The 69,883-nt window shown below is 47.2% G+C and overlaps 3 protein-coding genes, 2 long non-coding RNA genes and 1 pseudogene across 11 annotated transcripts in view; 4 read left to right on the top strand and 2 right to left on the bottom strand.

Moving 5' to 3' along the window:
- ZNF324 (zinc finger protein 324) overlaps positions 1–5,525 on the bottom strand; it is a 5,707-nt gene extending 182 nt beyond the window's left edge. The window contains exons 1-4 of the mRNA XM_004472737.4: positions 5,443–5,525; positions 3,897–4,023; positions 3,534–3,653; positions 1–2,737 (exon numbers count right to left, since the gene is read on the bottom strand). The exon at positions 1–2,737 is cut by the window's left edge and continues 182 nt beyond it. Coding sequence (XP_004472794.1) covers positions 1,350–2,737; positions 3,534–3,653; positions 3,897–4,023; positions 5,443–5,472 — 1,665 coding nt within the window. The 5' untranslated portion in view covers positions 5,473–5,525 and the 3' untranslated portion in view covers positions 1–1,349. The remainder of the gene's footprint in view (positions 2,738–3,533; positions 3,654–3,896; positions 4,024–5,442) is intronic.
- A 15,181-nt stretch (positions 5,526–20,706) lies between these two features.
- On the top strand, positions 20,707–28,626 carry ZNF132 (zinc finger protein 132). Of its 5 annotated transcripts, none has more exons than XM_012530692.3 (5): positions 20,710–21,101; positions 22,791–22,917; positions 23,446–23,568; positions 24,219–26,057; positions 28,327–28,626. In XM_012530692.3, the coding sequence occupies exons 1-4, from the start codon at positions 21,024–21,026 to the stop codon at positions 25,886–25,888; spliced, it is 1,998 nt and encodes a 665-aa protein (XP_012386146.1). In that variant the 5' UTR covers positions 20,710–21,023; the 3' UTR covers positions 25,889–26,057; positions 28,327–28,626. The 5 variants fall into 5 exon arrangements, with proteins under 5 accessions (XP_058135432.1, XP_012386146.1, XP_012386145.1 ...); XM_012530691.3 differs by having other exon boundaries at positions 20,731–21,101; positions 22,773–22,917; XM_058279449.1 differs by lacking the exon at positions 23,446–23,568 and having other exon boundaries at positions 20,707–21,101.
- Positions 28,627–42,623: 13,997 nt separating this feature from the next.
- LOC101444836 (uncharacterized) lies at positions 42,624–46,974 on the top strand. The gene is made up of 3 exons (XR_011646421.1): positions 42,624–43,171; positions 44,130–44,326; positions 46,574–46,974. It is a non-coding gene; the product is annotated as an uncharacterized lncRNA (long non-coding RNA).
- A 177-nt stretch (positions 46,975–47,151) lies between these two features.
- LOC139436896 (zinc finger protein 132-like) lies at positions 47,152–48,215 on the top strand (annotated as a pseudogene).
- Positions 48,216–48,609: 394 nt separating this feature from the next.
- On the bottom strand, positions 48,610–68,725 carry ZNF584 (zinc finger protein 584). 3 transcript variants are annotated; one of them, XR_002793075.2, is made up of 4 exons: positions 68,337–68,725; positions 67,454–67,604; positions 59,099–60,269; positions 48,610–52,805 (listed from the first exon to the last, which is right to left on the bottom strand). XR_002793075.2 is itself a non-coding variant. In XM_004472729.4 (3 exons), the coding sequence occupies exons 1-3, from the start codon at positions 68,352–68,354 to the stop codon at positions 59,266–59,268; spliced, it is 1,173 nt and encodes a 390-aa protein (XP_004472786.1). In that variant the 5' UTR covers positions 68,355–68,698; the 3' UTR covers positions 54,108–59,265. The 3 variants fall into 3 exon arrangements, 1 of the variants encoding a protein (XP_004472786.1); XR_188731.2 differs by lacking the exon at positions 48,610–52,805 and adding an exon at positions 54,108–54,901; XM_004472729.4 differs by lacking the exon at positions 48,610–52,805 and having other exon boundaries at positions 54,108–60,269; positions 68,337–68,698.
- On the top strand, positions 62,154–63,597 carry LOC139436897 (uncharacterized). The gene is made up of 2 exons (XR_011646422.1): positions 62,154–62,225; positions 63,478–63,597. It is a non-coding gene; the product is annotated as an uncharacterized lncRNA (long non-coding RNA).
- Positions 68,726–69,883: the final 1,158 nt, after the last annotated feature.

Below are 69,883 nucleotides of genomic sequence, written 5' to 3'. Positions count from 1 at the left end.
ACCCTGCCATACACACATTTTTTCAAAAAGCCTTTATTAAGGGGGCCTCTTTGGACTTTGTTTTTAAAACCCTCTGAACCATGATTTGGAGCTGGCAGAGTAGGCTGAGACTGTGGACTTCTAACACCCATCAACACTGTGTCTAAGACATCACAATCTATATCTGTTCCAAGCTGTAAATGCTAGTCTTCCCCCTCCCTCCCTAACAAGACCATTAAGTGCCCTGGAGGTAAGGCCCACCCAACTGGGGATAGATGTGTTGAAGGCCACAGGAAGCAAACAGAGCCTCTGTCAGTGCCCCAACCTCATGGGGGTGTTAGTAGTGACTTCCCCTGGGGCAAACCCTTCCTGCCCAGCTTTCTATCTATCCTCCAGCACTCTGGGGAAGCAGCAGCCCTGGCCCATCTCCCCTGAAGTCGCCCCTGAGGATGTAAAGGTCCCTGTAAGTTCAACTATGGTAACAACAGTTTGTGTCAAGATGTGACCGCCGCTGAGGCTCGGGTTAGGGTCGAAACAAGGTGCCGTTGGGTACCTTTTTCTCAGTCTTCTGATGCCAAGAGCCACATCTGGGGGTTCCCACCTCCTGTGCACATGCTAAGTGCCAGGGGGCAGGCCACCTGGGGCAAGTCCCAGCTGTGCTGTGTGCCCTGGGCACATGGCATCCCCTCTCTGCATCTCAGGCTCCCCACCGCCAAGTGCTGCTACCAGCAGCAGCAGCCACCTCACAGAGTCAGTCGGGGCACTGGACACCGCCAGAGCCAGGGGAAGCAGGGGGCGCTCATAGGCTGTGGTCACGAGCCGCCTGTCACCGGGTCAGAATGCCTGAAATGGAAGGTGAGGCTCAGAGCCCACCTTCCTGCCCAAGGCCACCCCCGCCGTCCCTCCCTGTAGCCTCTTTCCTGATGGCCTACCCTGGGAGCTCAGGGGTGAATCAGGCCCGGGGCAGTGTCCCGAGTGCCAGCCCTGAGGACGGTTTGTGCGTAGCCCTCAACAGTTTTTCTGGGGCCGGGGCCAGCTTTCGGGGCAGTCGCCCAGTGACACCCTCACCCGGGCGTCCACAGGTACATACAGGCTGCCTCTGCCAGCCCTGGGCCTGCCCGCCCTGGACTCGGGCCGCCTCAAGGCTGGGTGGCAAAACTGGTGCCCCGGGACAGAGAATGTGCGGGCTGTGGTGAAGCAGCTGTCCTGCTGCCACCCGCCGGGATCCACGGGTCCTCTCCCCAGTGCGGCTCTTTGGAGGACATGGGCTCTTGACCGGGGTGCCCTGGCTGTGCTCCTGGACGGGGTAGCTGCGTGCTCAGGCCTGCAGGGGCTTCGGGCCCGGGCCTGTGCCCGAGGCGGGAGTGTGCTCAGCTGCCCTCCCGCGTGCCCTCAGAGAGGGGGGCAGGCGGCTTGGGCGGGGCCCTGGCCCGCTGCCTCCGCGCGGGCTTCTCGCCGGTGTGGGTCCTCTGGTGGTGGAAGAGGGCCGGGCGCTCCCGGAAGGCACGGCCGCACTGCGCGCACACAAAGGGCTTCTCGCCGGTGTGGATGCGCCGGTGGCTGAGCAGCACCGCGCCCTTGGCGAAGGCCTTGCCGCAGTCGCTGCAGCGGAAGGGCCGCTCCCCGGTGTGCAGCAGCTGGTGCTGCGTGAGGTTGGAGCTGTGGCTGAAGGCGCGGCCGCACTGCGCACAGGCGAAGGGCTTCTCGCCCGTGTGCACGCGCTGGTGCTTGAAGAGCGACGAGCCCTGGCTGAAGGCCGCGCCGCAGAGCGCGCAGGCGTAGGGCTTCTCGCCCGTGTGCGTGCGCTCGTGCTGGATCAGGTGCGAGTTGCGGCAGAAGCGGCGGCCGCAGCGCGCGCAGGCGTAGGGCCGCCCGCCCGCGTGGATCTTGCGGTGCTGGCTGAGGTTGGAGCCGTGGCTGAAGGCCTTGCCGCATTCCGCACAGCGGAAGGCCTTCTCGGCCGTGTGGATGCGCTGGTGCCGCACCAGCGAGGAGCTGTGCCGGAAGGCCTTGCCGCACGCCAGGCAGGCGTAGGGCGTCTCACCACTGTGGATGCGCTGGTGCTGCGTCAGGTGTGATGTCTGGCTGAAGGCCTTGCCGCACTCGGGGCACTCATAGGGCCGCTCCCCGGTGTGCGTGCGCAGATGCTTGAGGAGGTCCGAGCTCTTCACGAACACTTTGCTACAGGCCCCGCACTCGAAGGGCTTCTCCCCAGGGAGGAGGCCGGCGCCTGCGTGGAGGGTCTCGCCCAGCTCATCCCCAGCCGGGGAATCCTGACCCGCAGGGAGTGTCTGAGGCTCACGCCAAGTCGCGCTCGTGAGAAGCGCCACAGCTCCGTCCCTGCACTTGGCAGGTGCCTCGAGGCCTGGGACACAGGGGAAGGTTCTCCCAGGGCCCCCGCCCACAGGCGCTGCGGTCGGTGGCTTCCCTGGCCCGGACGGGTCTGTGCGGGCCTGGTTCCACGCGGCAGGGACACCGGCCTTCTCGGGAACCCTGAGCGGAGAGGTGAGGCGCAGGCTGACGTCCCCCTGCCCTCTGCCCGGGCCAGGCAGGAGCCTCTCCCAGTAGATCACAGACACGCCCGTGGGTTTTCTCTCTTGAGGTGGGGAGGCAGCCTGCTGCCCTTTGCCTCTGTCAGGCTCACGGGGGCCAGCAGCAGGGGGGACCCTGGAAGGCAGCTGAGGGGAGCTGTCTGGGAAGACCCCCAGCAAAGCAGCATCTCCAGAAACATCCCTGTCCCTTGCTGGATGCCAGGAACCTGAAAGACACGGTGGTTGCCTTTGGTCAACCTGGCTGGGAGGGGGAGGGCAACCTGGAGGGGGGGATGAAAGTGTAAGGAAAAAACAAGGGTCTTGGCCTGCCTGGGCTGGGGGAGCGTCCGCTGTGATGAGCATGGCACTCACGGTGGGATCGGGCCCCAGAAGAGCCCAGGCCCAGGAGGACACCAGCGACTGAGCAGCTGCTGCGCCAGGTCCGTAGGTCCACCCACCATGATGGACATGGCCAGGCACTGCCCAGCCTCTGCATGCATTGTTTCCCCTACTGAATGCCCTTCCTGTTGCCCACTCCCTCTGGGGCTGCTCACATGCTGACCATTACCTGGCACTGCACACATCTGACTGATGGATCCTGCTTACCTGTTTACCAGCTGTCTCTGCCCTGGACTGCCCGCCCCTGGGAGGCAGGGCCAGAGGCGTCCTGGAGGCCACGCCCCCATGGCAAAACCTCCAAGAACACTTGAGGAACATATGAAGGAAGGAAAGAGGGTATGGCCCCACAGGAGCAGTGGCAAGACTGAGAGCAGAAGGCAGGCTCCAAGAAGGTTCTACGCCAGCCTGGGACTGGCCCTGTGTGCCAGTCCAGCTCCTGTACCCTCAGCTCCCCCTCCAAGGGCAGCCAAGGCTGGAGTTCCCAGGAGAGGCTGAGGGTGAAGGGAGAGGAGGGAGCCAGGCAGGAGAGGAGGGCATGTCAGGGTGGGAGGTAGGGGAAGGAGGTATTGACCACTGGCCAGGCATCAGGCACTAGACACGAGCCCACCCTGAGCACCCACTCACCGGGGCCCGGTTTCTGGGCTTTTCTCACTGTAGCCTGGGTTGTGTGTGTCCCACTAGGAACCCAGGGCTCCTCACCATGCTCGAGCTGGATGATCACATGGGGTCGGGAGGCCGCGAGTCCTGTGGGAGGATGTGGCAGGTGAGGGGCTGGCCCCAGCTGAGGGCGGCCCACCTCCCAACAGATGGTAGACTTCGTCAACTGTATAACCAGCAAAACCCAAAGACCGGGCCCCATCTAACCACACCATGGGGAGGGGTTGCAGTGAGCAGCGACTGTGTGGTGGTGCCTGCAGGAGGGTGTGGGGTGCTGCTTGCAGGGTGTCAGGGAGGTCAGGGCCCCCCACGGAGGACCCAGGGTCTTACCCAGCGAGGCCACAAGTGCGAAGTTCTCCAGCATCACATGGCGGTACAGGGCCTTCTGGGCCATGCTGAGGAGGCCCCACTCCTCCTGGGAGAAGTACACAGCCACGTCCTCAAAGGCCACCAGGCCCTGAAATGGCAGGTTGGGGAGATGGACAGGGTCTGAGTCTGGGGTATATGACAGGACCAGCTCTCTGTTCTGGTGACCACCTCCTCCAGTGCCCCAAGAGGCTCCCCCCCCCTCCCCCAGGGTCCTGGCCCAGGCCAGTCTGCCTGGAAAGGGCACTCCCCTCCCCTATCTGGGATCCTATGCCTTCTGTCCAGGCCACAGATGATCAAAGTGGCCACAGTAAGCCCCTGAAGGAGGTACCCAGGGTCTCTGGGCCTTCAGCTGGTTCCCACCCTGCAGGCAGCCCTGGGTGTCCACCCTGCCCGAGGCCTGCAATAAGCAGTTGTCCAGGGCTCAGTCAACCACCCCCCAAATAAACCCATCTCTAGGACCCTCCCGTTGACGCTTGCCTGATTCTTTGGGGCTGTTCCTCTTGCCTAAGGAGTTCTCCCACCCCCATGTCCCCCCAGGAGTGGCCCCAAGAACTGGTGGGTACCCAGGATCCAATCCCCTCCTTCCTCCACAGCTGCATCTCCTCTGTCTTGTTCCTGCTCAGCTGTAGCCCTGCCCTCCCTCAGCCACCTGCCAGACACTTCTGCAAGCCTCAGAGACCCCCAGATGCTATGCCCCAATCTTGGGCCCCAAGGGCCCACCCCTCACCAAGTCTTTAAGATCCCCCCTCCTAAGTCTGATGCCCAGGCCCTGCCTCAGTCCAGAATGCCAGGACCCTGTCCTGCAGAGACCTACAGCCCCAGACCCATGTGATGCCTCCACTGTGGGACACTGCAGGCTCAAAAGCTCACAAATCTAACTCCTGATCTTCCCCCTGAAACCTGCTTTCCCTCCAAACCTCATTTCTGTCTACAAGAGCTCCACACTTCCAGGCACCCAGGTGGAAAAACTTGGTACAGTCCTTCACTCACCCCACTAGTTCACACCCTACACGTGACGCATTAGGAGACCTATTGGAATCCAACTGTTCCTCCCACCTCCACTGCGCCCCTCAGGTCCAGCTGCCACATGGTCATCAGGGTTACTGCAATAGCCTCCTCCTTGGTCTCGCCCGCCCTGCCCCAAGTTTGTTCTCCACTGAGCACCACTGGGACACCTTTACTCAAAGCATGTCCACTCTCCGTTCAGACCCCGCTTCCCCCTCCGGTGGCTGCCGGCGCCCTCAGGATAAAGTCACAGCTCCTCGGCTGCCACTCCAGGCATCCTCCTCTCTCCGAATTTCACTCCCAGCAGTGTGGAGGCCGTCCCCAGGCCCAGCCTCCCTTCCAGTCTTGGCCTGTGCGCGACCCGCACCCTGGAGCTTCCGGAGCTCACCGCTTGCTGCCAGAAGAGGGGCCACCGGGGCCTGGGACCGAAGTCCCCTCTCGCGCAGGGCCCCGGGCGGCGGGAGGGAAGCCCCCGCCCGCGGGGTCTGCGGCCCTCACTCACCTGCGCGGCGTCGGTCAGGGCCGCCGCCATCGGGGCGGGGGGGGCGCCTGGCCCCTCGCGGGCGCCCGGCTTCAGGCTCCTGCCCGTCAGGGACCAGAGCGCCCGGCGCGCCGGCCCGGCCCGCGGACGCCCCGGGAGCACGTGGCGCCGGCGGCCCGACGACCCCGCGGCCGCGCGCTCGGGCCCGGAGGGCGGGGCGGGGCGCAGGCCTTCCGCGGAGCCCCCCGCTGCCCCCGCCGCAGGCGCCGCAGCCTCCCCGCGAACCGGCTTCCCAGCCGGGGCGGCCCGACGTGCGGCGGCAGTGACAGTCCCGGCGCGGAAGTCCCGCCCCCGCGCGGCCCTCATTGGCCCCCTGAGCTCCGCGGACGCGGGAGCAGAGCTTTCTGGGTAGTGTAGTTCCCGCCCTGCCTTCCGCCGGGGCCGCCGGCAGGCTTCGCGGTCTCCATGGCAATGAACAGGCGTCACCGCGCAGGGTGCTGGGAAATGCAAGTACAAATGGCCAGAGGACACGTGAAAAGATGTTCAACATCACCAGCAGTTAGGGAAATGGAGATCAAAACTACAATGAGGTATCATCTTACACCATACAGAATGGCCATTATTAAAAAATCAGAAAGCTACAAGTGCTGGAGACGATGCGGAGAAATAGGAACACTCCTTTAGTGTTGGTGGGAGTGTAAAATGCAGAAGATAATTTGATGGTACCTCAGGGAATAAATACAGAACTGCCAAATGATCGGCAATCCTGCTACAAGGAGTATATTCAGAAGAATTGAAAGCAAGAATGAGAACAGATACTCATAGCGACATTATTCACAATTGCTCAAAGATGGAAACAAGAGTTCATCGACTGATGAATGGTTAAACAAGATATGGTATCTTCAAACGACGGAATATTATTCAGCGGTTACAAGAAATCATATGGGGAAGCACGTAACAACATGAAGGAAACTTGAGGATGTTATGTTGAGTGAAATAAGCTAGACACAAAAGGACAAATATTTACTTCATATCATCTCACTGATATGAACTAAATACGATGAGTAGGCTATGGAGTCCGACTATGAAGTGTAGGTTGGTGAGAGATGGAATGTGGGTTTAGAAGGGGGCGATGATGCTGTATATATTTAGGATAATAAAATCAAATGTAGGGAAGCGGACTTGGCCCAGTGGTTAGGGTGTCTGTCTACCACATGGGAGGTCCGCAGTTCAAACCCCGGGCCTCCTTTACCCATGCGCCACTGGCCCACGCACAGTGCTGATGTGCGCAAGGAGTGCCCTGCCACACAGGGGTGTCCCCCGCGTAGGGGGGCCCCACGCGAGGAGCCCCACCTGAAGGAGAGCCGCCCAGCGTGAAAGAAAGTGCAGCCTGCCCAGGAATGGCGCCACACACACAGAGAGCTGACACAGCAAGATGACGCAACAAAAAGAAACAGATTCCGTGCTGCTGACAACAACAGAAGTGGACAAAGAAGAACACGCAACAGATAGACACAGAGAACAGACAACTGGGGCAGGGGTGGGGAGGGATGAGGGGGGTGGGAAGGGGAGAGAAATAAAAAAATAAATCTTTTTAAAAAATCAAATGTAAATATGTGGTAATGGATGGAGTTGATGGTAACACATTATAATAAGTGTAACAGGGAAGTGGACTTGGCCCCGTGGTTAGGGCGTCCGTCTTCCACATGGGAAGTCTGCGGTTCAAACCCCAGGCCTCCTTGACCGGTGTGGAGCTGGCCCCATGTGCAGTGCTGATGTGCTCAAGGAGTGCCCTGCCACGCAGGGTTGTCTCCTGCGTAGGGGAGCCCCACATGCAAGGAGTGCGCCCCATAAGGAAAGCTGCCCAGTGTGAAAGAAAGCACAGCCTGCCTAAGAATGGCGCCACACATACGGAGAGCTGACACAAGATGACGCAACAAAAAACACAGATTCCCGTGCTGATGACAACAGAAGTGGACAAAGAAGATGCAGCAAATGGACACAGAACAGACAACTGGGGTCGGGGGGAAGGGGAGAGAAACAAATAAATAAATAAATCTTAAAAAAAAAAAAGAAACAGATTCCTAGCGCTGCTGATAAGGATAGAAGCAGTCACAGAAGAATGCACAGCGAATGAACAGAGAGAGCAGACAACTGGGGGTGAGGGTGGGGAAGGGGAGAGAAATAAATTTTAAAATTTTTTTAAATTTTTAAAAATTGGTATTTAGAAAAATAATAATAAGTGTAACAAACACTGATGGTTTATGAATGAGATTATGGCTGAAACAAGTAATCTAGGGAAGTTTAATATTAGTTGGAGAGCAGATGGAGGATAATATTGGGATTGTATAATAATTTTGGCAATAGATGAGGATTGTGGTTAATATAAATTCAGGAATTTCTACTACAAGATGTTAAGAATGTGGTGATATGGGGGGAAATATAATGTAATTTATAGACTAGTTAACAACAATATTGAAATGTTTTGTAGCAAAAACAAAGAGGTACTAGATTAATTCTAAAGGTAAAAAAAATCTGTGGTTTTGTTTTGTGAGATATGAATATGAATAAGCATTTTTTTCTCTTCTTCATATTTTTAATTAATTATGAGAACTTTACTATGTCATTTAACTAAGATATATTCATCTGGGTATCATCTAGAACACTAGAGGAACAATTGAGTTAGATGAGATATAAGGAATTAGATGAGATATAAGGGCCTGGACAGAACTTTTTAGGAATAATGCTTCCATAACTTGTTGGGCTGCCTTTTCTGTTATTTTATTGTTTGAATTTGAAATAAAGTTTGAATATTCAAAAATTTAAGAAAATCCAATCCCCCCTCACCCGAGATAGCTTGTCTGTTTGCTCATTATTTTGTGTTCATTGTCTGCCCAGTTTTGTTTGTTTGGTTTGGGTTGGGATTTTTTGCATGTTATCTGCTTGTTTTTTCGGTAGGTGGCACTGGAAACCAAACCTGGGACCTCCCGTGTGGGAGGCAGGTGCTCAACTGCTCAAGCCACATCCGCTTCCCAAGAAAATTCAATTTTATTAAATTTAGTCAAATACAGGTATTATTAATGTTTCAAGGACAGTTTGCATGTTTGGAGGTATTTAATTCATTAAATGCCCCCAATTTTATTTTTTAATAGTCTTGCTACCATGTAATTATTTAGAGAATGTTAATTGCTTAAGGTTTAGAGAAATGCTAAATATTTGATAAGTTCATAACTTAATGGATTGGGCATGAACTAAAAATAGCAACAAGTCTTCCTTTGTACACATGGAGCATCCACATATCTGGATTGACATCCCCGCCCTGGCACAGGACTTTCCTGGGGTTTCACCTGGAGCAGGTGTTTGAGCCTCCAGAAGGCCTGGTGTTCTCATCTTTAACAAAGAGGTAGCAGCAAACACGTGCGTGATGGCGAGTTGTGGTGGCCATTATTCTTTGCATGTATCATCTCACTGAGACCTCTTAAACACTGAGGAAGCTGGTGCCCTTACTAAACCTATTTTAATATTGGAGAAATCAAGGCATGTGGCCCAGAGCATAGAGCTGATTATCAGCTGTGCTGTGAACCTCCAAAATCTATTCCAGAGACTATGCTCGTGACCACTTCACCATCTCCAGGACTTATCTGCAGGGGTATTGTGAACTTTAAAGAAAATTATGTATTACGTGCAAACCACAGTGCCAGAATTTACTGAGTTCTCAATACATTTTAGATATTTCATTATGTCATGTCTGTGACTGTTGTTACTGAAGGACAAGTTGGGGCTCCCTGGTGACAGAGGCAGGAGGAGGGTGTGCCCAGCACAGGGAGTGAAGGGAGTGAGCAACATCCTGGGGGCCAGAGAGTCTTTCGGGAGGGAGAGAGGTCAGGTCTGGCAGAAGGGTCTTTGGGAGTTGACAGGTGAGCCTGGGCAGAGGAGTAAAGGAATCTTCACAGGCACCTCAGGGGTTTGGACTTCATCCCGAGCCCAAGAGAAATGAAGGATCACAGTCTCTGGTCCTTTGCCTGTGTAATCTGTGTGGACGTGTGCCAGGGCACCATGGTGGAGCCATTTGCCTACAAATGCCTGTCTCTCCTGCTAGAATGTCAGCTCCACAAGGGAGGACCTTGCATATTTTTTTTTTACCAATGGGCCGTGCAGTATCCAGCACGTTCTCAAGATCCAGGAGGTTCTCAAAGTATGTAAATTAAATAAGTCAATACGTGAGCTTGAGATGTTTGAGGGCAGCATGATATAGAGAATTTTGATCATTCCCAAAAGTTGGTTCTGCTTTGAATCCATCCACCCTCTGCCCCAATAAAAACTGCTTGTAGATGCATCACTCCAATCTCTGTCTTCACATCATCTTTTTGGTGTGTCCTTTCCACTTCTCTTCTAAGGACACTCGTTACTGGATTTATGGCCTACCCTAATCCAGGATGATCTCATCTGTAGATTCTTACCTTAATTACATCTGTAGAGATTCCTTTTCCAGACAAGGTCAAATTCATAAGTTCCAGGTAGACTAAATTTTTTCTTGGGAGACCCATTCAACTCACTATAGCAAGTATATGTTTAATTTTTAAGAAACTGACAAACTTTTCCATAGTGGTTGTATTGTTTTGCATTTCCACTGATAAAGTATGAGAGTTTGTCCTATTTGCTCCAAATCCTTGCCAACACATTAGTTTTAGATGTTATTGTGGATGTGTAATGGGACCTCACTGTTGTTTTAATTTTCATTTCCCTGAAGACTGCTGATGTTGAGCGTCTTTTCATGTGCTTATTGACCATTTGTTTTTTCTGAGTGTCCTAGTTCTGTGATTAATGTCTGTCATTAATTTTGGAAAGTTCTTGGCCATTATTACTTCAAATATTTATTTGCTCTTGTGATTTGAAGCTGTATGTACCCCAGAAAAACATGTTCTTAAATTTAATTCATTTATGTGGGTGTGAACCCGTTATAAAGTAGTCCTTTTGATGAGACTATTTTGAAGTTAAGGTGTGACCCAACTCAGTCAGGATGGGTCTTAATAAGAGAATTCAAAAGCCATGAAGCAAGAAGCTGAAATCAAGGAAATCCAGAAGAGAAGGGAGAGACCAGCAGACTCCACCGTGAGCCTTGTCATGTGACAGGGAGGCAGGATTGCCGGCAGCCAGCGCCGGAACACTGGTCTTCAGGAGGAAAGCATCATCTTGATGATGCCTTGCTTTGGACGTTTATCCCAGTCTCAAAGCCATGAGCGAATAAATTCCCATTGTTTAGCCAACCTATTTTACTGTATTTGGCTTAAGAAGCCTAGGAAACTAAAACAGCTCCATTCTTGCTTTTTTCTGTCTGGTGTTCAAATTAGGTTTATGTTACACTTTTGAGAATGTCCCACAGGTCTTTGATATCTTGTTCTGTTTTTTTTTTCTTTTTCTCTTTGAATTTCAGTTTTTGTAGTCTCTACTGACCTATCTTCAAGTTCATTGGTTCTTTCCTCAGTTGCTTTTGATGAGCCCATGTATGCAACAGTGTTTTTAACTTCTAATATTTCCTTTTGACCCTTTCTTAGAGTTTCCTTCTTTCTGCTAACATGATTAATCTGTTCTTGTATGTTATCTACTTTTACCATTATAGCCCTTAACATATTAATCATGGTTATTTTATTATTTTTTAAAATATTTATTTATTTATTCCCCCTCCCCTGTTGTTTTTGCACTTGCTGTCTGCTCTCTGTGTCCATTTGCTGTGTGTTCTTCTGTGCCTGCTTGTCTTCTCTCTAGGTGGCACCGGGAACCAATCCTGGGACCTTCTGGAGTGGGAGAGAGGTGCTTAATCTCTTTTTTTTTTTTTTTTTTTAAAAGAATATGTTGCTTTATTTCCATTTTTTAATTTATTTGGAATATTTAATCATTGAAAATATAAACATTAAAAACTAAAAAGAAAGCATAGTTGAATAAAAACATACATTTCTCATTTAAATGTACTTGATACATATAAATTTTTTAATCATACAATATATTACACAATATATTTGGTTCATAGTAACACAGTCATACAGTATTTGTCCTTTTGTGTCTAGCTTGCTTCACTCAATATAATGTCCTCCAGTTTCCCTTCTGTTTCAGATTTTGTTTCATTCCACTTTGGTCAAAGAATATAGTTAATGATTTCAGAGTTTTTACACGTGCTATGGTTTATATAAGGTCTACCCTGGGAATGTTCTTTGTGCCCTTGAGAAGAAGGTATATTCTGCTGTGTTTAGTAGGCTTATAGTGTTGTTCAAGTTCTATTTTTATTGATCATCTGTCTATTATTTCTATCTAATTTTGAAAGTGGGAAATTGAAAACTCCAAATACCATATTAGAACTGTTTATTTTTTTCTCCATATATTTTGGTGCTCTGTTGTTCCTTGCATATGAGTTTATAATCATTATATCTTCTTTTTTTTTTTTTAAGTTTTTTATTAGAGAATATGTGGGTTTACAGAAAAATCATGCATAAAATACAGTGTTCCCATATACCTCCTTATTTTTAACACCTCGTGTCATATTTTTAACACCTGTTACAATGCATGAAAGAACGTTTTTATAATTGTACTATTAACTATAGCCTGTCCATTTACAATAGGGTCACTATTTTTTTTTTTTTTAAATATTTATTTATGGTGCTTAATCTCTTGCACCACCTCAACTCCCTGGTCTGTTGCATTTCTCATTGTCTCTCCTCTGTGTCTCTTTTTTGTTGTCCCATCTTGATGCACCAGCTCTCCACACAGGCCAGCACTCCTGAGCAGGGCAGCACTCCTGCGTGGGTCAGCACTCTGTGTGGGCCAGCTTGCCTTCACTAGGAGGCCCCAGAAATCGAACCCTGGACCTCCCATAGGGTAGATGGGAGCCCAATCACTTGAGCCACATCCACTTCCCAATCATAGTTTTTTTTTTCTTAGTTCCCTCCTCCCCCTCCATTATCTGCTCTCTGTGTCCATTTGCTGTTTTTCTTCAGTGTCTGTTGTATTCTTTTTTTTTTTAAGATTTATTTTATTTATTTCTCTCCCCTTCCCCCCAATTGTCTGCACTCTGTATCCATTCACTGTGTGTTCTTCTGCATCCGCTTGCATTATCCAGCAGCACTGGGAAACTGCGTCTCTTTTCTATTGCATTGTCTTACTGAGTCAGCTCTCTGTGTGTGCGGCGCGACTCCTGGGCAGGCTGCACTTTTTTCACACAGGGCAGCTCTGCTTATGGGGTGCACTCCTTGCATTGGGGCACCCCTACGCGGGGGCGCCCCTGCATGACACAGCACTCCTTGCATGCCGCAGCACTGTGCATGGGCCAGCTTACCGCATGGGTCAGGAGGCCCTGGGGATCAAATCCCGGACCCTCCATATAGTAGACAGACACTCTATCAGTTGAGCCACATCTGCTTCCCTGTTGTATTATTAGGTGGCTCTGGAAACCCATCCTGGGACCTTCTGGAGTAGGAGAGAGGCAACCATTCTCTTGCTCCACCTCAGCTCCCTAGTTTGCTGCATCTCATATTGTCTCTTCTCTGTGACCTCTTTCATTGCATTATCTTGCTGTGTCAGCTCTCCACGTGGGCTGCACCACTCATGGGTGGTCTGCCCTCCTGTGCGGGGCTGCACTCCTTTTGCATTGCAGCCACTCCTTGCACAGGGTGCACCCTGTAGAGGGTGACTCTCCTTGTGTGTGGCAGCACTCCATGTGGGCCAGCTCACCACATGGGCCAGGAGGCCCTGGGTATCAGATGCTGGACCTCCTATATGGTAGATAGAAGCTCTATCCATTGAGCCATATCCGCTGCCCAATAGTTATTTTTAATTCCCTGTCTGATAATTCCAACATCTGTGTAATATCTAATTCAGGTTTTGCTTATTGCTTTGTGTTTTCATACTGTGTTGTTTGTTTGTTTTTGAGGTTCTGGGGCCAAGGATTGAACCGGGGACCCTGTGTGCAAGAAGCTGGTGCTCAACCACTGAACCACATCAGCTCCCCTGGGTTGTTTTTTTTCTTTTCTTGTTTGCTTGTTGTTTGCTTTTGTTTTTAGGAGGCACCAGGGACCCAAACCCAGCACCTTGCATGTGGGAAGCGAGCACTCAACCACTTGAGCCACATCTGCTCCCCATTTGGACTGTTTCATTCCTTCCTTTTTTTTTCTTTCCCCCGCCCCCGCCTCACTCCCACCCCCATTGTCTGCTCTCTGTTTCCACTCACTGAGTGTTCTTCTGTGTCCACTTGCATTCTTGTCAGGCGCCACCAGGAATCTCTGTCTCTTTTTTGTTGCATCATCTTGCTGTATCAGCTCTCCGTGTATGCGGTGCCGCTCCTGGGCAGCCTGCGTTTTTTTTGGGTGGGGTGTCTCTCCTTTCGGCACACTCCTTGAGCATGGGGCACTCCTTGCACGCAGCAGCACTGCATGTGAGCTGGCTCACCACAAGGGCCAGGAGGCCTGGGTATCGAACCCTGGCCCCCCTACATGGTCGGCAGATGCTCTATCAGTTGAGCCACATCTGCTTCCCATTCCTTGACTTTTGGCATGCCTTAAAGCTGTATGTGTCCCAGAAAAACATGTTCTTAAACTTTATCCATTCCTGCGGTTGTGAACCCAGTGTAAGTAGGACTTTTGATGAGGTTATTTCAGTTAAGGTGTGGCCCACCTCATTCTCGATGGGTCTTAGTCCTGTTACTGGAGTCCATCATAAGCAGAATGAAACTCAGACAGAGAGAAAGCTGCAGGAAAAAAGAATTAGAAATCCAATGGGGGATGCGGACATGGCTCAACTGATAGAGCGCCTGTCTACCATATGGAGGGTCCAGGGTTCAATCCCCAGGGCCCCCTGGCCTGTGTGATAAGCAAGGAGTGCCATGCAGGGGCGCCCCCACACAGGGGTGCCCCACATGCAAGGTGCCCCACAAGGAGAGCCGCCCCATGTGAGAAGAGCACAGCCTGCCCAGGAGTGGCGCCACACACACAGAGAGCTGGCACAGCAAGATGATGCAACAAAAAGAGACACAGATTCCCAGTGCTGCCTGATAATGCAAGCAGATGCAGAAGAACACACAGTGAATGGACACAGAGAGCAGACAATGGGGGGAAGGGGAGAGAAATAAAATTAATCTTTTTTTAAAACAAAGAAAGAAATTCAATGGAACCTGGAAAAGAATGGAGGGGCCATGAGAGGCCACCATGTGCATTGCCATGTGATAAAGGAGCAAGAAAGGAAGCTAAAACAGATTTTTTTTTTAAGATTTATTTTTTATTTATTTCTCTCCTCCCCCCCCCCCCATTGTCTGCTTTCTGTGTCCATTCACTGTGTGTTCTTCTTTGTCCGCTTCTGTTGTTGTCAGCGGCACGGGAATCTGTGTTTCTTTTTGTTGCGTCATCTTGTTGTGTTAGCTCTCCGTGTGTGCGGTGCCATTCCTGGGCAGGCTGCACTTTCTTTCGCGCTGGGCAGCTCTCCTTACGGGGAGCACTCCTTGCGCGTGGGTCTCCCCTACACGGGGGGCACCCCTGCGTGGCACAGCACTCCTTGCATGCGTCAGCACTGCACATGGGCCAGCTCCATACGGGTCAAGGAGGCCCGGGGTTTGAACCGCGGACCTCCCATGTGGTAGACGGACGCCCTAACCACTGGGCCAAGTCTGCTTCCCTAAAACAGATTTTGATACCAGGAGAGTGGGGTGCTACTATTGCAAATACCAAAAAATAGGGAAATGGCTTTGGAATTGGGTAATGGTTAGAGGCTGGAAGAATTGTGAACCGTTTGGTAGAAAAAGCCTAGAGTGCTTTGAAGAAATTGTTGGTAGAAATATGGATGCTAAAAGGCCTCTGATGAGGCCTTAGAAGGAAATGATGAACATGCTCTTGGAAATTGGAGGAAAGATTTTAAAGAGTCAGAGAACTTGGTGAAATTGAGTTCTGATGTCAGATGGAAGGCAGAACTTGAAAGTTTTGAACTTGGATGTTTAGCTGAGATTTCCCAGCTAACTGTGGAAAGTGAAGTCTAGTTTCTCTTTGCAACTTTTATTTATTTTTTTAAAGATTTATTTCTTTATTTATTTCTCCCCACCCCCTCGTTGATTTCACTTGCTGTGTCTGTTTAGCTTCCTTGTTTCTTTAGGAGGCACTGGGAACTGAACCCTGGACCTCTGTGTGGGAGGGAGGCACCTATTTGCTTGAGCTACCTCCATTCCCTGCTTTGTTGGGTCTCTCATTATATATATATATACACATATATAGCTGTGGAAAGCTTTTATATATATACATGTATATATATAGCTGTGGAGAGCTTTATTGTTTACACCTGGTTGAGGGCTTGTTAGAAGGCTGCAAGAGGGCAGTTAGAAAGATGCCTCCTGGCTGGAGGGGCTCAGGCAGAAGCCTGGGTGCTGGGGGAATAGAGCCCCCCCCCCCCAGTGGTCTCTCATCTTCGGAGGCTCCTAGTTGTGCTTGAAGGTGAGCCTTTTGAAGAGATACTCACCCAGCCTGGCTTGCGGTCAGGTGGTCACCCATCTTCTTTATCATTTTTACCTCCTCCTCTAGGAAATGGTTCTCCAGGAAGTCACAGAGAGGGGGGTCTGTGTTGGCAGATCCCAGGGTATGCAGACCCAAAAGGACCTGGTTCAGGCTCTTCTCCAGGACCAGGGTGGCTTCCACGGCATCCAGGGTTTCACCCCACTCATCTTTGGAAGGTTTCTGCATGTCCTGGAAGAGGGCGCGGCCGCTCTGGTTTTGCATCTTCAAGAGATGCTCGGCGCCCTTGCTCTTCTTCTTCGCCAACTCGTGGAAGAAGTGGTCCATGCCCTTCAGGGTCACATCATCGCGGTTGAAATAGTTGCCCAGAGAGAGGTAGGTGTAGGAAGCCTGAAGCTGCAGGTTGACCAGGCAGTTAACAGAGGCTCCACTTTGGCAGAATAATTCTGACGGATCTGGGAGGTCATGGTTGGTTGACAACAGGGAGCTAACCACAAAAAACAGTGTTAGCTGGTTCCGGAAGCAGGGGACTGTGGAGAAGTTGATTCCAGAGGTTGCAACTGGAGAAGTAGTTGGAAGGTGGTCGACGCTGAAGAGGTGCGGGGAATAATCAACAGGTCTGCTCCATTCAAACACTGTTGAAGCAAGACACAAATCCACAGGACAGCTGGGCACGCTGTCTCACATTATATTTTTTCTTCTCGTGTTTCTTGTTGTGTCAGCTCATTGGTGTAGTGCCTGCCCATCACACCAGCGCACTGTCTTCTCCAGGAGGCACTGGGAACCAAACCTGGAACCTCCCTTGTGGTAGGCAGGAGCTCAATCGCTTGAGCCACATCTGCTTCCCTGCAACTTTTATTAAAATGTGAGAAAAGAAAGGGATAAAATTCAACTCTTGGGCTTAAAGAAACCAGAAATTGACAGTTTGGAAAATTTCAAGCCTATCTAGATAGTGTGCTCTAAGACTAGGGCCAGAAGTGGCTCTATCTGGGATCTCCCTGAGCTTCCAGGCAGTGAGTCCCTGAAGAATGGGGCTCCAGGTGAAGATTTAACTGAACATGGAACCAGTCAGCCATTTCAATGGAACTCAAGATTGGAGATGGAGTTACACAGGAAAGATGATGGAAGGTTCTATTGTCTGATGGTCCCCTGTGAACTACATGCAAACTGGCAGGTTGTTTTTTGTTTGTTTGTTTCTTTCTTGTAAAATTTGTATGAGCAGAACCACTGCCAGCGTGAACTGAAAGGGACAGAGAAGGGACAAACTGAAGGAAGAATGCCTTCAAGGGCAGAGCCACGAGTCTGTCAGACATACACTTGTGCAGGTGCCCAGGCCTGCACCAAGTTCAGCACATGCTCACTGCCCTCAGGTGGTTGGCGTGGGGTGGAGGATGGGGGTGCCTTCTGAGCAGAGTGTTTCCGTACAAGCCAGCAGGCTCACCCATGTGACATGTGTGGGCATCTTTCTTCAAAGACACCTGACTGAGCACCAAATGTACATCTCAGGCAGAAGCCATGTATATGCTGGCGTGTGGGGGAAGCTCCTGGCTCAGCTCAAGACTTCACCAGCATCAGAGAGAAACCCTACAGAAAAAATGAGGAGAGGATCTCCACATCTTTCACTGCACATCCTCTTGTTCTGACAAGTGTATGGGAAGGTCCTAGATAGACCTAACCTCTTCAGTCCAACACCTCCCACAGTGGGGAGAAGACACTGGACCCAGGTGTGAGGCCACCCACAACCTTAATGCCTCTTTTTCCATGCAACACAGCGTAATTCTATGTTCTGGGGACTAAGACATGTACATATGGCACCAGTGGAGGGCATAATCCTGCCTACCTCAGTTCCCATGTTTTTGAGTCAAAGGGTGAGTGCATTTTGTGTTTTGACATATGTCATCTGACTTGTCAGAGACAGGCATCACTGACCTGCCCTCACACAAAAGAGTATGTGAGAGCCTTGGGTTGAGGCTCTTGATGATGATGATGAAAACAATAACAATAATAGCTCTTATGTATTTAGCACTATGTGTCCAGTCCCATGCTAAACACTTTTTAAAAATCTTTTAAAATTTTTTTTGTTATTATCTTTTTTTTAAAAGTACATGGATCACATAAAATGTTACATTAAAAAATATGAGGCTTCCATATACCCCACTCCCCACACCCCTCAATTCTCCCACATCGACAACTTCTTTCATTTGTGTGGTACAGTCATTGCATTTGATGAATACATTTTGGAGCAGTGCTACACAGCATGGATTATAGTTTATGTTGTAGTTTACACTCTCTCCCAGTCCATTCAGTGGGTTATGGCAAGATATATTGTGTCCTGCATGTGTCCCTGCAATATCACTAAGGACAACTCCAAGTCCTGAAAATGCCCCAATATCACACCTCTTTCTCCCTCTCCCTGCCTTCAGCAACAAGAGTTGGAGAGGATGTGGAGGAATGGGAACCCTCATCCACTGCTGGTGGGAATGCAGAAGAATCCAGCCATTGTGGAGGACAGTTTGGCAGTTCCTCAAAAAACTAGCTACAGATTTGCCATATGACCCAGCAATTCCACTGCTGGGTATATACACAGAGGAACTGAAAACAAGGACATGAACCAATATATGTCCACCAAAGTTCATAGAGGCATTATTCACTATTGCCAAAAGTTGGAATCAGCCCAAATGTCCATCAACAGATAAATGGATTGTGGGAAACAAAGGCATGTTGTTTCCATGGGAGCAAGTTACTTCCTTGACCACCAAGTCATGCTGTCTCCATAGCTTTACGTGCACGTCATAAATCTAGCAAGGAGATGTGTACATTCAGGTGGAACAAGGACTAGGTAGAATGGGGCAACCTGGGCAACAAGATTCATGGGTACACTTTCTTGACAATATAATAGAACATTGAAATTCTGTACTTTGAATTATAATGATAGATTTTGATCCATTGTGTTACACAGGTTGAGGTAATGGGAATAGCTAACTAGGATAGCTGCTGGTTCTCACAATTGCTTGGGGTATATAAAGAAGCCCCTGAGATTAATAAACTTGTCTGAGGAGCTTGAGGCTTCAATGCTCTCTGATCCCTGATCCCAATCTCTCTTTGTCTTTCATTCCCGGTACCCTTCCGGTCTGCGACTCCGACATCTGCTAAAAGTTGGAATCAACCCAAATGCCCATCAACAGATAAATGGATAAACAAAATGTGGTATATACGTACAATGGGATACTACGCAGCTGTAAGAAGGAATACAGTACTACACATGGGATAACATGGATGAATCTTGAGGACCTTATTTTGGGTGAAGCAAGCCAAGCAATGAAGGACAAATACTTCATGACCTCTCTGATATGAATTAAGCAAATCAAGTTGTCCCAGAGAGCTAGAGACTGGAAGATAGGCTTACAGGAAGTCCCAGAGGAGAGTAAGCTTGTGAGCCAACGCCCACACAGGCAAAATCTATGATAAAGTGGAGGTAAGTAGTTGTTCATTGAAGGGATAAGACAGAGTTATAGGGATGATATTGGGTTGGGTTTTGCAGGCTTGAGCAGGGATAGAGTTGGGAGGATGGGTCAGATGGTCCAAGGAATTGAGGGGAGGAATGGGAGGGAGCAAGTGAACATGGGAGATTGTCAGGTATGTGGTTGAAACTATAATGTTGAGAAAACTCTTTAGAAAATATAATAAGGAAGGGTTACTGGTTTATGGTGCTAAGCACTTTTCACATCACCTCCCAGGAGGAAGGTTGTATTTTACCAAATTAGTCACTGGACCATGGTTCTCAAACTTTAGTGAGCACCAGAATCCCCGGGAGGGCTTGTCTGGTCAAAGGACAAAGTCATCGGCCTCATCTCAGAGTTTGTTCAGGAGATCTGGAGTTTTGGGGCTCCAAAACTTGAATTTCTAAGGAGTACTCTGGTGATGCTGATACTGCTGTGGACCACCGTGTGCAAAAACTGAATACGAGGGACATTTAAAGTGATTCCACAAAAGCCTCGCTAAGGAGGTATTAACTTCATTTTTTTTTCAGAGATTTATTTTTACTTATTTCTCTCCCCCTTCACCCCGTTGTTTGCTCTGTGTCCATTTGCTCTGTGTTCTGCATCCGCTTGCACTGTCAAGTGGCATTGGGAAACTGCATCTCTTCTTGTTGCATTATCTTGCTGTGTCAGCTCTGTGTGTGTGTGATGCCACTCCTGGGCAGGCTGCACTTTTTTCATGGGGAGTGGTTTTCCTTGCGGGGTGCACTCCTTGCACGTGGGGCACCTATACGCGAGGGCGCCCCTGCATGGCAGGGCACTCTTTGCGCAGGGGCCAGCTCACCATACCAGTCAGGAGGCCCTGGGTATCGAACTCTGGACCCTCCATATGGTAGGCGGATGCTCTATTAGTTGAGCCACGTCCCCTTCCTAACTTCATTTTTTATCTTACATTCTCAGAGAAGTGAAGCTCTCCCCCAGGGCCTGTGGGCTGGCGCTCAGAACAGGGTTACTTGCGGGACATCTCTGAGGGAGACAATCTGGGAGTGGCCCCTTTAAGAAGCTAATTTGTGTAATCTAAATAACTTTTAAAAATATACATTTTTCTTTTTTTTCAAGAAGAAACTAAGACCCACCCTGCCGTGCCTCGTCTCGGGACACCGTTTCCTAGAACCCTTCGCGGTGTCGCTTGGTGTTGCCATGGATACTGGGAAAGGCGCCCTTTTGCCCGGCTCCTGAGCAGAAACTACATTTCCCAGAGGGCTACGTGGACGGACCGTGGGACCTGGGCCAATGACGGCCTAGGACGCGGGGGCGGGACTTCCGGCGTCCCCCTCGCGCATGTCCGTTTTGCCCTTGACCGGTCGTTGCTCACTGCCCTTGGGGACCCGGGTGGTGGGCTGCGCGTCGCGCGGAGGCCGCGTCCCAGGCTCCCTTGGTTCGGACCCCGGAGGACCGCGAGGAAGGCGGAGCCCGCTCCGCGCCGTGGTGCGACCTGCGGCCTTTGGAGCGCGGGTGCCCTCCGGGGCCTCCGCGCCCGCCGTGCGGCCCTGCAGCGGCTTCCCCGGGCCTCGCGCCGCGTGTGCTCGTGGAAGGCTGAGCTGGGGCTGGACAGTCGGCCCGCTGTCACCGCGCCACCGCCGCGATGCCGAGAACCCATGCTCGTCTGCTTTGCAGCCCGCAGGCTCGCAGGGCGGCGGCGGCGCTGACTGACGCGGCGCAGGTGAGTGGAGAGTGCTCCGAGACCCCCGCCCGGGTGGCCCCGAGCCCGAAGGAGGATGGAGCCCCCGGACTTTTCTTCCTCTCCCTCTTCGCCGCCCCACCCTTGCTACTGGGGCCCAGGGTTTACGCCAGGCCCAGGGTTCTGAATCCTGGCCAGAAGTTATGTAGAAGGTTCCCATTTCTGGAATCCAGTCGGAGGAGATTTGGAAAAGCCAGTGCTTGGAGGCGAGGCTGTATTGGGAGTGTTCGAGGTACCGCAGGTGTCATTTCTTCCTGGTGAGATTAGGGGTGGAGTTGGAAGCCGTGGAAGATTTGGAACAGAGGAGGGAGGTGAACTCACCGGCGGTGAGTTACTTTGCAGAGTGGAGAACAGACTGGGGGTTGAGGGGGTGAGGGAGGAGGAAGGAAGGCCAATTAGGACGCTGCTTTAATAGATCAGGTGAGTGATGATGGTGGCTAGAATAGAGTGGTGGCTGTGTAGGTAGAGGGGGAGAGAGAGAAAGAGAGAGAGGAAGCGGCAAGGATGTCAGCTTGTGGATTCAGGTGCAGTTCTGGTTCAGATTTAGGAGGGGGTATCTTTAGATTGTTGCCATGGATGTTCAAGGACTGGGTGACCGACTAGGGCACCTGGGCAGGGGTGGTGGGCTGTCACAAACTCAGATGAAAGGGAGAAGCAGCATGAAGGAAGGTGTGTGGGGGAGGAGGGTTGGGAAGGTGGCTAAGGCTTCCTGGGATGGACGTTGAGGCATACTGGACATAGAAGTAGGTTGACAGAGGGCCAGTACTGGTGCTTATTCACCCCTCTGTGGGCTCACCAGCCTTTTTTGGCTGCTGTCTGTGAGGCCTGGGATTCTCAGTCAGGTTGGTTGATTAACTCAGTGGCTGGTGACATCAGCTGGGAGAGTCCTAGACCTGGGGTGGGAGGCAGTGGGGTTTGCCTTTGAATGTGTATCAGGAGGAAAGAGGAATAGGGTGGCTGCAAGTGGAAGGCAGGGAGTCCTGGGGGTCTCAGAGATCACTGTGTGGATCTGGGTGGGTGAGGTCGCTGCTAGGAACGGCACCAGGTGGGGAAACTGTGCCTCCAGGACTGGATGCCACCCCTAGCAGTTGGGATTTTGGGAGGTCTGGGGCATATGATGGGATCATGGTTGCTTTCACCAAACAACCAGTCTCTGGGTGCCATTTGCAGAAAGGCATATGGGGCAGCCCAGGAAATGCTGATTCTGGGAGTCAGGGAATGGTACAAAGAGTGATGTGCCTGTGGGGATGGAGCGCGAACTGATGTGCCAGAGGCCTGGTTCTGGAGATCTAAGGGAGCCTTTGGTTATGTTCAGGAGACACAACCTGGGGCATCCCAGAAGAATTGCTTGGCAGGAGAGAGTGGGGCCCTGCATGTCAGACCCAGAACTCGGATGTCTATCTGCTCACTTGCCTGTTATTGCTGAGGCAGGGACATGAGTAGATAATAAGCTCAGACTTGGGGAGAAGGGTGAGCTGGGAATGTGTGTGTGTGTGGGGTAGGGAGGTAGTTGGTGGTCTGGGGTCATGGAGGAAGACTCTGACTGCTAAAGGGGTGGTGAGATGCTGGGTCACAGGCCAAGGGCCTGCATGGGTTCATCTGTGTTTTCTTTTTGGTCCATTTTTCTGCTACCCTTTGGTCTGATTGACTTAGTTATCCCCATCATGGCAGAGCCGGGTGACCTTTGAGGACGTAGCCGTGTACTTCTCCCAGGAGGAATGGGGGATCCTTGATGAGGCTCAGAAACGCCTGTACTGTGATGTGATGCTGGAGATATTTGCACTTGTGGCCTCTCTAGGTAAGGCCTCTCACCCACCTTAACCTCCTGTTCTAAGCTCTCTTCCCAGAGCTGCAGGGGAAACTCTATCTTTTCCACAGCCAGAACAAGGGGCTGCTTCCTTCTCTAGTTCCCTGGAGTAGCTGTGGTATGTGCAGGGCTGGTCCACAGCCACTAGCTGCTACAGTCCCTAAGAAGTCCCAACACATCCTCCTGCCTGAAGCCTTGAGAGGAAGGGCTCAGGAGTCAGTAGTCTTAGTCTGGCTGTGTGAGCCTTTCCAGATCAGTGGCACCTCTGTGCCCCAGGTTCTGCTCCCTTTATTCTATCAGACATTTCCTGGAGCTTGCCTGTGCTGGGAATTGTGGCACCAACCTGGTCACTGGTTGTGGGCATCACTGTGCTGCTCCTCAAGAAACTCCTCAGAGGCTTATTTTGTAACATTGAGTTTTCTTGCTGATTGCAGGGATGACACAAGCTCCCTTTGATTGTCTTGGGGTGTGTTGCCCTTAGATGGGACCACCTTTTCACCTGTGCTGCCTTTTCCCCAGGATTTGTATCTTCTAAGTCCTGTGTGGTTGCTCACCTGAAGCAGGGCAAAAAACCCTGGGTACCTGACAGGGTGGATGTGTCTCCAGCCATAACAAGAGAGGCCCAGAGAGAGCATGGCCCTGGTGAGTGGGCACTGGGGGAGGGGTAAAAATGCTAGGCTCACATCGGGCCATGCACTTGTCCTCTGTCCACTAGTGTTTTATTGCTATGCCAGTAGCCACACCTTACTTACTCCTACCTTTTCTTCCTTATTCTGGACCCTTACCTTCTTGCCATTTCTACTCTGATTTCCAGCTCCTACTTGACCTCAGCCCTCTGACCCCCATGTCTTTCCCTTTCTCCTCCTCTGCTCCCTTTGCAGAGCTGTCCCATATTGGCCAACACTTAAAATGTAGTATAAGAACTGCACGTATCCTCATCCAGACTTTGAGCACCAGTTACTCAGTCATAACTGGACTTTTCTGGGCTTGTACACACTGCTCTATTCTGGGTCCTGTCAGAGATTTCCTGGGGTCTGCCTATGTCCAGTTTGCTGAAAACTGGGGAGTTAGTTGGAGTCCCTGCATCTCCTCCTAGCCTGAACTTCCCATTCCTGTTTTTATAAATATGGGGCCTCCATCATTCTTTTGCCTGCCTGGGCCCATTCTTGTAATGCTAACTAACCCTTCCTTACCCACAGACCCATTCCTCTGTGTGTCAGACACATTTGTGAAGGGGCTGCCCCGTCCCAACCAAGCCTACATACTCTTCACCAGCATTTTTTTACTTTCAGATTGTTGGCATGCAGTGGAGGAGGACCCTTCTGAACAGGGTGTTTCTAGAGAAGGAGCACTCCAATTTGGGACCCTTGAGGCAGGTCCTTCCACCCAGAAGGCTAATACCTGTGACATGTGTGGCCTGGTCTTGAAAGACATTTTGCATGTGACTGAGCATCAGGAAATACACCCTGGAAAGAAACTGAACACGTGTGGGACATGTGGGAGAAGCTTCTGGATCATTGCAAACTTTTACCAGCACCAGAAGAAACAGAGTGAGGAGAAACCCTTCATTCGGGAAAAGGACAGAGCCTTGTTTGCAAAGAGCTGCTGTGTCCACCTGTCAGAGAAGCTATTCACATGCAGGGAGGGTAGGGAGGCTGCCCGAAGCAGCCACAACCTCCTTCAGCACCAGTCCACCCATAGCGAGGGGAAGTCATGCAGTAGCACCAAGTACAAGGAGACGTTTCCCTGCACCTCCAGTCTTGGGCAGAGGCAAGAAAACCATGCTGGACAGAAGCCCTTCAAGTGCAGTGACTGTGGAAAAGCCTTCCTGAAGGCCTTTGCTCTCCTTGACCACCTGCTGACTCACTCTGAAGAGATCTCTATTAGATGCCCAACAGGCAGAAATGCCTTCAAAGAAAAATCAACCCTTGTTTATCACCAAACATTTCACACTGGAGAAGCAACCCACATGTTTGAGGAGTGTGGAAAGGCCTACAGTCACCTCTCTAAACTAAGGATGCATCAGAAAGTTCGCACTGGAAAAATGCATTACAAGTGCAATGAATGTGGTAAAGCTTTCACTCGTAAGCACTCACTTGTTCAGCACCAGAGAATTCATACTGGAGAAAGACCTTATGAGTGTGGCCAGTGTGGAAAAGCTTTTACTCGCAACTTCCATGTTGTCCGGCACCAAAAAGTTCACAACACAGAAAGACCTTATGAATGCAGACAGTGCCGGAGAGTATTTAGCTGTGTCTCCAACTTCATTGAGCACCAGAAAATACACACCGGAGAAAGGCCTTATGAGTGCAGTGAATGTGGGAAAGCTTTCATTAACAGCTCCCATCTTGTTCGGCACCAGAAAGTTCACAACACAGAAAGACCTTACCAGTGCAGTGAATGTGGGAAAGTCTTCCGCCAAACCTCCAAACTTGTTCTTCATCAAAGGATTCATACTGGAGAAAGACCTTATAAATGCAACCATTGTGGGAAAGCCTTTAGTTGCCCCTCCAACCTTATTCCACACCAACGAATTCATACTGGAGAAAAGCCTTATGAATGCTCAGAATGTGGGAAAGCCTTCAGTCAAAGCTCTGCCCTCATTCAACATCAGAAAGTTCACACTAGAGAAAGGCCTTATGAATGCAGTGAATGTGGGAAAGCCTTTGGATATAGCTCTAATCTTGCTAAGCACCGGAAAGTTCACACTGGAAAAAGACCCTATGAGTGTGGCCAGTGTGGGAAAGCCTTCAGTGAAAGCTCCATCCTCAGTCAGCACCAGAGAGTTCACACTAGAGAAAGGCCTTATGAATGCAACAAATGTGGGAAGTCTTTCCGCTACAGCTCAAACCTTTCTAAGCACCAGAAAGTTCACACTGGAAAAGAGCCTTATGAGTACAGTGAACATAAGAAGGCCTTACATTTCATTCATCAGAAATGTCACACCAGAGAAAGGCCATAGTGCTGCGAATGTGGGTAAGCAGTTAGCAGTGATTTTCTCTATTTGCTGTGAAAGGACTCACTCCTGAGAAAAGTTCTATGAGAAGAACCTTTGAGAGGAAGCCATCAGCCCAAGCTTGAAACTTGTACACTTCAACACCGCTACTGGAGAGATTGCCCACAAGTATCAGGTATGTGGAAAGTTTTCAGGTGCTACACTGAACTTCTTAACCTGACCAAATCTTTTGTCAGATTGTGTCACTGCCAGTGCCTGTGGTATATACCATCTCACCTCTGCCAACTTGCAGGTCTCCACAGCATGCACCTGTTACCTCAGCATAGGGAAGACAGATCTCTGTGCTCTTTCCCATTCCCTGGAGGGGCCTGTGAGTGATGTTAGTCCTTTGGAGTAACCTCATTTCTCAACCCTCCCCTGCCCCAGTGGTTTAGGTATTTCTCTGACCTAGTTCTGTTCATGAGGATCTGAACTGGAGTCTACTGGGGTCTTCTAGAGAAGATTTTCCTTCTTGGACATTGTTGGGTCTACAGATGATACTTGCAGTGAATTTGTCCAGCTTCCAAATCACCCAGCCTGGAACCACATGCCTCACACTGTTCCAGAGTATGTGGAGTAATAAAGGCCTTATTACTTAAGCCATCTTTAGTTATGGGGCTTCCATCCATTGTGTGTAGGGAGGGGTTGGGAACAGAATTGACTCATCCAGTGTGAAACACTGGCTTGAAGTCACAGGGAGTAAGGGAGACTGGGAAACTAGAGGAAATAAGCCAAGTAGTGTGCTTGAGCCAGATCTTATCTGTCCAGAAGAGCTAGTTGTGTTTAACACCACATTCAGTGACATCACATTGGTAGCTCAAAATTAGCCACAGTGGGGATATATATTTATTTCTTTTCCTTTTTATTCACAGTGGGGATATTTAAACCAAAAATATTGCAAAGTTTTCTGAAGGAAAAGAAAGAGTAAAAAACTCGATTTGCAGTATTTGCCAAATTTGCTGACTATAACCTTAGCTACAGGAGAGGCTCAGGTCTGCAGGTCCTAGGAAGTTCTTCACACTCTTATCCGGCAAGGTCATATTCTCTAGAACACATGTGGATGCCCATTAGAACACGCACATCCAGTGGTGTGCTGGTCACTGACAGCAAATAATCTAAAGGCTTTGCAACGTGCAGCCTCCCTGGCCTTTCACCTCAAGGCCGTCACTGCACAGGCCTCATCACTGGGACTGAGAGAAGGGCGGTCTGGTCTAGGGGTGTGGCTTTTGTGGCCCCACCAGTGTTCTCATGACTGTCGTGTCCATGTCCTTTATCACCTGCCTCTTTTTGCTATAACTGAGGCAGGGCTGACCTTCAGGAAACAGAGAACAGAGATGTTAGAATCAACAAATGGTTGCCACATTTTCTGGTTTTCTTAGAGGACTGAAGGATCCATATTTTTATGTAGAACCTTATGACTTTATAAATGTTGGAAACTAGTTCACTAGTTCAAACTAACTTACATACATTAGTTCAGCCAAAAATAAACTGAACACATATCCTTGGGTCAACAGTTGTGACCCACAGACAAGAAGTGAGCCAGACTGGGAAAGCCCAGAAATCCTCAAACACGTGACCTTTGTTTGTAGTGTATGGAAGGGGCACTGCACTGCTGCTGCCATTCTGCCCAGGGTGACTCATCCCTCAGTCCCTGAAGTGGGGGGGGAAGTTGTCCACACAAGGGACAGCATCCCAGGCAGGCTTGTAGTCAGCTGAATATGTGCCAGGTCTATGTTCTCCCCAGCATCTCACGGTGTCAGGGAGCCCCCAGCCTGCCTTTTCTGTAATAATTGTCTCCTAATTATTGTTATTATGGAAGGCCTTCAGATCAGAGTTCAAGTACAGCCTCCCAGCAAAGGGTAGACATGGATCATCCACAGCCCAATTCCTTGTGCCCATGTGGTTAGCTATAGTTAAATCTCATTACACTGCCTCCAGTACATGGGTAAAGCATCTTCTACTTTCCTTCTGCCCTCCCCTCCAAGGCTCTGTGCTCAGTAGACAACTTACTTGGACCTTAATGTTTTCTTAGTGATGCCAGAACATACCAAGGAAAGGCCTGGTGGCTCTGACTGTTTGAACCCTCAGGATACCAGTTTATGTGGGTGTCAAGATCTTCCCAACACCCTGAGATGTCTAGAGGTCTCCATCATGCTCAGACCCTCCCTTACTGGATGTAATAATTGTTTCCTGCTGACATAGAAGGGCTATTTGGAATCAGAGTTAAAGTCCAGCTGGGTCATGTTGGGTTCAAGCCTCCAATATATGGGTGTAGGGTAGAAGTTTATTATCAGAGCTGTCTCTTGTATCCTGAATGGCCAACTACGGATAGACCTTATAAAATGACCCTTATCTCATTACTGAAGAGTCCTAACCCTGAACCTGCCTTCTGCTTTCCCCAACAGGGCTCCGTATGAGGCAGTCTGCTGTGTGTGTGCGTGTGTGTTTGTGTTTGTTTTCCTGGTGGTGCCAGAACATCCAAACAAAGCCCTCATGGCTCGGCATCTGTGAGTTGGGGCTGCTGGCATCCATTTTGACTCCTTGGAGAGGTCTGCTTATACTACAGACACAGAGGAAGACAGGATTGAGCAACTACCAGACGCAGCTCTTTTGATATCATTTGAGCTCAGATCCACTTATGCCTGCAGCCAGATGTCTTACAGTCTTTTTGGTTCTGTGTACCAATAAATATGATTTTTGTTGAAGCTCTTAGAGTGGGGTTTATTTCCCCTGGGAATGTGAGAGTTCTCTACCTACAGTGGTACCCACAGTATCAGCCATCCCATCGTCTACTGGGGATGTAGGGCCCCAAAGCAGAGTTGGCTGGAGCCTAGCCTAGAATTTTCCACCACCTCCATGGAGGGGGTTAAGGGTTGTCCAGGCTCTGGAGCCTCAAGGAGCAGCAGCAGACAGGTTGATGATGTCCAGACTGCTTCCTTTCTCAGTTGCCCTTTCCTGCAGCTCCTGACACTGTAGCATCAACACACAAAATTCAGCCTCAGTCCTAGTTTTACTGTTTTTAGCCCAGGCCTTCCTCAGAACAGCAAACCTATGCTGCTCAAAACAAAATACAACTCATCCCAGTCTATAGAGCCCAGCGTGACCTGGTTTCTCAAACATACTGGACTCATTTCTGCCCAGAGCTGCTGCACTGAAGCTCATTGAAACATTCTTCCCCAGAGTCATCTCTCCGGAGAGATCTTTCCTGACCACCAATCTGAAATAGCATTCATCACATTCTGTCACCTGTTTCATTTCCTTCAGAGTGCTAATCACCAGGAAATTATCCTGTTATTTGTTTACACATTAAAACTCAGTGTTCCCCATTAGATAGAGAACCTGTAGGTGAATGCAGGTCATGATGACTCTGTGTACTCTACATCCCAGCAAAGGGCCTGGCACACAGTAAGATCTTGGGAAACACTGACTGGGCATTCTGCAGTGTCTGTGCTTGGACCCACTTCACACTCCCATTGTCACAGCTGATCCTTTCTTGGGGAGGGTGGGAGAAAGCACAGTGACAAAGAGAAGGAATGTCTTCCCTGTGGGGAATCTTCCTTCATATCAGAACTGAATCCCTCTTGATGCATTAAGGAAAGAAGCTGAGTTTATTTATTCCCTTTTTTTCTTAGTTTTATTTTATTAGAGTGGTTGTGGGTTTACCGAAAAATCATGCAGAAAATACAGAGTTACCAAGTACTCCTCACACTTATTAACACATTGCATTAGTGTGGTATCTTTGTTATGATTGATGAAACAATATTATTGTACTGCTAGCTAGAGCCCATTGCTTATATTAGGGTTCATTCTCTGTTGTACAGTCATATGGCTCATAAATTTTATTTTTGTTATCGTAACATATACAACCTAAAATTGAGTGGTGTCAGTTATACTCACAATGTTGTGTTACCATTACTACCTTTTATTACCAAAACTTCAGTCAACCCCAAACAGCATCAGCTTCTCTTCCCTACCTTCACCCCAATCCCTGGTAACCTGTATTCTAGTTTCTGATTTGATGAATTTGTTTATTCAAATTATTTCATATCAGTGAGATCATACAATATTTGTCCTTTTGTGTCTGGCTTATTTTACTCAACGTGATGTCTTCAAGGTTCATCCATGTTGTTGCATATATCAAACTCCCTTTTCACTGATGAATAATATGTTCATCCATTTACATCCAAGTACTACAGTTTGTCTATCCGTTTATTTGTTGAAGGATACTTGAGTTGCTTCTATCTTTTGGCTATCGTAAATAATGTCCCTACGAACATCTTTGTGCAAATATCTGCTCATGTACCTGCTACCTGCTTTCAATTCTTGTGGGTATCTAATTAAAGTCTTATGGTAAGTCTATACTTAACTTTCTGAGGAACCGTTAAAAATTGTTTCCACAGTTGCTACAACATTTTACATTCCCACCAAAAATGAATGTTCTTATTTCTTCAGATCCTCTCCAGTGGTATAGTAGATGTGGTATAGAATCCATTCTAGTGAGATGCTAAATAGTATCTCATTGTGGTATTGATTTGCATTTCCCTAATGGCTAAAGATGATAAGCATCTTTTCATGTGTCTTTTGACCATTGGTTTCTCTTTGGAGAACTGTCTATTCAAATCTTTTGCCCATTTTTTAATTGGGTGACTTATCTTTTTGTTTTGGAGTTGTGGGATTTCTTTATATATTCTGAATATTAAACACTTACTGGATATGTGGTGTCCAAATATTTTCTCCATTCTGTAGCTTGTCTTTATTTTCATGATGCACAAATTTTAAAAATTTTGATGAAGTCCCATTTATTTTTTCTTTTGTTGCTTGTGCTTTTGATGTAAAGTCTAAGAAAGCATTGCCTAATACAAGGTCTTGAGGATGCTTCCATATGTTTTCTTCTAGGAGTCTTACAGTTTTGGTTCTTATATTTATGCCTTTGACCAATTTTAATTTTTGTATGAAGTGTGAGATAGGGGTCCTCCTTCATTCTTTTGCATGTAGATATCCAGCTCTCCCAATACCATTTGTTGAAGGGACTGTTCTTTCCAATTAAGTGGACTTGGCAGTCTTGTAAAAAATCAGTTGGGGGAAGCGAATGTGGCTCAAGCGATCAGGTTCCTACCTACTACGTGGGAGGTCCCAGATTAAGTTCCCGGGGCCTCCTACAGAAGGTGAGCTGGTGCAGTGAGCTGGCATAATGAAATCACACAACAAAGAGACACAAAGAGGAAAGACAATGAGAGACACAACAAACTAGGGAGCTGAGGTGGCTCAAGTCATTGAGGGCCTCTCTCCCACTCGGGAGGTCCCAGGTTTGGTTCCCGGTGCCTCCTAAAGAGAAGAGAAGCAGACAGCTAGTGCAAACAATGGGAGGAGAAGGTGAATAAATGTTTTTAAAAAATCAATTGGCCATAGATGATAGGATCTATTTCTGAACTCAATTTGATTTCATTGGTCTATGTATCTAACTTTATGCCAGTACCATGCTGTTTCTTTGTTTTTTGGGTTTTTTTTTTTTTAAGATTTATTTCTTTTCCTCCCTTCTCCTCCTCCTGTCCTGCTGTTTTTGCTGTCTGTGTTATCTTCTCATTTTCTCTCCTCTAGGATTCACCGGGGTTTGATCCTGGAGACTTCTGATAGGGAGGAAGGTTCCCTGTCAATTGTGCCACCACAGTTGCTGTTTTCTGCTGCACTTAACTCTCCCCTTGTCTCTCTTTTTTTTATCCCCCCCTTGTGGCTTTTTTTTTTTTTTTTTTTTTGCATGCTGTCTACTCTCTGTGTCTGTTCGCTGTGTGTTCTTCTGTATCCATATTTATTTTATTTCCCTTTCCCCCTTGCGGCTTGATTGCTGTCTGCTGTGTCCATTCGCTGCGTGCTCTTCTGTGTTTTTTGCTTGTCTCCCTTTTTTGTTGTGTTACCTGACTGAGCCAGCTCTCTGGTGCGCTTGTGGGCTGGGCGGCTCTCTGCAGTGTGTGGTCAAGCCTGCCTTCACAGGGAGGACCCAGGATGCAAACCCAGGGCCTCCCATATGGTAGACGGGAGCCCAACTATCTGAGCCACAGCCGCTTCCCCTTTGTATCTCTCTTGATGCGTCATCATCCTGCATGACTCACTTTGCTTGGGGCACTGGCTCACCATGTGGGCACTCATGCAGGCACTAGCTTGCCACATGGGCATGCTTTCTCTTCTTTTTCACCAGGAGGCCCCAGGGATTGAACCCAGGTCCTCCATGTGGTAGGCAGGAGTTCTATTACTTGAGCCACATCTGCTTCCCTGTAAAAAAGCTTTAAAGTTAGGACATTTGAGTCCTCCAACTTCATCTTTTTCAAAATGGTTTTGGTTAGTTGGGGCCCATTACCCTTCCAAATAAATTTGATAATTAGTTTTTCCATTTTCTGCAAAGAAAGCTGTTGAATTTTGATTGCATGTGTTGATTTTGTAAATTGCTTAGGGTAGAATTGATATCTTAACAATATTTAGTCTTACAACCCATGAACATGGAATGTCCTTCCATTCATTTAGGTCTTTGATTTCTTTTAGCAATGTTTTGTAGTTTTCCATGTACAAATCGTTTATATCCTTGGTTAGATTCATTTCTAGATATTTGAGTTTTTAGTAAATGGGATTTTTTTTCTTGATTTCCCCTTCAGATTGTTTATTAGTAGTATATAGAAACACTACTGAATTTTGCCTGTTAATCTTGTACCCCATCATTTGCTGAATTAATTACCTCTAGTAACTTTGTTATATGTTTTTCTGGGTTTTGTATATATAGGATTATCTCATCTTCCAATAGGAAAGGTTTTACTTTTTCCTTTCCAGTATGGATGACTTTTATGTCTTTTTCTTGCCTAAATGCTTTAGATAGATTTTCAGTACAATATTGAGTAATAGTGGGCATCCTTGTCTTCCTGCACTGAGAGGAAAAGCTTTCAGTCTTTCACCATTGAGTATGATGTTAGCTGTGGGTTTTTCATATATAACCTTATCATGGTAAGGAAGTTTACTTCTATTCCTAGTTTTCTAAGGGTTTTTATTAAGAAGGAGTTGCTGGATTTTGTCATATGGTTTTTCTGTATCACTTGAGATGATCATATGCTTTATTCCTTTATTCCATCTATGGGATATATTACATTGCTTTTATGTTCAAATCACCCTTGCCTACCTGGGATAAATCTCACTTGATCATGCTGTGTATTTAATGTGCTGTCAGATTTGGTCTGCGAGTATTTTGTTGAGGATTTTTGCATCTATATTCATAACTGATATTTGTCTGCAATTTTCTTTTCTTGTATCGTTTGGGTTTGGGTTTGGGTATTAGGGCGATGTTGGTCTTATAGAATAATTTGGGAAGTATTCCCTCATCTTCACTTTTTTGGAGGGGAGAGTTAGAGTATGATTGCTGTTAATTCTCCTCGGACTGTTTGGTCAAATTCCCCTGTGAAGCCAAGTGATCCTGGGCTTTTTTTGGGGGGACGGGGGTGCAGTATGGGGAAGTTTGCGGTTACTGATTCAGTCTCTTTATTATTGGTCTATTGTATGCTTATATTTCTTCTTGAATCAGTATTGGTAATTTTTGTGTTTCTAAGAATATGTCCATTATATCTAGGGTATTTAATTTGTTGGTGTACAGTTGTTCATAGAATCCACTTACAATTATTTTTTATGTCTGGGGAGTCAGTAGTTATGTCCCCCCTTCATTTCAGATTTTAGTTATTTGTGTCCTCTCTTGTTTTGTCAGCCTAGCCAAAGACTTGTCAATTTCATTGGTCATTTCAGAGAACCAACTTTTGGTTTTGTTGCTTCTATTGTTTTTTTCTCTATTTCACTTACCTATGCTGTACTCTTAATTTCCTTCCTTGTCACTTTGGGTTTATTTTCCTCTTCTTTTCCTAGATCCTCCACTTCCCTCTGCAAGATGGCTCCCTTGTCTGTTTGCTTGTTGTTTTTGCTCATTGTCAGCTTTTTTTTTTCCTTCTCATCTGCTTGTTGTCTTTTTTTTTTTCTTTAGGAGGCTCTGGGAACCGAACCCAGGACCTCCTATGTGGAGGCAGGTGCTCAACTGCTTGAGCCACAGCTGCTTCCTGCTTGTTTGGTTTTGCTCATTGTCTGCTTGTTGTTTTGCTTGTTGTCTTGCTCATTGCTTTTGCTCATTAACTGCTCGTTGTGTTTTTTTCTTATCTGCCTGTTGTTTTTGTTCAACGTCTGCTCGTTGTTTGTCTTTTTTAGGAGGCACACCGGGAACTGAACCCAGGATCTCCCATGTTGGAGGCAGGCACTCAACTGCTTGAGCCACATCTGTTCCCCTAGATCCTTCAATCCTTCACATTTTTTTTTCAGATCCTTCGCTTTTGAGGTTAGGTCACTGATTTGAGATCTTACTTCTTTTTTATTGTAAACATTTAGAGCTATAATTTTCTCTCTCAGCATTGCCTTTGCTGCATCCCGTAAGTTTTGGTATGTTGTGTTTTCATGTTCATTCACCTCAAGATATTCCCTAATTTCCTTTGTGATTTCTTCCTTGAGCCATTGGTTGTTTAAGTGCGCTGTTTAATTTCCACGTATTTGTGGATTTTCTGGTTCTCCCTTTGTTTTTCACTTCTGGCTTCATTTTATTGTGCCTGGTGAAAATACCTTGTGTTATTTCAATATCTTTGAATTTATTGAGTCTTGTTTGTGACCTGGAGAATGATTATGTGCACTTGAGAAGAATGTGTATTCTGCCGCTATTGGGAGAAATATTCCATATATGTGTTAGGTCTAGTTGGTTTATAGTACTTTTCAAGTTTTCTTTTCCTTATTTAAAGTGGTGTATTGACTTGTACTATTAATGTGGAACTATTTCTCCCTTCAAATCTGTTAACATTTGCTTTATTTTTGTTCTCTGCCATTTGATGCTTATATAACGGTTAATCTTCTTCTTGAACTGGCCCTTTTATCAGTATGTAGTGACCTTCTTTGTCCCTTGCAACAATTTTTTTCTCTTTATTTTTTTTTAAATGTTACATTCAAAAAATATAAGAGGTCCCCATATACCCACCACCCCCCTCACCCCATTCCTCCCACATCAACAACCTCTTTCATCATTGTGGGACATTCATTTCATTTGGTGAATACATTTTGGAGCACTGCTGCACCATATGGATGATAATGGTTTACACTGTAGTTTACACTCTCCCCCAGTCCACCCACTTGGCCATGGCAGGACATACGATGTCCAGCATCTGTCCTTGCAGTACCACCCAGGACATCTCCAAGTCCTGAAAATGCCCCACATCGTATCTCTTCTTCTCTCTCCCTACCCTCAGCAGCTACCGTGGCCACTTTCTCCACATCAATGCTACAATTTCTTCCATTACTAATCACAATAGTTCCGTAGTAGAATATCAGTACGTCCACTCTAATCCATAATCTATTCCTCCATCCTGTGGACTCTGGGATGGTTATGTCCACTCCCCCTCTGTATCAAGAGGGGGCTTAGATCCCACAAAGGTGATGGATGCAGTTCTCCTGCTTGCAGTTGTAAGCACTCTTGGCTCCCTGGTAGGTGGTTGACCTTCTTCAGCTCCCCGTTAGCTGGCTGGGATAAGGCCAATAATCCAGAGGGTAGGAGTTGCCTTGCAACAATTTTTGACTTGAAGTCTATTTTATCTGATATTAGTATAGCTACTCCCAGATCACTTTTTTTTTTTTTTGATGTACTGGGAACTACCCAGGACCTCATATGTGAAAAGCCAGCATTCAAACACTGAGCCATATTGGCTTCCCTGATTTGTTTTTTTCATTTGTTTTGCTTGTTGTTCATTTTTGTTTTTTTCAGAATGCACTGGGAACCAAACCTGGAACCTCCCATGTGAGAAGCCGGAGCTCAACCACTTGAGCCACAACTACTTCCCTGTTGTATTAGTTAGCCAAAGAGATGTTGATGCAAAGTACCAGAACTTTGATGGCCTTTAAAAAGGGTTTTATTTGGAGTAGGAGCTTACAGGCACAAGGTCTAAAGAGTCTAACTCAAGGTACCATAAGAGGTACTTTCTCACCTAAAGTCACTGGCCAAGTGTTGGAGCAAGATGGCAGGCAATGTCTCTAAGGGTTCAGCCTTCCTTATTCCCCTTAACGCTCCATGGTCCTAGCTTCTTCCAGTCTCAGCTGTAGGCTGGTATAAGGCTCATCTCTCTCTCCAGGGCACGTTTCTGGGCTCAGCTGCTCAGTTCTCTTCACAAGGTCAGCTGGAGACTATCAGGCTCATTTCTCTTCCCGGGGCGTCTGCCATGTCTAATGAGCTTTCTCTCTTCTGTGTTCTTCTCTGTGTGTTTACTTCTGTGTCTGTTTTTAATGTGTTTTACAGTTTATTTATTTATTTCTCCCCACCCACTCATTGTTTGCACTTGTTGTGTCTGCTCGTCTTCCTATTTCCTTAGAAGGAACTGGGAACCAAAGCCAGGACCTTCGATGTGGGAAGGAGGCACCGTGAGCCACCTCTGCTCCCTGCTTTGTGGTGTCTCTCATTAAGTTTTCCTCATGTCTCTTGTGTCATCTTGTTGCATCAGCTCACCACAGCTGCCCGTTGCGCCAGTTGGCTGTCTTCTTTCGGAGGCACAGGGCTGAACCCGGGACCTCCCATGTGGTAGGCAGGAGCCCAATCACTTGAGCCACATCTGCTTCCCAGAGCATCTGTTTTATCCCCAAGAGGGCTTGGACTCGATGCTGAGTTGCGGTTGGATCAGACCCCTAATCTTAACATAATTTAACCAGATGTCTCAGCTGAATCTAATACAGTCAAAGGGTTATCATGCCAGAGGAACTGACTAGTTTACAGACATAATCTATATTTTTTTGGAATTCATAAATAGTATCAAACTGCTACACCTGTCTTTGAATTTAAGGTGAGTCTCTTGTAAAAAGCATATAGTTGGGTCATGCTTTTTTATCCATTCTGCCAATCTCTGCCTCTTGACTGGAGAGTTTAATCCATTTACATTTAAATTAACTACTAATGATGCAGAACTTTCTTCTGCCATTTTGTTCCATGCTTTTTGTAAGTCTTAACCTTTTTTTGACTCTCAATTCTTCCATTAATGGCTACTTTCATATTTATTTGATTTTTGTAGTATACCATTTTGAGTCCCTTCTCATTTTTTTTCTGGATATATTTTTCATACATTTTTTTGTGTGTGGTGACCATGGGATAAAATTTAACATCCTAAATCTATAACAATCATGGTTTATTTGATACCAACTTAACATTAATAGTATACACACACAGTGTTCTCGTAACCCTTAGTCTCCCCACTTTTTGTTGTACTTGTATGTTTGGACTTTTATGTCCCAAACCATAGATTTATCATTTTTTCAATGCATTTGCATTTTAGATCTGTAAGAAGTAAAAGTGGAGTTATATACCAAAAAAAGTCAGTTCAATAGTACTGACATTGGTAATTACCTACACTGTTACTTTTATCAAGGAAGTTTTATTTTTTTTACACTGCTTTGATCCATTGTCTAGTGTCCTTTCCTTTCATTTTGAAGAAATCCCTTTAGCATTGTTGGTAGGGCAAGTATAGTGATAACAAACTCCCTTACCTTTGTTTATCTGAGTATGTCTTAATCGCTCCTTCATTTTTGAAGGAGAGTTTCATGGATATAAAATTCTTAGATGCCAACTGTTGTTTTTTTTTCCCAGGAAAAACTTGGATGCTTTATTTCACATTCATTTTGTTCATCTCTCATAATCAATCTCATTTTTAAGATGGGGGTTTAATAAGCTCTTATTACCCCCCATTTTACATTGAGAAAGCTGAGGTCTGCTTCAGGGCTGTGTCCATTTAAAAATAAAGTGTGGCCATCTCGGAAATCCCATCCTAGCAAAGGGTAAGGACTCTAGGACTTTAGTCCTGGGTTCGAATGTGGGCTCCACTACTTCCCAGTGAGATGCAAGTCACTTCACATCTCATCTGTAAAATGGATCATGTAAAATTGTTGCAAGGATTAAATGAGAACAGCAACTTTGCAGAGGTTTTGTCCATACAATTCTGGGCAGGGAAGGTAAGAAGCCATGCAACTTCTGCCTCAGACACTAGGAGGGGCCCCAAATGTTTTCTTTAAAAAAAAAAAAAAAAGATTTATTTCTCCCTACCCACTTGTTTGCACTTGCTGTGTGTCTTCCTTGTTTCTTTAGGAGGCACCAGGAACAGAACCTGGGACCTCCAATGTGGGAGGGAGGCACTCTAATCACTTGAGCCATCTCTGTTCAATGCTTTGTTGTGTCTCTCATTATGTTTTTCTTCTTGTGTCTCTTGTTGTGTCAGCTTGCTGTTCCTGCCTGTTGCACCAGCTTGCTGTCTCCTTTAGGAGGCACTGGGAACTGAAACAGGGACCTCCCATGTGGTAGGCAGGAGCCCAGTTGCTTGAGCCACATCCACTTGCCCCATCTGTTTTCTTTCAGCAGTTTATTTCATCCCACTGCCTTCTTGCCTCCATGTTTCTGTGAAAGATCAGCACTCCATCTGATTGAGACTCCCTTGTATATAACAGGTTGCTTTTCTCTTGCAGCTTTCAGAACTCTCTCCTTGTCCTTGACGTTTGTCAGCTTAACTGCTATGTCCGATTATGTTTCTCTTTGAATTTATCCTCTTTGAAATTCCTTGAATGTGCACATTCATGTCTTTTGTTACATTTGCAGCGTTTTCTGCTATTATGTTCTTGAATATTCCTTCTTTCTTCTTCTTCTGGTTCTCATAATATGTATACTGGCACATTTGATGGTCTTTGCTTTTATAAAAATTTTTTTTCTTTCTGCTCCTCAGTGTGAATCATTTCTCATTCACTGATTCTTCTTCTGCCAGCCTTAATCTCTGTTGAAACCGTCTAAGTTATTTTTCATTTCAGTTATTGGTCTTCAACTCCAGTATTTATGTTTGGTTCCTTTTAAAGTTTTTCTTGGGAAGCAGATATGGCTCAGGTGACTGAGCTCCCACCTACCACATGGGAGGTCCCAGGTTGGGTTCCCGTTGCTCCTAAAGACGACGAGCAAGACAGTGAGCTGATGCAATGGGAAGGCACAGTGAGCTGATGCAACAAGACACTAGGAGGAAAACATAACGAGAGACAAAACAAAGCAGGGAGCAGAGTGGCTCAAGCGATTAGGTGCCTCCCTCCCAAATCGGAGGTCCTGGGTTCAGTCCCTGGTGCCACCGAGGGGAAAAAAAAGAAAAAAAGATGAACACACACAGCAAGTGAAAACGAGTGAGTGTGGAGAAATAAGTCAAAACAAATCTTTAAAGTTTTTCTCTTTATTGGAATTCTCAGACTGGAAGACGCAATACTGTTAGGATGTCAGTGATCCCCAAAGTGATCTATAGATGCAACAGAATCTGGCCTCTGGAACTTAGACTTGGTAGTTTCACAGTCGACCACAACTGACAATTAGTTTGTATTCTTGGGCAATTTACAAAATTTCTGCTTCAATTTCCTTAATTTTAAAATGGTGATGAGAATAGTACATTCTTCAGTAGGTTTTTGTGAAAATGCCCAAGGTAAGACACCAAGACCTGCCAAAAGGTTAAGTGTGAGAGGAATTTGGAATTGATAGTCAAGGGAGATAACTGAGTACCAGCTACGGCCCAGGATCAAATGCTGTGTTGGGGCTGTAGATCTTCATCCTACCTTACAAGTGTTCTAAGGTTCTCAGTAATACAGGCACAGGGGAACTATGTTGGCGGTGCCCCAGGAATCACTGTGCAGAAGTAGTTCAGTGCACAGCAAGGGGGTGGTGGCAGCAGGCAGGAAAATGTGCCATTCATTTCCTGTGAGAAGTGTATTGGGTTGACAACCTTAACTGTTGCACTGTGAATCAACCACCACATTCAGACCGAGGTCACATCTCCCATGGGCTGCTCCTAGCCAATGACTGAACACAACAGAGATATTAATATAAGCCCATTTTCCCAAGATTTGGGACTAATCTGATGAGAAACTGGTTGAGGAGTCCCCATTGGTTTGACTGAGAATTTCTTAGAACACCATTGCAGTCTATGGCTCTTCCAAGTTCCTACCCAAACCTCCTCCTCTCCCCTCTCCTTCATAAGGTTGGAATTTCATCATGGTCTAAAGGTTCTTGCTGTCTCCTCCAGTTCCCTCCCCCTTTTCCTTCACTGGTGCTTTCCCCAGTATCTCTTGCATGTCTAATCCCATCTTGGATTCTGCTTTGCAAAAGACCCAAACTCACACATCAGCTACTAAATGAATTTTAAAACTTGTTATTGAGTCATAAAATCCATAAAAGAGCACAAATCACACACACAGATCTAGAATAATTTTTACATACTTGGTGTAATCATTCTCACATAAACGGATTTTTTATTATTTGAAAGTAATATTTAAATATTTTGTGATAACTAATTTGCTAAATCCATACACTAATTTTTTTTTTTAAGATTTATTTTTATTTATTCCCCTCCACACCTCACCCCCTGTTGTCTACTCTCTGAGTCCGTTTGCTGTGTGTTCTTCTGTGTCTGCTTATATTCTCATTAGGCGGCTCCAGGAACCAATCCTGGCACCTTCCAGAGTGGAAGAGAGGCTATTACTCTCTTGCGCCACCTCTGCTCCCTGTTCTGCTACGTCTTCTTATTTTCTCTCCTCTGTGTCTCTTGTTGCATCACCTTGCTGCGCCAGCTCTCCATGTTGGCTGGCACTCCTGTGCAGGACAGCATTTCCACACAGAGTAGCACTCCTGCGCAGGGTGGCATTCCTGTATGGGCCGGCATTCCGTGTGGGCCAGCTTGCCCTCACCAGGAGGCCCTGGGCATCAAACCTTGGCCCTCCTATATGGTAGACAGGAGCCCAACTGGTTGAGCCACATCCATTTCCCTAATAGCTTCTTAAATTTAATGAAGTACTATTTTTAATTAAAAGTCATAAGTTAATAAGGCTAAATATCTAAATAGTAACAAATCTTATTCTGTTTAAACCAAAGCCTTTTAGATACTTAACTTTTTTACAGGGTCAAAGTTTAATCCCACCATTGGATTATAGTGCTGGGTCACCTTGAAAAGGTGGTTTTACCCATCATCTGGAAAATGGGAACTATAACAAACACATGATACATGCTATGTAGACCGTTCAAAATCCATTACACACTGAACTTCTTCAATTCTTAGAATATCCTCTAAGGTAAGTTATAATAATAACCACATTTTATGAAACAGGGAAACTGAGTCATACACAGTTTTGTAACATAATTCTGTGGTCAGAAATGTCCAAGAGCTCCTAGTTGAATTTTCAGGTGACTACATCCACTGCATTACCCTAGACAAAACCATAAGGAAAGGAAGAATTGCCCAGTATTGTGAGAGACAATAAATTGTGGTTCTTTTAAGCCTCTAAATTTTGAGGTGGTTTTCCAGCAGAGTAGTGAAATTAAAAATGATTACCGCTAAAAGGATTATAGATATATATATTCGTATATATTACATATCTTCTAGGCATTTTGTATGTATATATTTTTTCTTGTAATCCAATAGTAAGACACACATAAAAAACACAATAGGATGGGAAAAGATTTAAAGAGACAATTCACCAAAAGAAGTCATGCACAGGAAATCATATTTGTTATCATTATGCTCCACATTCACTTCTACCACTCACCCCACCCACACATCCGATGAGGCAGGAAACACTGTGGGTTCCACCTTGAAAATTTACTCGGAATCTCATCACCTCTTCTATCTCTCCTGCTTTCACTCTGAATGGGTCAACAGCTTACCTGTAGCCTCTCCAGGAGTCTACCTGCTTCCAGCCCCACCACACTCCTCCCCCACCAGTATGTTCACTCAGGATACTTTGAAAATCCTAACTCAGATCACATCCTTTCTCTGTTCCCAACCCTCCATGCCTCCTAGCACACTCAGCCTGGCATTTGAGGCAGGATTCCTCAAATATTCTCATATTTCAAGGGCAAACACGAGAACTTTCCTGAAAGCTCTCAAGTCAGTTTCAACTCCAATCCTTTGCACAAGAAGACTGCTGTTTCTGTTACACTCTCCACATCTCATTAAGCTGTGTATGCCCCACTGTTCTGAACACCGAGGCCTGCGCCGCAGGAAACCCCAGGCAGATGCTTCTCGGTTGGAGTTTTAGGAATTTGGGGCTCGGAGTCTGGCTGCGAGGGGTCCGAGGGGATTCTCCCTCGACCGTGCCAAATCGATCGGTCGCCCACCGCATCGCATCCCGACCACATGCTGGGTGACCTCAGGCGGGGGCCACTTTTCTGAGCCTCCGTCCCCGGTCCGTAAAGGAGGCACAAGGCCAAAGCCTATGTCTCCGGGGCGGCCAAATGGGCTTTTGCGGAGACCCCGGCGGACACTCCTCCGCACAGCGCGGCCCAGTGGCCTCTCGGGGCCGTCCTCTCGCCGGCTGGGACGCCCAGGCTCGGAGAGACAGATCGCTCGCCGCGACCGCAGCACGTACGAGCCGTAGAGGTCGCACCTCCCCGACTTCTGTGCCTCCTGCGGGCCTGGGGAACCTCCTGGGACTGCGACCCCGACCGGGTAAACGGGTCCTCAGGCGAAGATGGACAGACGCAAGCGTCCCAACAGTGTCCAGGGCCGACGCCGGAAGCCCCGCCCGTCCCGATCTATTATTGGCTAGCGCCGGGGCGCGCCCGGCGAGAGGGTTTCTGGGTACTGTAGTTCGACGTCGCGTAAGCAATGACGCGGCTGAGAGGGTGTGCGTTCTCAATCCCCTCGGCAACAATGGGGCGGCACGGTGACGGTCTTAGGATAATGAAGTCATAGTTGGCTGCGGACGCTGAGCGAATGAAAGCTCAGGCTAGGGGCGTTTCCGGGCCGGCAGGGGCGGGACCTCCGGTGTAACCTTTGCGGGCTTTACTTTTAGTTTGGTGGGCGGGATTGCGGGCGGCCTGGAAACCAGAACTCCCGGCGTGAGCGCCCTACCTGGAGGCCGCACGGCCCGAGGAGAAGATTGTGGGAGAGAAGTCCAGGCCTTTCGCCGCGCTTTAGTCACCCCGGCGAATGGCTCCGTCTCCCTAAGCCTCGGTTTCCCCAACGTTTTTTACACCGGGTAAGACTGAGGTTCGGAGTGCGGGAGGCAGCCAGCCCGAGGTAACTCCGCTTGATGGAGTTGTGGGGGTTCGGCCGAGCCCACAGGCCCGTCGAGGTCGTCAGCATCTTACAGCCTCGGTCCCGCCCTCAAGTTCGGCTGAGGTGCACAACGTCGCTTATGGACCCGGTGCAGGTAAATGAAGGGTCCCCCAGGTACTCTCCTGCTAGGATCCCCGTTCCCGTGGTCCTGGAGCGCCAATATAGGAAATGGTGGTGTCTTGTGACTCTGCCTTCTTCTATCCCTGCCTTTGGGCCTGTTGCCCTGAGAGTCACTTTCATCTAACATCCTGAATCTGGGCCAGGGACTGTGTGCAGCGGTTCTCATTAATGGAATCCTGTGGAATTCCATTAATGAGAATTAATTCCTCTGGGATTGTGTCCCACGGACCAAATTCCTTAGATATGAGGCTGCGGTGGAAGTGTTAAGGGAACCGCAGGTCTTGGTTATATTGGGTGATAACAGAATAGGGGTCAGGCCTCAGGCCTGGAATGGCTGGTCTTCTATTCAAAGGGGGAGTTCGAGTCATAGTTTGAGTAGAAGAGAGTACTCAGGTCTTAAAAGGGCTCCCTTTGTCAACAGAGTGGAGAATGCCAGATTAAGGCTGGAGATGTTCCAGGGGTGGAGGCTGGTGTGTGAATGCAGGGAGCAGCTGTGGGTTGGGTTCAGGATAATGACCAAACCTCCTGAGGAGAAAATAGCATAGAAGTGACAGAGATAGGATGAGAGTAGGCCTAAGAGAGAGGTGATCTGGGAGACACCAAGGAGATGTGGTCTGGGGAACACAAGGGTAATTGGCTAGTGGGAGGGGAGTGAGACCCTATGTGCCACCCACCTCCCAGTTGTTCCTCTGGGTTGATTTGGATGCAGTGACCAGTGGGAGTACTAGGAGAGAGGAGAGAGGGGCACAGTGGTGCCAGGGCTTGGGAGGTAGAGACCTAAGAAGGATCGTAGGCTTTACATGGGTGTTGGGTAGATGGACTGGGAGTCACAAGAAGACAAGATGTTAGTGATAGATGCTGTAGCAAGACTCTGAGTCATAGGTCAAGGGCTCAGATAAGATAATTTGCCTGTTATTTGGTTTGTTTTCCAGCATACGTGTTGGCTTTCTGACTCAGCAGTACCATTGTTGCAGAGCCAATGACATTCAAGGATGTGGCCATGTACTTCTCCCAGGAGGCACAGGGGCTCCTTGATTTGGCCCAGAAGTACCTATACTGCGATGTGATGCTGGAGAACTTCGAGTTCATGACCTCACTGGATAACACCCTTATGCCCTACCCCAGCATGGTGACCAACCTCTCTTCTATAACTTTTGTCCATGAAAAGTTATGTTGTTCCCAGAACTTGACCATGCTTGTGGTTTCCTTTCCAGGTTTCCTGTTATAGAAACTGCTGGTGCCAGGGCTAGAATGTGTGCACTTCCCCAGCCCCTCCTTGAGGGCATAGGTCAGAGATTAGGAATCTTCAGTTTGCTAACAGATTCCACTAAGCTTGACCAGTCCCTGTGCAGCCATCATAATCCAATTTCAGAACATTTTCATCACCCAAAGAGAAACTTGCACCCATTAACATCACTCTTCATACTCTCTCATCCTCTCCTCTCCAGTCCTAGGCAACTACTAACATACTGATTATATAGATTTGCCTGTTCTGGACATTTCACATAAATGGAATGACACACTATATTTTTTGTGTGTGTGACTGGCTTCTTTCACTTAGCATACTGTTTTTGCAGTTCATCCATGTTGTAACATGCATCATTATTTCATTCTCTTTTATTGCTGAATAATATTCTGTTGTATGGATGTACCAGATTTGTTAATCTCTTTACGAGTTGATGGACATTTGGATTATTTACACTTTTTGGTTATTGTGAATAATACTTCTGGGAACATTCATGTACAGGTTTTTGTGTGGCTATGTGCTCATTTCAAGGAACTGCCAAAATGTTTTCCAAAGTAGCTATACCATTTTCAATCCTGCCACCAATATGTGAGGCATCCATTTTCTCCACATCCTCACCAACACTTGGTATTGTCATATTTTTTCTTATAGCCAGCTTAGTGGGTGTAAAGTGGTTTCTCATTATGTTTTGTTTTGTTTTTTTTGGTGGTACCAGGGATTGAACTGGTACATGGGAAGCAGATGCTCAACCACTGAGCTATACCAGATCTTAACTTTCATTGGTTTTTATTTGTATTTCCTAGAACTGACGCATTGAACGTCTTTTCATGTGCTTATTGGCTATTCATAGGTCTATATTAGAAAAATACCTATTCATATTGTTTGCCCATGTTTTTGGGTGATATGTCTTTATTATTGAGTTGTAAGAGTTATTTATATATTTTGGGTACATGTTCCTTATCAGATATATAATTTCCAAATATTTTCTACCATTCTGTGGGTTGTCTTTTCACTTTGTTGATGACATCCATTAAAGTACAAAATTTTAAAGTTTGTTTAATTCCAGATTACCAGTCTTGTCTTTTATTGCTTATGCCTTTGATATCTTCTCTAAGAAGTCATTGCATAAGCCAACAATGTGAAGACTTTCTCATGTTTTATTCTGGAAGTCCACAAGATGTTTTTCAGGGTTCACCTGTGGCACTGCTTGTAGTGATCATTCTGAGTGTTCCTACAAGACTCTTCTCAAAAATTCATTTTGTAAATATTAGATTTCTTTGTGGTTACAAAGATGATGCAAGCTCTTTGTGGTCTCTTGTGGGGTGTCTGAGATCCTGGGCCCAGGCTGTTTTCTTCTTTCTTTTCTCTGCCTAAAACTTGTACCCTGCAGGTCCTATAATGTGCCAAATAGAGCGGAATGAAGAGCCCTTTTGTCTAAAAGGGTGGACATGACCCTGGCCTTGGCAAAGAGGCCTGGAGGGGGTCCTGGTCTTGAAGAATGTGAGCTGAGCATGGGTCATGTTGAAGATGGGCTTAAAGTATATCAGGAACTTCTTCTGGGTTCTGGTGCCAAGCCAGTGGCTTCTCTTGTTCCCATCTTTTTCTTTCCTTTCTGGCACTCTGTATTATTGCCATTTTTACTTCTGACTTCTGGCTGGGCCCCACCTCTCTGGCCTCTTCTCCTCTGCTTTTCATGCACTGCTACCCCATATTGGTCTCATATCTCCAATGAGATATGAGAGTTACACATTTTTAAATAATATTTGAATACCAGCTACTCAGTTGTATTTGGATTTTCTGGGCCTTGACAGAGAAAGTGCTATGCAGAGTTGTTGCCAGTCGTCAACAACCAAGGCCCTACGGAAACCTGTTTGTAGAGGAGTGAGTTTGGAGGCTCTGCCTCTTCCCTGCCTGTGCCCTATGCTCTGTCCTTGTTTCTGGAGAAGCCTTCCTTATTCTGTGGCCTAGCTCAGTCCAACCCAACACAGCAGGCCCTTCTTTACCCTGATTCGTTACACACACCCCCAACAATCCCTTTGACTCCTTTCTGGGAGTGTCAGTCACACATTTTTAATGAAACTACCCCTTCTCACCAAGTGGAACACTCATCCAACATTTCTCTGCTTTCAGGTTATTGGCATGGAGTGGAGAATAAGGACACCTCTCTCAAGCAGAGTATTCCTGTAGGAGTGCCACAAGTCAAGTTCCCCATGACACATCATTCTGCCCATAAGGCTAACACCTGTGATATGTGTGGCCCATTCTTGAAAGATATTTTGCATTGTTGCTAAGCATAAAGGAACACACCCTGAAGAGAAACCCTATATGTGTGGAGCATGTGGGAGAAACTTCTGGTTTGGTACATACCTTCACCAGCACCAGAAGGAACACAGTGGAGAGAAACACTTTAGCTGGGACAGGGACTCTTTTGCAAAGAACTCTAGAGTCCATTTGTCGGAGAAGCCCTTCACTTGCAGGGAGGGTGAAAATGACACAACAAACAGCTATGACCTCCTCTAGCACCAGGCCATTTACACTGAAGATAAGCCACACAGGAGCACTGAGTATGGACTGGCCTTGCCACATAATTGCAATCTTGGGCAGCTCCCCAGAGTCCACACTGCACAGAAGCTCTTCAAATGCAGCATCTGTGGGAAAACCTTCATGAAGAGCTCTGCCCTCCTCAACCACCTGAGAACTCACTCTGAAGGGAGATCCTTTAAATGACCAACAGGCAGAAATTCCTTCAAGGAGAAATCAACCCTTGTCTATCACCCAAAATTTCACACTGAAGAAACATCCCACATGTGCAAGGAGTGTGGGAAGATTTTTAGTCACTCATTTAAACTGAAGAAACTCCATAAATTTCACAATGGAATAGAATATGAGTGCAGTGAATGTGGGAAAACCTTCAGCCACAAACACACTTGTTCATCACCAGAGAATTTACACTGGAGAAAAGCCTTATGAATGCAGTGAATGTGGAAAAGCCTTCAATAATAGATCACACCTCATTTGGCATAAGAAAGTTCACTCTGGAGAAAGGCCTTTTAAATGCAGCAAATGTGGGAGACCCTTTAGCGAAAGCTCCAATTTCCTTGGGCATCAGAAAGTTCACACCCAGGTAACGTCTTCTGAATGCATTCAGTGTGGGAAAGCTTTCAGCCACAGTTCTGCCCTTATTCAGCACTGGAGAGTTCGTACTGGAGAAAGGCCTTAAGAGTGCAGCCAGTGTGGAAGAGCCTTTAGCAATAACTCTAACCTTGTTCAACATCAGAAAGTTCACACTGGAGAACAACCTTTTGAGTGCAGTAAATGTGGACAAGACTTCAGCCAAAGTTCCCACCTCCTTCAACATCAGAAAGTTCACACTGGAGAATGGCCGTTTGAGTGCACTGAATGTGGGAAAACCTTCAGTAATAGCTCTACCCTCATTCAGCACCAAAAAGTACACACTGGACAAAGGCATTATAAGTGCAGTGAATGTAGAAAAGCCTTCGCCTACAGCTCTAGCCTGATTTAGCACTGGAGAATTCACACTGGAGAAAGTGCAGCAAATGTGGGAAAGCTTTTGCTCACAGCTCCAGCCTCATCGAGCACTGAAGAGTTCACACAAGAGAAAGGCCTTATGAGTGTAGTGAATGTGGGAAGTTCTTTAGCCAAAACTCATTAAACACCAGAAAGTTCTTACAGGAGAAAGGCCATATGAATGCAGCAAATGTGGGAAATTCTTTAGCCAAAAGTCCAGCCTCATTTATCACTGGAGAGTTCACATTGGAGAAAGACCATATGAATGTAATGAATGTGGAAGAGCCTTTAGCAATAACTCCCACCTGGTTCATCACCAGGGAGTTTGCGACGGCTTGCTCAGTCGGTAGAGGTGGGGTCTGGCTGCGGACGAGGGGTCGGTCCAGCTCTGGACGAGGGGTCGGTCCCGCTTGGGACGGGGGGTCGGTCCCGCTTGGGACGAGGGGTCGGTCCGGCAGCAGACGAGGGATCTCACAAGGGGTTGCGCGGTTTGGCTGACGGGGTCGCCCGGCAAAGCCAGCGACGAAGGGGTCGCCCGGAGAAGCAGGCGACGAACTGGGGACAAGGGAGGCCAGGCCCTTGTCGGGGGCTCTCAGGACTGGAGGGCGCACGGCAGAAGAACTACCGCGGAGACAAGGTAAACACGCAAGTCCAACTTTATCGAGGGAGAGGCAACAGTTTTATAGGGGCTGGGGAAGGCTGATTGGTCGAAGCCACGCCCTGTTCTGATTGGTTGCCGGCGAAAGGTCAGTGGGCGGTACTGGACGGGGGAGGGGTGGTGGTTAGGGATTGGCTGTCGCTGTTGCTGGGGGAAGGGGCAGGGTTTAGGGATTGGTGGCTGCTATTGCTGGGGTGGAGGGCAGACTTGAGTTTCCCGCCCACGCCTGGCTGTTGCTGCTGTCGGGGGAAGGGAAAAGGTCAGACTGGATTTTTCCGCCCTGCGCCTGCGCAGGGAGAAAGAAGAAGAAGGGTGCCGCCCCACAGGCATTGTGTGGCGCCATCCGGGAGGAGGGGCGGCCGCGGAAGCATGGCTGCCGAGAAGGGGAGACCCGAGGGCACTCTGCGCCCATGCCGAGCTCCCTTCGGGGGTGGCGGTGAGTCCGACCAGCCACCCTATTATGGGGGCAGTGGCTTGGCCTGCCGCGGCTGCTCCCCCGCCAGGCCAGCAAACCACACTTCAGCCCGAGGGGTGACCGCAGGAGTTCACACATAAGAAAGGCCCTATGAGTGCAGCCAGAATGGGAAAGCCTTCAGTGAAAGATCTACCCTTGTTCGGCACCAGATAGTTCACACTGGAGAAAGGACTTAGGAGTGCAACCAATGTGGAAAAATCTTTAGCCGCCTTTGCAACTTTTCTCAGCATAAAAGGATTCATACCTAAGAGGAGCCCTGTGAAAACAGTCTTTGTGAGAAAATCTCTAGACAAGTCAGCCTTCATGCACCAGAACACCCAACTTTAGAGACATTACCTACATGTACCATTAATGTGGTAAAGCCTTCAGAAGCTCCTTTGCCCTTTAAGGCCAAAAAAGCTGGGCAGAGTTTTCTCACTCCTGGGGTGTAAGGCAGAAGTTAAAACCTCTTTCCATCCTGGCTGGATCCAAATACCTGCAGCAGTCCTCTCCATATGCATAGGGAAAGCAGTTCCCTGTACCTCCCTTCCCCTCTCCTGGAGAAAATCAGGATTGTCCTAGGCTTTTTGGAAATGGCTTCCTTTCTGGCCTCAAGAGAGCTAGGTAATGAACTGACAATGTGCTGGCCAAGGTACCTTGAAGGGTGTCCACTTCAGGCTTCTCAGGAAGATGTTCCTCATGGATGTAGTCAAGTCTGTATGTAAGTTCCATGATACATCTGGTGAACCTACAAATCACCCTGCCCTGGAACCATCTACCTTGGTCTGCTCTGTACTGTTAGAAATGAAAGACATGGTTGATCTAGTCACCTTTAATCTTGGGGGTTCTGTTTGGATAGGTTAAGAAAGAGGTCACTGCCAGCATGCAGAGGACATTACAGGGCACAGTGGGAAAGCAGTCACTCCGTCCTCTTGTGTCCTACATTGCATTGCTGTTAAGGACTTGGAAAGACTGAAGGGCTCTGTGGAGTGAGCACATGTGGTGCTAACATGTTTCAGTTACATGAGGGCCCAGAACTCACCCTGAGGAAGAAGGAATTTAATCTGTAGTACTGTAGTGGTGTAGTGGTCTGTTGGATCAGGAGGCAGGTCCCTAATCCCCAGAAGTCTGATTTTCCCCAGTCGTCTGAGGGTGAGCTGGCTTCTGGCTCTTAGACAGGAGCTATGACTCTGGGCACCGTGGATGCCATGTGTGGGGAGAGGAAACACTAGGTGTGAGGTTATAAAGAATTGGGGAGTCTCTGGTAAACCATAGAGGATATTGTCCAAACAAAAGAGCAACTGCAGTTCTCCATTGGCTGTAGCTGTGTGGGTGCAGGTGTTTGTGCATTTATTTCACTCTCTTGAGCTGTTTCTTGGCATCCATCACATCCCCCACCCCCACCCCCAGGCAAGAATTCAGAGTACTAGCCTGTAATTCAGGGATTTTTCTTTTCATTTTTATAACCTGGCCAGGGTTTCTGGTCACTCTGACACACATAGCCTTGATGTCTCCACAGGCTTACTGTGGAGACATTAAAAAGTTTTTAGTTTGCTGTCCACTTTAACATATGCTTGCTAGATGTGGTATTTCAGAACTAGCTGGAGATCTGGAATCTTGTGGAATCTGGTGTTTTACTGTTTGATACCTATTTCAAAAAGACTTAATTACCATGTGAGTTTAGCAGATCTACATGTGAGTTGTTAATGTTTCTTTGAGCTACCAATTCTGACTTCCAGATGATGGAGTACCTCTCATGGGAAAACTTCCTGGAAATGTGAACAGGAATCCCCATAGAGGAGCCTGGGCTCACACACTATAAATAGTGATGTCAGAGGCCACTGTTGCTGCTCTCTCCCGTACCTGTGGAATATTACCTGTCATGCTCACCAGTGGGTTTTGTGGCAGGACCAGTACAAGACTGATTCATCCTCGCTCTGACCATGGTACTCTTGGCCTGCTAGATATTCCGTGGAGTCATTCCTGGCTGAGCACCAAACAGTCACCAGCAACAGGGCCATCACAGTGCAGAAAATTTGGATGTGACAAGTGTGGGGCTTCATTTGTAACAAGCACTTTTCTGTACATCAGAGTTTACAAGTGAGAGGAACCCATTCAGTGCAAGCCATTTGTTAAGACCTTCCAGGACAACTACACTCTTCCAGCATCAGGGTACCCAGAGTTGGGAGAAGCTCAAATGAGAAGGGCATGTGGGAGCACCTTCCTTCTCCATCATCAGAGCACTCAGCACAGGGAAGCCACAGAGAAGAGCCAAGTGGGTAGACCTTCCCCCACGGCTCCAATTTCAGGCCACATCAGAGAGGCCAGGCTGGAAAGAAGCCCAATGGGAAAGCCTTTGTGAAGACTTTTTTCTCAACCACCTGAGAACCCCCAATTAAGAGATACTCTTTAAATAGGTGGCACGAAGAAAGTCCTTCAGTAAGAAATCAACCCTTATTGATAAGTAAAAAAATAGGGAAATGGATGTGGCTCAAGCAACTGGGCTCCCATCTACCATATAGGAGGTTCAGGGTTTGATCCCCAGGGCCTCCTGGTGATGGCAGGCTGGCCCACACAGGGTGCCAGCCTGTGTGGGAATGTCACCCTGTGCAGGAAAGCTGCCCCACACAGGAGTGCCAGCCAATGCAGAGAGCTGGTGCAGCAAGATGATATGAGACATGAGAGCAAAAATTAGAAGATGAAGCAGAAGAGGGGAGCTGAGGTGGTGCAAGAGAGTAACTGCCTCTCTCCCACTCCAGAAGGTCCCAGGATTGGTTCCTGGAGCCGCCTGATGAGAATACAAGCAGACACAGAACAACACACAGTGAACGGTCACAGAGAGCAGACAATGGGAACAGAGAGGAATGGGGGGTGGGGGGAAGAAATTTTAAAAAGTAAAAATTTACACTAGAGAAACATCCTTTGTGTAAAGAATGTAGGAAGCTCGTCAGTCTCCTCTCCCATGTGAGAAAGTAAGAAAAAAGTTCCCACTGGAAAAAGGCACTACAATTACAGTGAAAAAAAAGGGAAAGCCTTTAGGCACAAAGAAACTCTAGAATTCACAACAGAGAGTGGACTTATAAGGGCCACAAATATGGGAAAGTCTACCCACAGCTCTCAGGATCCCAGGCAGATATATGCCATTGCTGGTTGAAGTTGCAGAAGCCATCTGTAGTAGTTACTGTTGTGTAACAAAATACCCAAAACTTAGTGGCTTGAAACATTTACTCTCTCAGTATTTATAGGTCAGGAATCTGGGTGCAGCTGATGTGAATCTTCTGTTGGTCTCTCATAGGGCTGATATCAAAGAACGATCCAGGGAAGCAGATGTGGCTTAAGTGCTAAAGCAGTTGAGCATCTGCTTCCCACATGGGTGTTCCTGGGTATGTTTCCAGTGCCTCTTAAAAAAAAAAAAAGTAAACAAATGAAAAGACCAACTCAGGGGAGCTGATGTGGCTCAGTGGTTGAGCACCAGCTTTCCACATACAAAGTTCAATCTCTGGCCCAGGTACCAAAAAAAAAAAAAAGTGCCATCCAGGGCTGTAGTCATCTGAAGGCTTAGGTGAGAAAGGGTCCACTTCCAAGCTCATTCACATGGTTGGTTGCAGGATTCAGTTCCTGTGGGCTGTTAGACTCAGGGCCTCTCTGCCTGTTGTTCAGAGGCTACTCTGTTCTTTGATACATGGGCCTAACATGGCAGTTGCTTCATTCAAATTTGCAGGCTGAGAAATAGAGAATACCAACAAAAGTCAGTGTCGTTTATAGCCTAACAATGGAAGTGACATTCCATCCCCTTTGCTATATTTTATTTTTTAGAAGCAAGTCAGTTGGTCCAGCCCACCCTGGAGGAGGGAACAAAAACATGAATACCAGAGGGCAGCGATTATTAGAATTTATTAGAAGCTGTCTACCACACCATCTCACCTCTACCAGCTGGCAAAACTCCATATACTGGCTTATGAACACCTTGCATTAGTGTGGTATCAAGTTAAAGCAAAATGTTAATGAGAAGGAAAACTGCCTGTGTGAGGGAGGGTATATCAGAATTCTGTATTTTTTGCATTTTTCTGTAAACCTACAATTTCTCTAATTTTTTTTCTAAATCTGTACACAAATGTAGCACTAGCCAAAACTTGGAAATAATCCAAATATCCCTCAGTGGGTAGATGGTTAAACTGTGGTATAGCCATAGTATGGAATTACTACTAGTACTAAGAAGAAATAAAGTACTGATACAGGCAACAACCTGGAACAGACATCTAGGAAATGATGCTGAGTGAAGAGTTCATCTCAGAAGGTCTTATTCTGCATGATTCCATTTATATGACATTCTTGGAAAGAGAAAATCATAGAGATGAACAGATTAATAGTTGCCAGGGGTTAGGGGTTGAGGGAGAGCTATAGAGGCAGCATGAAGGAGATCTTTGTGTTTAAACAGTTCTGTATATTGACTGTGGTGGTAGTTACATGAAGCTAAGCATAAGAAGATATTACACAGAACTACCCATCAGTGTATAACTGTAAAATATGAATCATCTCTGGATTGCTAAAAAAAAAAACCCACCACTGCATTTTCGGGGGTTGGAATTGTCCTGGGTGGTGCTGCAGGGACAGTTACCAGACATTGTATATCCTCCCATGGCCCACTGGGTGCAACGTGGGAGAGTGTGGGCTATGATGTGGACCATTGACCATGAGGTGCAGCGGTGCTCAGAGATGTATTCACCAAATGCAATGAATGTCTCATGATGATGGAGGAGGTTGTTATGGGGGGAGGAGTGGGGTGAGGGGGGTGGGGGGTATGTGGGGATCTCATTTTTTTTAATGTAACATTAAAAAAATAAAGACAAAAAAAAAAAGGTTCCCATATAACCCACTCCCCACCCCCACATCATTCTTGTGAATTGTATTTTTTTGAAGATATATACATCACCAAAAGTTACATTAAAAAATATAAGGGGTTAAAAAAACCCCACCACTAAAATACATAAAAATATTAAGTTTTTAAAAAATTGTCAAAACTATACAAAAGATGCTTTATTTATATGTACCAATAAAATTGACTTGTTAAAAAAAACAAAACTATACAAAAGAGTCCACCATGATAAGATTTCAGTCACTACAAAAGCCAATCACAAAAATAAAATTAAAAAAAAAGAACAACAATAAAGGCCAATCACAGAGGCAGAGCTCTTAGGGGACAGACATGAGGACAGACCCAGAGGTCCTGAAATGCAGAGAATTGAGAGGGGCCTCAATCTGCACCCACTGAGAACACCTGCTCAGAGCCCTTGTCACAGATGCCAGCTGACACTTGTTCGTGTCGTTTTTTTTTCAAAGATTTATTTTTTTATTTATCTCTCCCTCTCCCCCCACCCAGTTGTCCACTCTCTGAGTCCATTTGCTGTGCATTCTTCTGTGACTGCTTCTATCCTCATCAGCGGCACTGGCGATCTGTGTTCCTTTTGTTGCATTATCTTGTGTCATCTCTCCGTGTGTGTGGTGCCATTCTTGGGCAGGCTGCACTTTGTTTCGCGCTGGGCAGCTCTCCTTACGGGGCGCACTCCTTGTGCGTGGGGCTCCCCTATGTGAGGGACACCCCTACGTGGCACAGCACTCATTGCACACATCAGCACTGCACATGGGCCAGCTCCACATGGGTCAAGGAGGCCCGGGGTTTGAACCGCGGACCTCCCATGTGGTAGGCAGATGCCCTATCCATTGGGCCAAGTCCGCTTCCCTGTTCATGTCATTTCTTGAGGAATACCTGTCTCACCACTAGAATGGTGTACATTCAGCACACAGATGCAGAAATGGCCTGGAACAAATACATAATTAGACTTAGGTAAGAGTGTTGGAAGAGAGGTTCCACTACTCTTTCAAGGAGTTCCTGCTCTCCTCCCCAAGAGTTGGCTGCCATGCATTCATTCAGTGAATGTTCCCTGAAGCCCTACTGTGTTCCAGGCCTGGGGCTGAGGTCTGGGAAGATGCATATGAAAGGAATGAGAGAAGTGACAGAAAGTGGTGAACACTCCTTCAAACTGGTAGTCAAGGTAGACCTCTCTGAGAGGATTCCAAAGGAAAAGTGTTCAAGGCAGAGGGAACTACACTACAAAGGCCCTGGGCCCAAATGAGCTGGTGGTATGTGAAGACAAGGAGAACCCGTGGCCTGCACAGGGAGAGAGAAGCGGGCAGTGAGGCCAGGAAACAGGTCATGCTGGCTCCTATAAGCTGGGATGAGGAGACTGGTCTATTCTAAGCCAGATGGGAATCTACAAGTAGGGCTCACTGCTCTAAGGGGAACCTGACTGTACGTGAAATGGGAGCTGAGGCTGATTTCTATGGGCAGAAATCTGTTTTCGGGTGCTTCCAAAGTCTGGGAAGGGCAATTCAGAGTAAGAAGCAGAGCTCACAGTATAATCAGCCTTTATGTTGGTGAAATCTGAGCCTGAAGAGCCTGAGCATGGCTCTGACTGCCCGTGAGTGTAGTGGGAAAGCCTGGGCCATCCTCAGCAGGGTAGGGGCTGGCAAAATGTAGGAGTCTTTGCAGTGGGGACAATGTGCCAGGCAGGATTCTCTCCCTTTCAGCCAACTCTTAAGTGGCTTCTACAAAAATAACTTGATGCTTGGAGCCGAAAGGACAGCTTCAGGCATTACTGAGTCCAGGGCTCAATGAGAACAAAATTAACTCATCACTCAGCTATCTCATTTGATTTGCTTTATAGGCAGGCCTTTCTTAAGAGAGGAAAGATGACTGTCTGCAACCCCAACTCCCACCCTCCATGTGGACTGACTCCAGAGGACAACAGAGCTCCTCTTTCCTTTGACCCTTGTTAACCTGCCTCATGTCACATGGCCATCCCTGACCCAGTCCTTATGGCTTCAGTAGAATGCTCTGATCAAACAAGCCAGAGCTATATACTCAATAAATATTGGGTGAATGAAAGACTGATTAATGGATATATACTTACTTGTTCATTGTTATTAGCAAAGCAGTACTCTGTATTTTTCCCAGCGAAGTTGAGCTATTCAGGTCTACCTAGGGCTTAGGATACTAAATGATTAAATTCCAGAGCCTATCTTGGAAATTGACACTCCTCAATATTAAGAAAAGGAGACTCACTAAGAGTTTACGAAGGCTCCCCTCAAAGGCATCTACAGAGCAAGACAGTGTGCAGCTTCATGAACCAATTTATAAGAGTCTAAACATGGGATCAAACAGAATATTCACAGAGTTTTAAACTTGTTCTCCTGTCTAAAATGGAGACTTCCATGGATATCCATAGCTGCCACCAACTTGTTCTGTTCTCTGTAAGAAAATGAAACTGACACTTGCCATGCTAAGTATATACTAGAGTGAAAAAGTAATTTGCTTTCATAAACTTTAAAAAGCAAGAAACACTTTCTAGCACTAGTCTTCAGGATCACTGAAGCCTTGAGCCTTGCCTGTATGTTGCTGGGTTCTTAACAAATACAAAATATCCCTTGGTTTTGAAACATTCAAATATGTGGTTATATCATGAGAATAAACATAGGGGACCAGAGTGCAGGTGTCAAGCCTGACATCAAGGCATCCAGGACACAGCAAGGAGAAAACTCCAAAAGGAGTCAAGGAGGCTTCATGAAGAATGGCTATCTTAGTTGTTGGAGTGGTATCATTGGGAGAAGAAGAGAGGACTGGGGGTGACATATCTGATAGGCTGAGGGGCAGGGAAATCAGAGTGAATTCCAGAGGAGAGCTACCATTGGCCAGGGCAAGTACATAGTCTTGAAGCAGCCAAAATGGAGGCTGCAACAACGGGCTGGTGGCACCTGCCTGCCAAGCAAAGTCTGAGCCAATGGTGATTAAATGAGTGAACCTCACACCAATTGGTACCCTGGGCAGGTCAAAGGGTGAGGGCTGCCAACCTTTCTTCAGGAGATTCTGCATCACCTTGGCTGCTGTGGACTGAGTCTAGTAGGGGATCCTGGAGGCAGGTTCAGAGCCAGCGCAAGAGGAAAATTGACCCATATCCTGAAAGCCACTTTAGGAGAGCTAGCCATGGCTGCCCACATAGGGCACAAGGGTGTGAGATCTGATGGCCAACGGCTTTTCCTACTTGTTCAGTGGGCTAAGTCCCATGCAGCTTTGCTAGACTTTAACTCTGCTCTTACACAGACTGCCATGTTGGAGACAGACAATTTTATACCCAGAGCCAATGGCCTGAACAGGCTAGGGTAGACATATACCTTATGGTGTTGGGGAGAAACTGAGTGGACTGGCCACATTCCCTTGACAGCAAGTTGGCCTGGGGTTCTACTACCAGGAGTAAATGGGGGAGAAGAATCACCCCCAGGCAAAGGTACTAACAGTAGTGGTCTCAAACCCCACCACACAATACTGGGTGGGAACTCAAGTCTGGGGTTGCCTGCTCTCCCCCCAAATATTCCTCCTAGGAAACAATCTTTTCTTGTCAAGAAGCCACCAGGGACATAGCTGCAGCCAAGATAGAGGTTTTACTGAACTGACATTTTATGTGTTTTGGTGAAATCATTTCCAAAATTTATAAAATCAAAATGTTCCACAAACCAGATGTAGCAAAAAATATACTGATTCCTCCACCTCTGTGCCTGTGACTGCCAGAGACACCAGGAGCACTTGGCTGGGTCACAAAATCCACATCCTGGGACTACAGGATCTCCCTTCTTCAGTCCTGGGATCACGGCCATGAGGTGAACAGCCCAGGGAGTTTATGGGAATCCAGAAAACCTTTAGATTAGGGGCTCTTAACCTTTTTTTGTTCCACAGACTCCTTTGCCAGTCAGGTGAAAACCATGGACACCTTGGGTTATACTGTGGACTCGACCATGGACTATACTGTGTGCTATTTGGTAAATCTATCACACCTGCACCAACACATCCCCACAAGAATGTTTTTTTGAATTTCAATTCAAGCTCATGGACCCCTTGTTAAGAAATCTTCCTTCAGATTATTTGCCCTAACAGTGCCAGGTAACAAATCTGCAATTCTGAGAAGTTCTGCACAACCTCACTCTGTGGAACCATAGTTATTGGAATATTTGAGGATGCCGCTTCAGAAATGATTCAACTTCTCTAGTTTACCATACCAACCTCCCCTACTCTGTATCACGTAGTGTTTCTGTGCCCACTTACTCTTCCCACGTGGTCCATGTAGGTCTCAAAGTCACTCACACCTACCTTCCAAGTTCTAGATTTCAAAGGACATGGCTTCTGAGCAAATTCTGGGAGTCAACTTGCACTGACCAATGCTGCAGATTGTGGAACATCCCTGAGAACCAGGGACCCAACTCTTACTGTGCCTAGACACACTGAAAGACCTTGCACCAACTATTCCACTCCTTAGGGTTACCTCAAATAATCCTGACACCCATGCCACAAGATTCACCCATAAAGCACTTCAGACTTTCCTGAAGGCCAAAACTTAACTGAGAGATGTTCTCTGCTATACTGTTGTCCCCTCTGAGGCAAGACAGGGATTCCTATAAAAGCCATTCCCTTCGTTCAGGCTGTTAGAGCCCAATTCTGTTCTTAATCCCTCCACACAGGGAACAGAATCCCCAATTTTAAAGATGGCTTAAATGAAAGGCCTTTATTATCACACATTCCAGAGCAGTGTGAGATAGTCTATTGCATGGTTTGACAAATCCATGGCAGCTACCATATTTTGTATCAATGACTCCATGGAAAAGATCTTCTCTGGAAGTCCCCAGCAGACACTGGCTAAGGTCCTCTTGGCCAGAAGTGCCTGAACCAGTGAGCAGTGGAGGAATGAGGCCTCCCTCTGAGCTCAACCACTCATGACTCTCTCTTGGGTATAGGAGAGCACTGATGCTTTCCCTGAGGACTTTGGGGTAAGTAGCATATACTGTGGGCACCTGCCAGATGGTAAAGGTAGAACAGCTTCTCCAACTGGCACTGATAGTGACATAACATTCCCAAAGGCCCTTGGCAGGTCAGAAAGTACAATGTAGCTCCCAGAAGTTACCCACATACCTGGCACTCACAGGAAATCTCCCCAGAGTAGGGTTTGGAAGTACAAGGTTTAGCTTCTGTCAGCATTTTCAAGCATCCTCCTTGATCACCTTTCTGGAGTGAGAACTTTCATGTAGAACAAAACAAGGTGATATCCACGACTAAGGCCATTCCTGCATTCCTGTCCCCTATGGCCTTTCGCCAGTGTGGACTTTCTTGTGTTGAAGGAGGGTAGAACTATGTTTGAAGGCTTTCCCACATTCTGTACATGCATAGGACTTCTCTTCAGTGTGAAATTGCTGGTGTCGATTGCGGTAGGACCTGGTCGTGAAAGCTTTCCCACATAAGCTGCATTCATAAGGCCGTTCTCCAGTGTGAACTTTCCAGTGCTGATACAGGCCAGAGCGGGTTACATAGGTTTTCCCACATTGATTGCATTCAAAAGGTCTTTCTCCTGTGTGAACTCTCTGGTGAAGAATGAAGCTATTGTTGTATTTAAAGAACTTCCCACACTCCCTGCACTCATAGGGCCTTTCTCCAATGTGAACTTTCCGGTGCCGAATGAGGGTAGACAGAACACTAAAGGCTTTCCCACATTCACTGCATTCATAAGGCCTTTCTCCTGTGTGAATTCTCTGGTGCAGAACAAGTGCATCTTTGCGGTTGAAGGTTTTCCCACATTCACTACATTTGTAAGGTTTTATTCCAGTGTGGACTTTCTGGTGCTTCCTCAGTTTAGATGGGTAACTAAAAGCCCTCCCACACTCGTTACACACATGGGATGTTTCTCCAGTGTGACTTTTACGGTGATTCACAAGGGTAGATTTTTCCTTGAAAGCATTTTTGTTTGTAGGGCATCTAAAGCACCTCTCTTCAGAATGAGTTAGCAAATGGTCAAGGAGATTGAAGCCCTTCAGAAAGGCTTTCCCACAGTTACTGCACCTGAAGAGCTTCTGTTCAGTGTAGACTCTCTGCTGCTGCCCAAGACTGGAGCTGTATGGGAAGGCCTTCCCACACTTGGTGCTTTTGTGTGGCTTCCCTCTGTTATGACTGGCCTGAAGATGGAGAAGGCCCAAGGTGGCCAGGACATCCTTCCTAGACTTCCCACACATAAAGGAATTCTTTGACAGGAGTAGTCTACAGATCTTCACTTGATCAGGAAGGGTCTCATCCTCCACTCCACACAGACAACCTGAAAGCAGAGAAATGTCAGTTACTAAGCACTGGATTGGAGGGAGGGTAACTTGATTATCAATGCATGTTGGATATACCCAGGAAGAAACCCACTGGATTGCTGGAAGGTTTCTGGGGAAGGGGCTGGGAGAAGAAGGGCTGGCCCAAGAGAACAGGGCTCTTCCAGACCACTGAATGGAGTATGTGAGGGATGAAGACACAAAGATGGGACACAGTATGGGGGTTAGAGTTAGGGTCTCCAAATCACTCCTCAGCAAAGGGTTTCAGTAGGGCCTTGACTGCTAGTGACAGATGAATGCTGTGCAGAGAGGTGTGACTAGTCCTTGCAAATACATGGCTACAACAGAGTGCTGGTGGTTCAAGTATTATTTGGGTTTGTGCACATCTAATGTCACACACAGAGGAGGTCAATACCAGAGAGCTCTAAACAGGCACAGAGATTGGGAAATGGTGTGACACAAAGGCCAAGATGGAGTCACTAAGGGCCTGAGAGTCATGGTAAGGTCCAGATGGGAGAGGAAGTGGGAATAAGGTATACTTTCTGGCCTCAGCAACATAATACTAGTGCACACAGGTACTCAGCATGTCTTGAGGCCATCCCTAAACTGAGGCATCCCTCACGTTCCACATACCAAGACCAGGACTACCCCTGACCTCCACTCTACCATGTTGGACACCCCAGGTTCTTCATCACCCTCCCATGGGGCAACCATACAGGTCCTAGAAGGTGCAAGTCCTGGGGGTGAAAGGGACTAACAGGCCAACCCAAGCAAAGGCTGAAACACTCTATTGTATACCACAGGGACCTCATGTCTTCATGACAACTAAGAAAAAAATTAAATACTAAAAAATAAACTTCCTATGGGGAAAAAAAGAGACAGAATTGAAGGGAAAAACAGTTCAACAATAAAAATTGGAGACTTCAACTTCCCATTTTCCGTAATGGACAGAACCACTAGGCAGAAAATCAACAAGGAATAGCAGACTTAACAGTACTAAACATATCTAGACTGAAGACACCCACAGAACACTCCATTAAACAACAGCAAAATGCACATTCTTCTCAAGTGCACATAAAACATTCTCTACAATAGACCATTTGCTAGGCCATAAAACAATCCTGATTTCAAAGAACTGAAATCATACAAAGTATGTTCTCCAGTCACAATGGAATTAAAATTGAAATAACAAATTTGAGAAACTCACAAACATAGGGAATTAAATAGCATGTTTCCATATAACCAATTGGTAAAAGAAAAAAGCAAGAGGAAAATTAAAATTGGATTTGAGATGAATAAAAAGGAAAACATTACATACCCTAACTTATGGAAGCTAAAGGCAGTGCTTAGAGGGAAATCTGTAGCTATAAACACCCATATTTTTAAAATCTCAGAACAAAAACAACTTTCCACCTTAAGAAACTAGAAAAATAAGAGGAAACTAAACCCACAGCAAGCAGAAGGGAGGAGATAAAAAATTAAAGTGGAGCTAAATGAAATAGATAATAAAACGATAGAGGTAGGATCAGATCAAGATGGCAAAGTTTGGCAGTTTGATAGTTTATGAATTCCAAAAACAGATATTGGCCCTCCGGGCATATTAGATTATATTGGACTCAGAGGTTTCACTTTTACTTGATTAAATAATGATTAAGGCTTTGATTGGGCCACTTGCATCCTGCCCCCTTGGAGGGCGGGGATTCATAGAGAAAAGACATGGCAGAGAACAAAGTTTGGAGTTTTAATGCTGGAGCCTGGGAAGTAAGCACACAGAGGAGCACAGAAAAGGCTCAATGAGACATGGCAGAGGCCAAGAAAAAGAGACAAGCCATTTGCCTGCAAGTCTGCAGTTGAGCCCAGAAAGAAATAAGCCCCAGGAAGAGAGGAGTCCAGGAAGCCTGAACCCTTGCACCTCTCAGCAGCCATTTTGCTTCAACATGTGGCAATCCACTTTGGTAAGAGAAGTAACTTATGTTTTTTTTGTTTGTTTGTTTAAAGATTTATTTATTTATTTATTTATCTCCCCCATGCGGCTTGTTTTTTGCTGTCTATTCTCTGTGTCCATTTGCTGTGCATTTTTTTTCTCCCTGTGTCTGCTTGTCTCCCTTTGTTGGGTCATCATGCTGCAACAGCCCTCCGCAGCGCACGGGCCGTCATCTCCACAGTGTGAGGGCGAGCCTGCCTTCACAAGGAGGCCCCAGCATGCGAACCCAGGCTTCCCATACGGTAGACGGGAGGCCAACTGATTGAGCCACAGCCGCTTCCTATACTTATGCTTTATGGCCTGGTAACTGTAAGCTTCTACCCCAAATAAATACCCTTTATAAAAGCCAACAGATTTCTGGTATTTTGCTTCAGCAGCCCTTTGGTTGACTAATACACAGAGTGAGACACTTCAGGGTTCTATACCTCCACAGACGCTTGGGACAACTGGTAATAACTGGCAAAAACAACTTTCTCAAACCTCTAAAAATTAACTAAAGAACTAAAATAACAGAGCAAGTATTGAGTCAAGAAAAAAGGCTACTTTAAAGCAGTAGGTTGGGCAGCAGATGTAGCTCAGTGGTTGAGCACGTTCTTCCCATGTACAAGGTCCAGGGTTCAACTTCCAGTAACTCCTTTAAAATAAATAAATAAATAATAAGTAAATAAGTAAAAGCAAGGATCTCATACTGTGCTGGCTGGCTCCTCTCCACCCCTCACTGGCTTGGCATAGAGACACTCCACACTCCCAGTGCACATCCCTGGTCCCAGTTTCAAAGGGAGCCAGATAACTTTCATGTATATACTGGGAGCATGTATGTCTGGTCCAATTGTCTACTGGTGATCTGTGGGACTTGCTGGCCTAGGACCTGCTCTGCAGATAGAAGGTGACTCACAGAGCTCTTACAGGACACTGTGGGACAGCAAAGTGGCTGCCTGGAGCGAGAGACTGCTGGCTATAGGACATATAGTGCAGTGCCTGAGATTGTGAGGAAACTTTTCTAGGGAATTCATATCTGTGGAAATGTGGGGATTCTCCACACTAATGTCCAAGACAAGATTTATGTACAGAAAGACCAGGGAGGTCCCTATGCTTTGGCCTGAAGCTAATCTCCAAATCCACTGTTTGGATAAGCTTTGAAGGAGAACACTCACGCAGGTTAATATGCAAAGACTGGGAAGGTGTTTCCTTTTTTGCCTTCATTAGTTATTTATTTTTGTTAGCTCCTGGCATCCAAGGAGAGCTCTGTCACAACACCAGCTGGATACAAGCTTAAGGAACAGAAGATTCTAAATTCCAGTGATAACAAATTGAAATATCAAAATGTCCAGGTTGCAACAAAATATTACAAAATATACAAAGAAAGAGGAAGTAATTGCCCAGGCAAAGGAGAGGATTAAAGCATCAGAAACCATCAATGAGAAGGACCAGACCTGGGACACACCAGACAAAGACTTTTAAAAAATGGTCCTAATATGCTCAAAGAACTAAAAGAAAACATGGACAAACTACTAAAGGAAATCAGTAAAACAAAAGATAAACACAAAGAGAATATTAGTAGAGAGGTGAATATTATGAAAAGGAACTTGACAGAGCTGAAGCCCACAGTATCAGAAATTAAAATTCCCTACAGGGGTTCACCAGCAGATTAAAACTGGCAAAATAAAGAATCAGAGATCTTAAAGACAGTTGAAATAATCCAGTCTGAGAAGCAGAAAGGAAAGAATGAAGAAAAGCAAACAGTCTGAGGAAACTGTGGGACCCCATCAAGTGTACCAATATACACACTGTGAGAGTCCTAGAAGAAAGACTCCAAGGGCAGAACCGTGGAAGTAAAGGTCTAGACTGAAAAGATATGCTCAGGCCAAGAGAGTGGGCCCACTCACATGTGTGGAAAGGGTGGGCTGCCCCTGTGCTTGCAGGGGGCTGGCTGTGTGCCATGGTATTTGGAGGGGGACACCCTGTGTCCTGTTGTCCAGAGACAGGACTACCCCACTGCTCACAGATGGCAGGGCCAGTGCCCTGGCATTCAGAGCCTGGCTGCCATCCCAATCCTTAGAGAAGATGGGGCCTTCACCCCAGAGGTCAGGGAAGCATGGCTGCTGAGCAAGTGTTTGGGAATGGTGGGGTTGCCACTCCAGCAGGTCCAGAGAACAGACTCTGAAATCATGAGCCAATAAATTCCTGCTACTTGATGGGGTTCACTGCCATGGCAGATGGCCCTTCTTTGGAGCTGGTGTTTCTACATGATGGAATTGGACTCGGAGGGGATCTCTTCCCACAAGACTTGCATGCTACTTTATTGGAATTGTAGTTGGTGCTGGGGTTTAAGATATATTTAGGGGATTTGAATCTCTGGACTGATAATATGACACCCAGGCCCAGAGCCTCAACAGACTTCAGCTCCTACACTTTGATCTATTGGACTGACCCCACTCAGCTAACATGGAGTTGAAGAAGGTCAACCACCACACCATGGAGCCTAGAGTGTCTACAACTGAAAGCAGGAGGAGTGCATCCAGTATCCATGTGGAATCTAAGCCCCCACTTGACATAGATGTGCAATGGACACAACCAATCCAATGTCCACAGAGAAAATGTGGAATGGGTGTGGGAAGGGTAGCCATGGTGGCTGCTGGGTTTGGGGAATGGGAGGAAGAGATGAGATGTGGAGGCGTTTTCGGGACGTGGAGTTGTCCTGGGTGGGGCTTCATGTACAATTACAGGACAGTGGAGATCCCCCCAGGGCCCACTGGATGGAACGTGGGAGAGTGTGGGCTATGATGTGGACCATTGACTATGGGGTGCAGTGATGTTCAGAGATGTACTTACTGGGTGCAATGGTTGTGTCATGATGGTGGGGGGGAGTGTTGCGGTGGGGGGAGTGGGGGGTGGGGGCGGTGGGGTTGATTGGGACCTCGTATTTTTTGAATGTAATTTGTAAAAATAAATAATTTTAATAAAAAAAAAATTCCTGCTACTTAAGTCGCTCATTTGACTTATTTTTTTAAGGTTTATTTTGCTTTTTTCTCCCCACCCTCTTGTTTGCATTTGCCGTCTCTATTTGTTAAAAGTTGGTCTTCTTTTTGGGAGGCACTGGGAACCAAACCCAGGACCTTCCAGGTGGGAAGGTAGCACCTAATTGCTTAAGCCACCTCTGCTCCCTGCTTTGTTGGGTTTCTCATTATGTTTTCTCCATATGTGTCTCTTGTGTCATCTTGTCATGTCAGCTTGCCATGCCTGCCCATTTCCCTAGCAATTAATGATATTGAACATGGGATGTCCCGGATTCGGTTCCCAGTGCCTCCTAAAGAAGACAAGCAAGACAACAAGCTGATGCGATGGGCTGGCATGGACAGCTGACACAACAAGATGATGCAACAAGGAGACACAAGTAGGAAGCACAATGAGAGACACAACAAGCAGGGAGTGGATGTGGCTCAAGTGTTTGGGCACCTCCCTCCCACATGGTAAGTCCCAGGCTCCGTTCCTGGTACCCTCTTAAAAAAAGAAGACAAGCAGACAGAGCAGATAGTGAGCACAAACAATGAAGGAAGGGGGTGAGAAATAAATGAGTAATAAATCTTTAAAAAAAAAAAAAGGCTATATATACGGTTAACATATGACCCAGCAATTTTACTCCTAGGAATCTACCCCAAAGAAATGAAACTCTATATACACATGAAGATTTCTATACAAATGTTCATAGTAGCATTAGTCATAGCCAAAATGTAAAAACAACCCAAACATTATCAACTGATAGTTGCACAACTCTGTAAATATACTAAATTTTTAAAATGTGGCACATCCATATGATGGAATATTATTCAGCAGTCAAAAGCAACGAAATACTGATACATGATACAACATGGATGAACCTTGAAAATATTATACTTAGTAAAAGAAACCAGGCACAAACCATATATTTTATGACTCCATTTATAAGAAAATGTCTAGAAAAAGCAAATCTACATACACAGATAGTAGATGAGTGGTTGCCTATGGTTGAAGGATGGTGGGACAAAGCAGGAAGGAGTGGAGAGTAACTGACTGCTAATGGGTACAAGCAAAGTCTTTTTGGGGTAATGAAAATATTACCCCAAAAAGGGTAACTATGGGGATAGTTGCACAACTCTGTAAATATACTAAAAACTACTGAATTGTGCATTTTGAAAAAAAAGTCAACTGAGGGAAGCAGATGTGACTCAAGCAATTGAGTTCCTGCTACTACATGGTATGTGATTTATACCTCAATAAAACTGCATTTTAAAAAATTAGCCACCCATTAGTGCCTTACAGGAACAGCTGAATGACCCCTGCAAAGAGTACCCATGTTGGTGCAGGTACTCATGGCTTCGGTTTAAAGATTTCTTTATTTTGTACGTTATTTCTCTCTCCTCCCCCCCCCCCATTGTCTGCTGTCTGTGCATTTGCTGTGTGTTCTTCTATGTCCGCTTGCATTCTTATTAGTGGCACTGGGAATCTGTGTCTCTTTTTTTGTGGCATCATCTTGCTGCATCAGCTATCCATGTGTGCAGCACCACTGCTGGGCAGGCTGCGCTTTTTTCGCATGGGGCAGCTCTCCTTGCAGGGTGCACTCCTTTCGTGTGGGGCTCCCTTACACGGGGGACACCCCTGTGCGTGCATCAGCACTGCGTGTGGGCCAGCTCACCACACAAGTCTGGAGGCCCTGGGTTTGAACCCTGGACCTCCCATGTGGTAGGTGGATGCTTTATCCATTGAACTAAATCTGGTTCCCTCAGTTGACTTTTGATTAAGGTGCCAAAATAATTCTCTTCATGATTTTAGATTAGGCAATGGTTTCTTAGATATGAGATCAAAACCATGAATGATAAAATAGAGGACTGATAAGTTGGACTTAATGAAAATTAAAAAGTTTTGTGCTTGAAGGGTTTAGCACAAAGAGGGCTGTGCAGAGAGGGACCAAAGGTTTAGCAGAGTCACTGGACCAGAAAGATGCAGAGCTGGAGAGGCTCTAATGGGCAGACTGCAAAAAACCTGCCTCCCAAATCCCCCCAAGGCCCTGGTGTAACAGTCAGAGAGGCAAGGGAAGTGCACATGGCTTAGTCCTAGCACCCACAGCATGCACAGCAGGGAACCCATGAAGGAAGCAACAGCCATGTTCTGGCATTGGGATGGACAGAACTTCCCTGCTAGGGCAGGGCATGAAGGCCTTACCCAGCGAAGCCATGAGCTCGAAGTTCTCCAGCATCACATCACGGTACAGGTGTCTCTGGGCTACATCCAGGAGCCCCCACTCCTCCCGGGAGAAGTACACCGCCACATCATCGAAGGTCACTGGGCTCTGCAGCGATGGGTTCAGTCGAGCCTTGGGGTCAATTCATAAAGCAAAGGAATGTACCAAAATATGGACAGATGAATGAATCTGGCACTCAACTTGCAGTTCAAGGCTCAGGCACATCTCCCACTGTCATACTCTTTCACTATGAACCCCAACATTCCAAGTAATCCATTCTCATGGCTCCCTCCACCCAGACCTCCACCTCAGAGGAAATGCTGGGGCCCCTGGAGCCAGTGGGTTCCAATGGACACCATATGGCCCACAGCAACAACAGGCAGATAACCAGAAGGACACATGCCCATCTCCACACCCCACAACAAATTCCAACCAAGCCTCACAATTCAACCCACAGGTATCCCTCTGCCCTCTCTACATGCCACTCTGCATATGTCCCAAAACCGTCTGGCATGAGCAACCAGGATCCCATCCTGCTCCAGCCCAGCCCCGCCCCGCCCCCCAACCTGGACGAATTCCTAGCATCAACACTCCAGCAGTTCAGAAACACAAACGAAACTCAAACATCTCCGGCCGTCCTCCTCCTCCGCCTTTGCACATGCTGTTCCTTCACCTTCCAAGGCCTTACACTCATCTTTGTTATTTTATTTTATTTTTAGGAGGACTGAACCCGTGACCTCATTCACGGGAGGCAGGTGCTCAACCGCTGAGCTACATCCACTCCTTCAATCACTGCTCTTGAAGCACATTTTGAACCGGGCTCCAGTGGGTGGGGATCCGGGTGCAGGGTAACGCGCCACCCACCTGCGTTCCCTCGGCCATCGGAACCCAGGAGCTAGGCGCGGCGACGCCACCACCACCACCTCCAGCCCCGGGCGCGGCGACTCCGGCTGACAGCGGACCCTTCGAAGGCCCGTCGCCCCTGAGTAAACTGCGCCCAAAGACTAAGGAGTCTTCCAGGCGCCGTGGGGCCGGAGCCCGGTGAGGGAACTCGAGAGACTCGTGGAGCCCAACCCTCGGCCGGCCGGCAAGGGCGCGGGGAGGGGCCCTGCCGCTCGCCCTGGGCCCACGTGGTTCCCGGGGAGCCGCCCCGGCGCCCCAAGTCTCTCTGGAGCCGCTGGAGGGCCCGCTCCAGGAGCAAAACCTGGAGAGCAACGGCGACGCCGGAAGCCCCGCCCCCTGCTGCTGCCGGCGGAAGCGCTCTGCCGCGGCCCTTCATTGGCTCGTCGCTTTCTCACTCTATGACGTCATCCCCGAGCCTCTCTCGGGGGCGTTGGGCGTTGCCGAGGTGATTGAGGAAGGCGAGTCTCGCTGCCACCGGGCGGGCGCTCGAACTACATTACCCAGACGGCCCCGCGCCGCGCGTCCGCACAGACGTAGCCAATAAGTGCCCTTAGTGGGCGTCTGGGGCGGGCTCTGTTTGGGACCGGACTTCCACCGTCCCTGCCGGGGATCTTCCTACACCTGGCAGAAGAGCCGGGTCTCCGGGCTCGGGTCGCGGCCTAAGACGCTCCGCTGTCCCGCGGAAGCGAAAGTGGGAAAGCACGAGAGTTGGGAAGATCCCGCCTCCACTACTTTGAGCGTGCTGTGACCTCGCCGAACATCCCCACCCCAGGCCTCAGTGTCCCCGGAGGTAGAAGAGGAGACCGTAGGCTTTTTGGGCTGCACTGTGCGTAGGTGGCCACAGGAGGCTCCGCAAAGGCCCGCGACCACCCGGAAGTCTTTTTCCTTGGCGCAGAGTCCACTTTACAGAATGGGAGATGGACGCTGAGAAAAACGCCCCCAGCCCAACTTCCATGAGCTATTGGGAGACTTTGGCAGTTGGAAGAAGCTGATTTCTGGATCTGAGCAGGAGTTGGATTTTAGACCTCTGATGCCCACTGGACACACCAGTGTGGGATGCTGTGGGTTGATTTGGTCTGGACATGTCCAAGGGACTGTGTTTGTGTCCTGAACTAGGGCAGGCTATAGATAATAAAAATAGGAAGAATCTTAAGGTTCTAGTTACAGGTGCATCCTGAAGTGAAGGGGATCAAAGTTGAGATATGGCGTCAGTGGAGGGAATGGACTCAAAAATGTGAGGAGAGGGAAACAGCTGTGGCTCAATAAGTTGGCATTGTGTCTACCACATGGGAGGCCCTGGGTTCGTGTCCAGGGGCCTGCTTGTGAAGGCAGGCTCACCTGCATGCTGTGGAGAGCCAACTCGGCAAGGTGACTCAACCAAAAGGGAGACAAGCAAAAATACAGAAGAACACACAGCGAATGGACGCAGCAGACAGTAAGCAAACCGCAAGGGGGTGGTGGGGAGTGGAATAAATAAAAAATACACGGAAGAACACTGTGAATGGACA

Source organism: Dasypus novemcinctus, chromosome 18 (assembly GCF_030445035.2).
Source record: "Dasypus novemcinctus isolate mDasNov1 chromosome 18, mDasNov1.1.hap2, whole genome shotgun sequence".
Classification (NCBI taxonomy): Eukaryota; Metazoa; Chordata; class Mammalia; order Cingulata; family Dasypodidae; genus Dasypus; species Dasypus novemcinctus.
The sequence above is the reverse complement of the archived record's forward strand: the minus strand, read 5'-3'. Positions and strand labels throughout refer to the sequence as shown.

Coding starts and splice junctions, on each gene's coding strand:
- ZNF132 (XM_012530691.3), top strand. CDS start 21,024: ATGCCGAGAACCCATGCTCGTCTGCTTTGCAGCCCGCAGGCTCGCAGG. Junction 22,918..23,445: donor TGCACTTGTGGCCTCTCTAG/GTAAGGCCTCTC, acceptor CCTTTTCCCCAG/GATTTGTATCTTCTAAGTCC. Junction 23,569..24,218: donor CCAGAGAGAGCATGGCCCTG/GTGAGTGGGCAC, acceptor TTTTACTTTCAG/ATTGTTGGCATGCAGTGGAG.
- ZNF584 (XM_004472729.4), bottom strand. Junction 60,270..67,453: donor CGAGCTCATGGCTTCGCTGG/GTAAGGCCTTCA, acceptor CTCTGCTTTCAG/GTTGTCTGTGTGGAGTGGAG.